Source organism: Hydractinia symbiolongicarpus, chromosome 8 (genome assembly GCF_029227915.1).
Source record: "Hydractinia symbiolongicarpus strain clone_291-10 chromosome 8, HSymV2.1, whole genome shotgun sequence".
Lineage (NCBI taxonomy): Eukaryota > Metazoa > Cnidaria > Hydrozoa > Anthoathecata > Hydractiniidae > Hydractinia > Hydractinia symbiolongicarpus.
In genome coordinates, this window is record NC_079882.1 from 10,123,915 (window position 1) to 10,193,203 (window position 69,289).

The 69,289-nt window shown below is 34.4% G+C and overlaps 6 protein-coding genes across 6 annotated transcripts; 2 read left to right on the forward strand and 4 right to left on the reverse strand.

Annotated features, from left to right (window-relative positions):
- Positions 1-17,777: 17,777 nt before the first annotated feature.
- On the reverse strand, positions 17,778-18,775 carry LOC130653708 (testin-like). The gene is made up of 2 exons (XM_057456224.1): positions 18,734-18,775; positions 17,778-18,560 (listed from the first exon to the last, which is right to left on the reverse strand). The coding sequence occupies exons 1-2, from the start codon at positions 18,773-18,775 to the stop codon at positions 18,213-18,215; spliced, it is 390 nt and encodes a 129-aa protein (XP_057312207.1). The 3' UTR covers positions 17,778-18,212.
- A 5,893-nt stretch (positions 18,776-24,668) lies between these two features.
- Positions 24,669-28,901, reverse strand: LOC130654680 (testin-like). Its single transcript, XM_057457296.1, has 7 exons — positions 28,734-28,901; positions 26,940-26,993; positions 26,701-26,783; positions 26,234-26,606; positions 25,922-26,113; positions 25,626-25,838; positions 24,669-25,164 (listed from the first exon to the last, which is right to left on the reverse strand). Exons 1-7 carry the CDS (start codon positions 28,755-28,757, stop codon positions 24,817-24,819), a joined length of 1,287 nt encoding a protein of 428 aa, XP_057313279.1. The 5' UTR covers positions 28,758-28,901; the 3' UTR covers positions 24,669-24,816.
- A 146-nt stretch (positions 28,902-29,047) lies between these two features.
- LOC130654682 (CCR4-NOT transcription complex subunit 7-like) lies at positions 29,048-35,967 on the reverse strand. The gene is made up of 7 exons (XM_057457298.1): positions 35,768-35,967; positions 34,830-35,023; positions 34,007-34,168; positions 33,263-33,440; positions 32,231-32,308; positions 31,882-31,999; positions 29,048-29,213 (listed from the first exon to the last, which is right to left on the reverse strand). Exons 1-7 carry the CDS (start codon positions 35,888-35,890, stop codon positions 29,203-29,205), a joined length of 864 nt encoding a protein of 287 aa, XP_057313281.1. The 5' UTR covers positions 35,891-35,967; the 3' UTR covers positions 29,048-29,202.
- On the forward strand, positions 30,097-31,971 carry LOC130654678 (uncharacterized). The gene is made up of 2 exons (XM_057457295.1): positions 30,097-30,687; positions 30,792-31,971. The coding sequence occupies exons 1-2, from the start codon at positions 30,134-30,136 to the stop codon at positions 31,852-31,854; spliced, it is 1,617 nt and encodes a 538-aa protein (XP_057313278.1). The 5' UTR covers positions 30,097-30,133; the 3' UTR covers positions 31,855-31,971.
- Positions 35,968-38,767: 2,800 nt separating the features above from the next.
- Positions 38,768-46,815, forward strand: LOC130654673 (UDP-N-acetylglucosamine--peptide N-acetylglucosaminyltransferase 110 kDa subunit-like). Its single transcript, XM_057457287.1, has 13 exons — positions 38,768-38,909; positions 40,756-40,927; positions 41,090-41,333; positions 41,784-41,852; positions 42,288-42,404; positions 42,583-42,752; positions 43,206-43,452; positions 43,535-43,635; positions 43,785-44,220; positions 44,435-44,593; positions 44,996-45,211; positions 45,314-46,146; positions 46,228-46,815. Exons 1-13 carry the CDS (start codon positions 38,876-38,878, stop codon positions 46,376-46,378), a joined length of 2,949 nt encoding a protein of 982 aa, XP_057313270.1. The 5' UTR covers positions 38,768-38,875; the 3' UTR covers positions 46,379-46,815.
- Positions 46,816-47,215: 400 nt separating this feature from the next.
- On the reverse strand, positions 47,216-54,667 carry LOC130654676 (ran GTPase-activating protein 1-like). The gene is made up of 16 exons (XM_057457293.1): positions 54,425-54,667; positions 54,205-54,332; positions 54,033-54,092; positions 53,467-53,646; positions 52,908-53,042; positions 52,725-52,826; positions 52,071-52,127; positions 51,475-51,588; positions 50,554-50,653; positions 50,069-50,313; positions 48,723-48,833; positions 48,071-48,115; positions 47,949-47,997; positions 47,783-47,871; positions 47,413-47,534; positions 47,216-47,323 (listed from the first exon to the last, which is right to left on the reverse strand). Exons 1-16 carry the CDS (start codon positions 54,537-54,539, stop codon positions 47,254-47,256), a joined length of 1,722 nt encoding a protein of 573 aa, XP_057313276.1. The 5' UTR covers positions 54,540-54,667; the 3' UTR covers positions 47,216-47,253.
- Between the last annotated feature and the right edge of the window lie 14,622 nt (positions 54,668-69,289).

Below are 69,289 nucleotides of genomic sequence, written 5' to 3' on the forward strand. Positions count from 1 at the left end.
TGTCAATGCAGGAAATAATTTGTCATGCTACGAATACAACATGATAGAGAGAATAAAAAGACATGGCTATTGTTTAATGCACTACCCAATGCTGGATTTGGTTAACATTTTGTGCGAACCAATTAGAAAAAAAAACAGGTTTGATATTTTTTAAAATTTTATCTAGCTAGCTAGGTAGCTAATAGGTTTTCTCTTTCAATATACGAACCTACTAGTCATCATATAGATTGATTTTATTGATATGCGATCTAAGCCAGATAGTTCATACAAATGGATAGAAAAGAGTATAGACTACTACCAGTCAGGGACAACTTTTAAATATGCTGTTACAGTATAAATAAACTAACCTTTTAATTAGGCATCTATTAGATCCTACTTAAGCAGAAATCGCTTATTCAATCGCGTATACGCGAGTGTTTTTGGTTCGCGTTCGTAAGAGATTTTTTAGTACGTCAGAACGTCAGGCGTTATACGATGTCGGCACGGCACATTGACGATTAGTTTCCCACACGCTTTTTAAACCAATCACAAAGGCTGATATTGTAAACAAAAAGGCAGCTACGATAACGGCGGCCATTTTGGAAGTTGCTCAGCTTGAGCATCTGGAAAAGGCCACTATTTTCGCTAATAATTTTGTAATTTAGGAATAATTATTTTTTATTTGTTTCTACATGTTAAGATAACTATTTATTCACAATATTCAGCTAGCCATAAGTCTTAATCAACTAATTTCAAAACGATTTTGGCTACCTAAACGTTATTATCATGAAGAGTTAGCAGCATGTTTTTTTTTTCACTTTTTATGACTTTTATTCTTCAAAGCATAGTTTCTTTTATTTTAGTCTAGTATGTATAGCTTAACCTACATAGCCCAAGGTGTTAATTTTGCCTACATTGTACAGGATGGACTACTCTGCTTGGAACATCGATGGAGCGTTGCTTAATTTTGAAAACCTTGAAGTTTGTTAGTTTTTTTTCTGATAACGAAGATATAGATAGCGATTATGAAGACAGTAACTTTGTTTTAGGAAGAAAACTTGATATTGTACCCCCCGACGCTTATGAAGATTGAGAAATCAATTGTTAATCAAAGCAAATGTTTCCTTAATCACGATAAATTCAAATGTTAACAAGAAGCCCTGGGGGCTCTAAGAATTTCCGCTCGCTACCAAAATATTTGATGACAACCCGCTAATTCGTTGTGTTATCGTGCGAAACATTCGAAGAGGTTTGGTGCTTGAAGCTCTGAAGATAAAACACACAAGTGACATTACATCTTACAACAAACGCAAACAAAACGAAACGTGTCATAATAAACTCACACTTTAAAAAAAATTGCGAACAAAAATTATAGCCTATCATACATGGTTGAAAGTCTTTCGATTGAAACGTTTATGGTCTTAAACGGCATTTAGTTGACAAAAAACAAAATTTTGATGCCACCATCATGTTCAGCATACTTTTTTTATTAACTGTGCCAAATTTTGTCGAAAATAAAGTAGTTTAAATTTTTGGACCAATTTTGGCCTAAAATGACATTTCAGGTGGCAAAAAATCAAAATTGTGATGTCACCATCATGTTCAGCATATTTTTTTTTGTGATCTGTGCGAAATTTTGTCGAAAATAAAGTAGTTTTAATTTTTGGACCAATTTTGGCCTAAAATGACGTTTAAAGTGGCCAAAAATAGAAATTTTGATGTCACCATCATGTTCAGCATATTTTTTTTGTGATCTGTGCGAAATTTTGTCGAAAATAAAGTAGTTTTAATTTTTGGACCAATTTTGGCCTAAAATGACATTTAAAGTGGCCAAAAATAAAAATTTTGATGTCACCATCATGTTCAGCATACTTTTTTGTTAACTGTGCCAAATTTTGTGAAAAATAAAGTAGTTTTAATTTTTGAACCAATTTTGGCCTAAAATGACATTTAGGTAACAAAAAATCTGAGGAACGTGAAATCCCAGGGTCGATTTTTTCTCAAAAAATGCTCCAAAAGAAAAAACGACGGTTTTAAAGAATTTCCTACGCCTTCGGGCGCGGAAATTCAACGATGTTTGAGAATCTTCAGATGACATAAATTTATTCGATGGTGAAGAAAACAGGGCAATGTGTAAGCAGCACCAGTAGAGATACACTGAGCCACAGCCAAAGTTTTGTATTACTTATAAAAAAATTATGTGTGCCAATGCCTGATTGGGCACCCTAGGCACCTTAAAGAAAAACAACTAAAGTCGACCTCTCTTTTGTTGATCGTATGTGTAAGTAGTTAATGTTTCCTCTAATAATCGACCTTTTTGGTCCAAGATTTTGATGTGGATACAAACAACAGAATTTTCAAGATGTTTAATCTCATTATTAGATTTTTTAAGATACATTTTATTTGTTTAGATTTGTTTTTTTTTCAGATTTTATTTGTAACGCCATAGTATGTGTTTTCAGGGTTTACAAAAAAATTTGATACGTAGTCGCCCTGATACTGATTTATTGAATTTCCGCGCCCGAAGGCGTAGGAAATTCTTTAAAACCGTCGTTTTTTCTTTTGGAGCATTTTTTGAGAAAAAATCGACCCTGGGATTTCACGTTCCTCAGATTTTTTGTTACCTAAATGTCATTTTAGGCCAAAATTGGTTCAAAAATTAAAACTACTTTATTTTCCACAATATTTGGCACAGTTAACAAAAAAGTATACTGAACATGATGGTGACATCAAAATTTCGATTTTTGGCCACCTTAAATGTCATTTTAGGCCAAAATCGGTCCAAAAATTAAAACTGCTTTATTTTCCACAATATTTGGCACAGTTAACAAAAAAATATGCTGAACATGATGGTGACATCAAAATTTCTATTTTTGGCCACTTTAAATGTCATTTTAGACCAAACTTGGTCCAAAAATTAAAACTACTTCATTTTCCACAAAATTTGGCACAGTTAACAAAAAAAGTATGCTGAACATGATGGTGACATCAAAATTTCGATTTTTGGCCACCTTAAATGTCATTTTAGGCCAAAACTGGTCCAAAAATTGAAACTGCTTTATTTTCCACAATATTTGGCACAGTAAACAAAATAAATATGCTGAACATGATGGTGACATCAAAATTTCTATTTTTGGCCACTTTAAATGTCATTTTAGACCAAACTTGGTCCAAAAATTAAAACTACTTTATTTTCCACAAAATTTGGCACAGTTAACAAAAAAAGTATGCTGAACATGATGGTGACATTAAAATTTCGATTTTTGGCCACCTTAAATGTCATTTTAGGCCAAAATTGGTCCAAAAATTAAAACTACTTTATTTTCCACAATATTTGGCACAGTTAACAAAAAAAGTATGCTGAACATGATGGTGACATCAAAATTTCTATTTTTGGCCACTTTAAATGTCATTTTAGGCCAAAATTGGTCCAAAAATTAAAACTACTTTATTTTCCATAAAATTTGGCACAGTTAAGAAAAAAAGTATGTTGAACATGATGGTGACATCAAAATTTCTATTTTTGGCCACTTTAAATGTCATTTTAGGCCAAAATTGGTCCAAAAATTAAAACTACTTTATTTTCGACAAAATTTCGCACAGAACACAAAAAAAATATGCTGATCATTATGGTGACATCAAAATTTTGATTTTTTGCCACCTGAAATGTCATTTTAGGCCAAAATTGGTCCAAAAATTTAAACTACTTTATTTTCGACAAAATTTGGCACAGTTAATAAAAAAAGTATGCTGAACATAATGGTGGCATCAAAATTTTGTTTTTTTGTCAACTAAATGCCGTTTAAGACCATAAACGTTTCAAGCGCAAGACTTTCAACCATGATAATAGGCTGTATTTTTTGTTCGCAATTTCTTTTAAAGTGTGAGTTTAATATGACACGTTTTGTTTTGTTTGCGTTTGTTGTAAGATGTAATGTCACTTGTGTGTTTTATCTTCAGAGCTTCAAGCACCAAACCTCTTCGAATGTTTGGCACGATAACACAACGAATTAGCAGGTTGTCATCAAATATTTTGGTAGCGAGCGGAAATTCTTAGAGCCCCCAGGGCTTCTTGTTAATATTAAAAAATGCTCAAATTTTTTATAACCTGTTCCATAATAAATGACGTCGTTTGTATGTAACAGATTTAAGTTTCAAAAAATTTATATTCTTACATTCTGTTTTTTTTTTCATTTTCCTTTCCTGCGAAATTTAATTAATGACGTAATATAAACGCTACTTAAACGTTACATGCGGAACGTTATTTGAACGTGCTGAAAAAAGTTGTTATAGAATGTGCAAACTGTACGTTATTTGAACGTGCTGAAAAAAGTGATTATTGAGTGGCAAACGGTACGTTATTTGACCGTTAATTGAACGAATAAGATAAAGTTTTTGGACGTTAATAAAATGTTCTCGTGCACACGGGGAGGAGCCCAATAAAACCTCCACCCCAGTTTCAAAGAAGCGGCGTCTAGCAAAACGAATCCAGAACCTCCTGCAAACTGGCGAAATGTTGACAGTACAAAAAAAAATGAAACTCAATCAATGGAATTACCTAAGTTCACAATTTGATGAAAATCGTCATTGAAATCAGATATTTGAACCTTTTTTTGCCAGTTATGAAATGCAACGAATTTGCTTCGAATCAACAAATTAAGGAAATTATTTGTAATGACTGTCGACAAATTCAAATACTTTCTGGCAATACATTTTTAAGTGGGTATACGAGCTACCAAGACAAGAAATGTATTGAAAAAGACAAGAAGATGTCACACTCCGCTGTATCTTTGCTTAGCAAAAACGAATTTAAAGACAACAGTATCTTCATCCTCGATCCTTTAGAAAAGTTAGGTAAAGTGTGGCCTTTATTCAATGTGAGAAATGCAACGTGTCTCCTCAACTATCAGCCACCACAACATGTGAACATTGTTGAATCAATGTTACCTTACTTTGAACAACATGGAGCAAAGGAAAACATACATGATAAATTAATAAAATGTGGGTATAAGTTGTGGTCAATGGCGACTCCCCTTATTGCATTTAGTTTAGACCTTATGCTGGAACAGATACAATTCTTCAGACATTGGCCTTGGGAGCATTTGTAGATGCCCATCTCGCCTGTAGTTGATGAATCAAACTATAATGGATAACTTATTACTACGCCAAAGCTATTAAGGTATTTTAAGTTGAAAAGTATTGCAGCGACAAGGACAGTCCGTGTTAACCGGATTGAGAATGCACCTTTGAAAGATATGAAATCGATGCAGAAAAACAAAAGCGGTTTCTAAGATGTTGTAACAGGTATCTCCTCTAACATAACGGCTATTAGATGAAAGGATAACAAAATTGTGCAGTATGTTAAAAAATTTTGTTACTCAGGAAAACAGAAAGTCCATATCGAGCAGCCGAATATTATCCATGAATACAACAAATCAATGGGGGTGTAAGTCGTATTGATCAAAACATAGCTGAATACATGGTCAACTTAATATCAAAGAAATGGTAATAGCCACTTTTTTCGCTTCATAATTGATGTTTCAGTGAACAATGCAATCCAATTATATCGAGCAAAGAGAAAGAAAGAAGTGAAAAAAGCTAGATGCCCTTGGATTTTAAAGAGGGTTAATGCCTATTCTAGGCTTTACCGAAAAGATAAATCTTTTGAAACACTGTTCCGTGGTAGCAGGAAACTTCAATATCCAGCTAACAATCTCTTGGGATGGCATAAAGCATTGGTTGGTTAATGGATCACAGGGAAAATGCGACATGGAAGGTTGCAAGGCTACCTTAAAATTTTTTGGTGAAAAATGCAACGTAGGCTTACACCCTGATTGGCCCAAATATATCATGTTTGCTAACACCAACAAAATCCTAAGTTTTATTCTAAAATTGTAGCTAGTATAGGGAGTCAATATACACACACTTTTCCAATTTTCACGCTCAAACTCTCATAAAAAATAACATACACAAAAACGCTTGTGACGTCACAGATGTTCATCACCCATCATCGTGACAAAATCCGATGACAATCAGCAAAAGGCACTGACAATCAACGCATGCGCAACGTGACCAACATGCTCAGCAGTCTTCGGACTTTGTTGAAATCTGTATAAAATAAATAAGTTGGTTCAAGAATGCAATGAGCAAACTATATAGCACCGTGTCGGCACCAGTGGCAGCAACTCGCGACGCTTTTGCTGATCGACTACATAGTGTGCGGGATACCGTCGCCTTCTACTACGAAAAATTACGTCACACATAGATATGGCGTTAATGACGTGTACAGCTTCAGCTGTGATATTTACAAGGGTGGAGGTGTGGTGTCTAATTACAACAAAACTAAGAGCTCCAGGTCGCTGTCAAGTATAGCGGAAATTGAAGCCTTCATTGAACAATGCGAGATGAAGCGCCTCGATTTGGAGGATGGTGAATTTTAGACTAGGGCTTATTTACCACCCGTTAGGACCACCGAGACCCCAGGAGCATATGAAGGGAAAATTGTCTTTGGTCACGTACAGATCAAGGTGATAAGCACGCGTGAACCTCTTCTGGGATTCGACCCTCTCTCGGATTGGTTACAAAATAAGAGGTGCATCTACCCTATGGATGGTAATCTTGAGGGAGTTGCCAAACAATTCAAGATCAACATCAGAGCCTTTGAGCCCAAGACAAAGTGTGAAACAGCACCATGGCGACTCGTCTATGGGCAAAAGCAGTACAAAAAGGGTTTAGAAATTGGTATGGTAAAATATAAAAGATATCATTCTTCAGAGTCAAGCTGGTATCATACTCGCTGGTACCCTCCACTGGCTTCTTCCATAAAATCCAGAGGGAATACTGCACCTTAGCAGACTCCATGTCTTTAACCTGCTTCTCAACCAGGGTTTTCACGTGTGTTCGTACCATCCCCAAGTACCCATCGACATCCGTACCGTCTATGCCAGGTATGCGGAAACTTCGAAAAGTTCTATGGTGAGCATGTTTATGTTCTTGGGGTGTGAAATCTTGCTCCGATTGCTCCTTACGTCCAGCATGATCCTCCTTTACCTCTTCTTCAACTTCACCAATCAGGGTCTTCTTAGCTCCATCATAAAGAGCAAGGATACGATTTTTTGCCGATGCATATATATCTTGTAATACCCTCTGGTACATAGTTCACAAGCCAGTCAGACCACTCTCGCAGCTTACTCTTGACTACTGGACGGGTCCTCGCCATCTCTTGATGTTCAAAAATATTCATGGCTTCGGGTGTGGGGAGTCGAGGTTCAATCTTACTCTTAATTGGACGGGTTTTTGCCATCTGTTCACGGTCGAATATACCCAAGGCATCTGGTGTGAATGCTTGTGGCCTTGATTCTGACGCAGGAACAGGTTGTGGTGGTGCCTCCAATAAAGCAATAAGATCGACTTTGCGTAGCTTGTAATATTCCCTGAGTCCGCGGGCCTTTGCCTCATCGCGTAATTGTTTCACGGTATATAGATTCATATTTATTATATATATTTTAGACTTCAACCAGCAATATTTCTAGCGCGGACCTTCGAATAGGGGAATTCCCGGAATTGTCGGATTCGGGGAATTCGGAATTTAGGGGAAGTCCCTATATTGTGCAATGAAGCGTGACATCATTTCTAGAGCAGTTGCTCATGTGCTGTGTCATATGCGTGCGCGATTGCGCTAGATACCCCATTTCTCCATCTCTGATGTTTCGTCGACTTAGTAGCCTTTCCAATGGATTGGTTAACCAATCCCTTTCCAGCGTTAATCTGCGGGTTAACATCAATCCTTGCTGATGAGGATTTTGTTCGTGAAATTCACGACATTCCCGATGTGAAGGCTCATGTCGGAAGGTATCATATACACTCCATGAGCTATACTGAAATCGACCTTGGACCGTGCATACTTGAGCACATTTTGGAATGGCCTTATTTCCTTACCCGTGCCACTAGGCCGGAGGATCAGATCCTCAAAAGTCGTCAAGTAGAGACGCTGCGCATCGATCGAACTACCTTGATTGCCAATGATGTTAGATCTCGCGTTCGCTTGACTCTGAAGTATGAGGTAAGCGTAAAATCTTACGCTTTGGGAAAGTTTCTATATACCTATACGAGTGAGACCTTGAGAGGTTTCGAGAATCCATCGACTCCATGAATCTTCATCGAAATAACTAGACCCGCTACCAGGATAGTCTTTACGAATAGCTTGCCAGCTACTGAAGAGAGACTCGTTCCTCCACTCACTCTCGCTGTCGCTTACCTCAAATTCACGTGCTAATTGCTGGAATATTTGGTTGTTGAAAGGGTTGTTGAGACGTCGAAACCTATCAGACTTTACGAATCTGGAAGTACACGTGTAAGTGGTAAACGGAGCGAACAAGCGGTAGGGATGTGGTCAGATGTTGCATAGAAATACCACAAGCAGATGTTGCGCAGTAGGTAGCAAAATTGAGCTAAGTGGACCAGAGGCTGAAGCGGTGGCTTTGCCATGTATACAACGCCTCGCCAGAGTGGAATTCGTAGTCAATGAAGATGTTGGGGAATTTCACCTTGAACGAGGACCCCTTCGCATCAAGAACGATGTCTTGCATTGAGAGATCTTCACCCTTAAATCTCTGGAGATATCTCCCATGTGTAGCGACATACTTTGTCTTTGGATTATACGGGTAAATGCTTATCTTTTCTTAAAGAAACATGAAGCAACTCTATGTTATAGATATAGAGAAACCTACGATATTCGAAGACTATCTAGGGCAGGACACGAGGATAGCTCTGAAGTCGATCAGTATCCGCCTTACATGGTTGATCTCTACCAAGACTGCGAGAAGGTAGGGCTTGATCAAAGAGTTACTCAAATTGAAATAATGAATGGGCTGTACAAGATCGAGTATCGTCAACAGTCAGGCAGAGGACAAGATTAAGCTGTTTGTCCTGAAAAATGGACTCTGCAGACTCCGTGTCAATGACGGGTACACGGTGGTGATTCATCGACAACTGCAAGAGCTCTTGGGCCTACCCTACGATCCCAGTAAAGAATACTATATGAAGGGTGAATACAATTCATTCTACAAGACCGACGTCTACCAGCAGCTGAGACTTGTTTGCCTCCAGCTGGACGAAGATGATTGTCTGCTTAACGGAAAAAAATCCAAGGTTCTTGCCATGCTTCCCACCAAAAAAATAAACACATGGGGAGACATGCTTAAGTGGAGTTTCGATAACCCTGTTTACCTTCCTTTGAAAGGTTCAACATACAGGTAAGAGTTCATGTTGACGGATGAGCATCACCACGATAAGAACGTTTTGTTCGTTGGAATTAATATGCACTTACTGATAGAATAAATGACAGATATTACAAAGCTTTACCCGAGCTTACCTTCTGCACCTCTGGAGGGTACGGAGAAGGACAGTTCACAAGTCTACAGACTCAAGAAAATCGAAGAAGTGGAACAATACCTACGAGCTAAGATTAAAGAGCGTGAGAAGCTCGCTAAAAAGTTTAAAATGCATGATACGTGGGTTAGATACATGGATCACGGGTTACCAGCGGTAAGTGTGATAACTTCAGGCGTTGGAATTGGTAGCATGCTATCTGGGATCGGTGTACCATTAGCCGTGGCTATGGGTGGAATTACAATTGCCGTAGAGCTGGGACAAGCGGGTCTGTAGAACGCTGGGAAGAGACTGGGCTCTAAGAGTAAGAAGCATGAAAGCATCAGACTACAAGCGGAGACCAAGCTCAACTCTATCGTTGAATTGATCTCGAGAGCTGTGGAGAATGGGTGCGTTGACGACCACGAGTTGAGCCTAATCATGCAGGAGAAACAGAAGTACATGGTGCTGAAGGAGCAAGCCCGACAACGAACACGCAAAATCAATGAACGGGAACGACAGCAGCTTGTCGCGGGCGTAAAGAGGGTAAACAGGAGTTGATAAAAACTTGCAGTCTGTGCAATATGTCAGCGGTACTTAGAGGAGCCGCCAGCTTATTTCTAGTGTGTTGAACAACATACTAGATCACTTACTCGATTTCGAGTACTTCTCCGGTGTCTTGGTCGATGATAAGACCACAGTCGTAGACGACACGTTGCTGCTTTTCGGAGAGCTCTCTCGAGTATTGTTTGAGGTTCTTCTGCCAAGCGATCGTGACGCAAGGTTCGAAATAAGGACCGTCTGTTTGTGTTCCAATACCCCTGTATTTAACTTTACGGATCGCTTCGAGGAGTTCAGCTTTTTTCATAGTTGAGTAGTTACGTATCTTTAGTGATTTGGCTTCCTTTTTCAGTGCCTTAACGTCGTGCATGTATGTTTCTATGGCTGAATACTAACCGTACAAACCTTTGCATCCGCTACGCCTCAGAGACGCTCTGGGCGCTGATCAGGTAAACCCGAAGGTTCACCTGATTAACTGTCGTTTCTTACTCGAGGTCCACAGAGTCATCGGATGGTAGAGAGTCAAAATTGTTTCTTCTTCTGAAAAATCTCCTTCATCCACATCAATCATTAGCGACTGTTTTGGTATGTCGTGAGCTCCTGTGATGATCGCTTGTCGAATCTCTAGGCTCCTTTCTGGGATGGTGTTAGAGGAAAGGTATACATCTGTGTAAGTTATGACTGCAACCATGGAAAGCCTCTTCCCATCATAAATAGCCGGATCTGCTTGCTGTCGGTGCCTGTTGAAGAATGGTGTGGTTATCTTTCTGACTGGCTTACCGTCTTTTTACTTTGTGCTCTGCTGGCAAAAGGTGGGAATCGATCTCTCCTTAATCAGGGGGTTATCCGAGATGTGCTTGATTATGGGGTGCTTGTAGTTCTTGGCAAGCTCACAGATCCGGTCGTCGATCTTTTGCATGCACTTGATATAATCGGTCTGCTTTGGGTTTTCAGGATCGATGATAAAGCACACTTTCCACTTGGCGGTCTCGTTATATTTTTGGATACCATAGCTATTCTGCTTGGGGGCCTGGATGCAGTGGGATGTGATCTTGTCATCCGACTCCTTGTATCCCACATAGATGCGCTTGAACTTGATCGTGTTGCTATGGACTGAAAAGTCGACCATCGATGAGATCACGACCTTGTTCACATCGACTTCGGAAAGTTTCAAGATTTTCGAGTCTACATTGAATAAGATGTTCGTGGTTGGTACTTCGATTCCAGAAAAGTTTAGTGTTTTGTTCATTTTGTCAGACATATCTCTGGTATTTGTGGAAACAAAACTTCAACTAGAGTTTTTCTTGGGGCAGCATTCAATTGCGCAATCTCTATTCTTTGTTGATGTCAGCATTATTCTCGTTAGTCGCTATTGCGCATGCGTAGGATTTTATCGAAATCGGATTTGTTTTCGGATGACGTCGGATTTCGGATTTCGGATTTTGGGAATTTAGGGAATTATCCTTGTCGTCGTCGTTCTGCGCTAGAACGCACATTTTCCTATCTCTGTAGTATGCATAGCAATATTTTTCACTCACCAAAATGCTTTCTTGTTCCACTGTGATTCATAGATCAGATTTCCAACATCATTTCAACGCAGTTTGAAATATGTTACTTGTAGGTATAATCCAAAGTAGCTTGTTTGGTCATTGCAAAAACTTCGTCAATCTTTGCTTTTGTTAACTCTTTTCCAGTTGTCATCAATTTCAATAACGCTGTGCGATATCCAGTTGCTTCAGGAACAGAATCAGAAAGTGTCGTATCTAACATACCGGTCACATGTTCTTTAGCTAACTTCCACTTGAACAAATCGATTAAATTCAAAGAATTTCCAGCACTTATGACCTTTGACTCTTTATCTGTTTTAAAATATTTGAATGGGTCACCGGGATCAAAACCTATGTCAAGAGTTCTCTCAGCTTTTTTATAGGCAACAATTTTTTATGTGATATCACTTGCAGATTCGACTACTTTCATACCATTATCAACAAGGTTTTGTAACCTGTCCAGATATTTTCCTAGTTTAATTTTAAGGTAATTTTTCACCGCCTCATTAGCCTGTTCGCCTAACGTTTTAAATTTATAAGTGTTCTTTCCAAATCGAAATTTAAAAACTTTGAACCATAATTTTTGTCGTTTGAAGAATTGTTTTGATTAATTTTCCTTTTTTTAACAACTCGAACAATGTTTTCATTACTTTGACCAATTTCTTGATGATGCCAAACAGCCGTTTTACTTTCATGGTAGCTTTCAAAACGCCAACTGGATTGAAGGTTCCACTTAAAGTTGACATGACTATATTACCAGCTGCAGCAGCAGCTTCAGCGATTGCTAAACCTTGTTGTACCTTCACTCCTCTTCTGAAAATTTTCTCTTCCTTTTTCACTTCTACTTTTAGTTCATCATGTTTTTTATTTAAGTGTTCTATTAGAACCTTGTTGTCCTTTATCGTGCTTTCCATATCTTGGTTTTTTCTTCTCGCTATGTTGGCTAACGTTTGAGATTTAGTGATAGCAGCATTCAACAACGATTTCTTTGTGTTTTGATTGGCTTTCAACAACTTGATCAACTTTTCAAGGTTATGTATTGCTTCACAAAACCTAACGCAGACTTCGCTTTTGATATTTCTAACGGTATATACCGAGTCTCATCATATGAAACTTCTTCCTCAAATGCGGAAAACCATTTTAACATTTGTCCATTGTACAGTGACTTATCACTCTTGGATCTTTCTTCGTAGTATTTGCCCATCTTTTGTAACAAGCATGTAGCTAACGCTGTAGTGAATATTGGATCTTTGTGTTCTGCGGGATTGTTGTTTTAAAGTTATTTCACGGAAATCAACATCACTAAACACATCTGTCGTCAATCGAACTTGCTTCTTCATAATAACATAATTTATAACAACGTTTTGGCGCGGAGGTGTAAGTACATTTGGTATTGTATACGCATTTAAAATAATCGTATGAAATTTTTCGATCTTGTGTATTTTTACAAGCTCCTTTAAAGAGAACGATTTCTTTACTAAAACACTTCCATTGTCATTTTCTGTGTGTCCATAATTTTTAAACGTGTAATCAGCAAATTCACACACGCTATGATCCGATTCACTTTCCGTTGCTCCCGCTTTGAAAGGGAGAGGGATTGTTTCAAAAGGAAACCTGAAGATTTTGAAATTTGGCATTACCTTCTCCCAGCTATAAACTTCATATACGGTGAACAAATTGTTGATAGCGGAATTAATAAACTTTATGGGATACAATCTATCACTGCTCGCTGCCATCTTTGAAATAACAATCTTTACATTCTGAAATAACTTATCTCGGAATACTATTTCGTTCGGCATTTTACCATTATCATGATATACGAAGGTAAACTGAGTAATATGTCGAGGCAATAATCGAAGCAAGGAGTCATCGAATGTTAGTTGCGTAATTTTATTTTTGAAGCACGTTTGCTCAGGATCTGTACATACTTTGATGAAAGTCGAAATACTTTCAAACCAACCTCGCGTTGAAATGGATTTGGTTCATCAAAACCACGGAGTCTTGGTACCAAATGGTTTCAATGCCAGTGTTTGATGTTTCGTGTGAAAGCATTTTAAGATGTGGGAACAGCCGCAACAGAGGCCGTTTTTCAGTTCCAAAAAAATCTGTACCATGCTTCGATTTAATTTTAAGTCGTCTCACGTTATGGCTTAAATAATGTGTGTAAATTTCTATGCCATCTACCATTATACACTCGTTCCGATATGTACAAAGCGAGGTTTTCATTTTTTTACCATCCCCAACAGTTAAAGCAACGAGTGTAAATATGTACTCCTTACACCATTCTTCCACACCTAATAATTGCTCTGCTGTTAAAGATTCACATGTAATTGTTTGTCCATTTGCATACACTCTTTCCCATTTTGGCGAAAACTTGGAGTCGGTGTCTTCATCAATAAATTTGCATCGACATTTGGATTTTTTACTACATGATGATGGCCTAGGAAATTGATTGATTGATATATGTCCAATAAAAAATTATTCATATGAACGCTAAAGAAGCATATACAACATAGAACGAAACAGAGAAAGTATATCTTTGCTGCCATGTCATCACAACGCTGCCATTTTATTACAACGATAACTAACTGATAATATGTTAAAACTTTAAAGTCTATTATTGACATTGCGATTTGTTTGTTCATCGGCTCACTGAAGATGTGATTACCAAGATGAATTCTCTCCTCGCCTTCAGAACAAAAATACCTATTTGAAAGCACTCAAAATAGACGTCCTATCATAATTTTTTTTTAAAAAAAGAAATGACTTGATTTTAATAATGTTAAAGATGATCTTTGTAGAAAAATATGAGGAGAATTGCACCTGAATAGAAATTTGAAAATGTCGGTGTTTTTTTTTTACTTTGTTAAATGTTCAGGTTCAACATTTTGAAACTCAGTTTTTTTGGAATAAAATCAAAACAAATAGGATTTACTTTTTAAGACCCTCGAAATTTTCCCGTAATTTTGAGGAGTCCGTTGGAAATGAATATTCCAAAAACATTACTTCTTTAATTTAGCTAACAACTAAAGCACGTAGTTGCTAAAATTGTTTAAAACCACTCAGAAATCTTCTTAGATACCTGAATTCTCGAGAACCAAGTCGAAGAGCACTTTTAAAAGATTTATTCCAGCGGAAACTTTCGATGTATTTGAAAATTATTTTTCTACTGATTAATAGAAGATTTACGGTAGCATAGAATGAATTAGTAGCTTAGACTTTTCTGAGAACATATATTACACCAATTAAAATCTATAATATCGGAAGAAAGAGCATTTAAAGAAAAGAAATTCCATAACATGGAAGTTAGAAATTTGCGAGATATTAAATATATTTTCAGAAGGAATAAAAACGTATCACTGTAAATGACATGATACACAAAAATCTAACAAATTAATTATATACTTAAATAATATAAGAACTAGTTTTAATGACGTTTTTTCATTTGAAACTAAACTTTCAAAACACAATAGGAATGTTGTTTTAATAATGCACGCGTTATATCATTCTGGAATTGACAAGCGTTGATCGACTAAATTAACATTAGACTCTAGGAAAAGAGAAATCGAATGGATAAAAGAAAACAATAACTTTTGGAATCATAACAAATTGTACAATATTTTGTACAATTAAGAAATAATTGTACGATCGGGAACCAATCAGATTCGAGTAATGAATAGATGTTGTGTATTAAATACAAAACAACACGAAATAAAGCTTTTAAATTGTTGCTTTCCTAATCAACTCTTTATAAATCATTATACTCAATAATAATTCATCATCAATTTCGGCATTGTGTCGAAAACTTCGTTGGGCCTTATATATACGTCTAGTGGCAGAATTTCAAATTTGTCAAATGAAATGTTTCTAGAGCGTACAGTCTTAAGATAGTTACCCTTGAAATATTTTTGCCCTGAAGGAATAACGTGCCCCCAAGTGTCGGAAATTGCATCATTTGAAACTCCTTTCTCCCGAAATTTTCAGAAAATAAAGGGGTTCAGCACTATATCTGTATTTCGAAGATGAATTGCACGTATCTGTTGGGCAACTGAAGAGTTTTGTCTTGTCGTTGTACGATATATGGACTTTCTTTGTTTCTTGAAAGTATCCTTTAGTTCTTTCATGTTTATTCCTATTGAATTTCGTTGAAAATGTTTTCTCACAGGTGTCCTTACGACAAGGAAAAACCATCTTTCACCGTCAATGTTTTTTGTCCGTTGTTTTCTTCAAAAGTATCAAAACAAGTCTTCTTCTGAAACCACGCTACGTGTGATAATTAAACGCTTTCTTTTATTTAACCTAACATTTAATATTTTATTAAGTTTTTAATTATCAATTTTTATTTGACGCTCTTTTTAATGACGGCTAAGTAAGGTGTGAGATGATAAGACTGCATAGTCTTCTACTTACTCCTGCCATTTTATTCTACGTACGTGATACAGTTATGTATATATATATCCCAATGTAGAAATTTATGCTTGTACTTATGTGTATGTTGAACTTGTATCTGTAATTTTAAAATAGTTGTATGTAAATTTCTTTTGGCGAAAAAAAATAAAAAAAATTTCAAGTTCGAATTCGAATGTTTAGAAAAAAGTTCGAAAATTTAAAACATTCGAAATTCAAACGAGAGAGTTTTTTATAAGAGTTTCTCTAGGAGGAAGAACAGATTATTTTGACGAATATTTCTTCGTATAAATGCTCCCATTATATTTTTTAATTCACATTTTTTGTATGCTTTCAGCTTCATTAATCAATTTGAGTGGATAAATTTTTTGAAATAATAAGGAGCTAGCAAGGAATTATAATTCCAAATTTTAAGAGCCTTTTTTACCTTTATTTTAGAATATTTCATCCCAGGAAGCTCCAAATAACTTTTTTTTTTCATTGCTGTGACGTATCTTAATGGAGGCTACGCTGCTAATTACTAACATTTTATTCAAAAACCACTAGTCATATGTTAGAATCGAAGGCAGACACCAATTTACGTTGGAAATTTTAGACCATTGTATGTTTTATGGAATAATTCATTACTAAAGTGCTCCAATGGAATAACATTTCATTTGTGACTCTACAAACCTTTCTCAATTAGGATAATTTAAAATAGTATGAATTTTCCTGAAGGGCACTTTAATACGCTAAATATTTTTAATTTTTTAGGAATATCTATTCCAAATGTGCTTTTTTTCGTCTTTAACCTGCAGAAAAGCGAAATGGAATACAAACTTCCCTTCGTGTTAAATTTGAACGTACAAGTATTTCAAATTCAAAAGATATGGTCCTTGGAATTTTTCATCAATTTTTTTAAGGGATTTTTTTATTCCTTAATTGCTCCAAACTTTAAGTATCAGTATCTTGTGAACGGTATATACGTTTAGCTCCGGGTAGAAGAAAATGGAATTTTTAATCCTTTCTGCCTCTGAAACTCTACATACTGAGTGAGCTGCCTAATTAAATTACCGTCAAATTTGGTCTCGAAAAAAAAGCCCTCAAACTGAACATTTGGCAAAGTAAAAAAAAAAAGACTTTTTAATATAAGTTTGGTGCATGGAACTTATTTAACTGTTAGAACAAGGAATATCTGAAAAATTACAACTATTTTGTTGTTTGGGATTCTGTTGCAGCTCTGTTTTTTATTCGAGGCCTTTCTGGTCAAAGTCATTTCTCACATGAGTTCAAAAGGGGATCGGACGATTTTGGAGATGTCAGCGGTGGTGAAGACGATTTAGAATTTCTTGCACCCATCTTAACAGTCCAGTAACTTAGAATAAACAGTATTACCTTTATAGTTATTTATATATGTTGTTACCAAGGATACACACCAGAATTTTGCAATATAAAATCATTACTAGTACCGATTGCATCTTTCTCCAAAAAAAATCGACACTTTTAGCTCATGAGCATTATAAATTAGACCGTTTACATGATGCTTGAAGTGAACTCAACCCAATTTAAATAGACCGGGTGATTTATATAAAAAATTACCAAAAATGCATAAAAACCAGTCGAATTTAGGCTGCTTTTTTAACATTTAAAGGACAATAAATTTTTAATACGACAAGTAAATTTAAAATATACTAGTCGTTAGCCCGTGGAAAATCCACGGGTTCGCCCGTCCTTTTTATACCGCATTGCGTGCTTCTCGCTATTGCGCAGCTAAGCTATACCATTTTGCGTGACAGACGGACGGACGGACGGACTGACTGACGGACGGACGGACGGACGGACGGACGGACGGACGGACGGACGGATGGACGGACGGACGGACGGACGGACGGACGGACGGACGGACGGACGGACGGACTAACGGACGGACGGACTGACGGACGGACGGACGGACGGACGGACGTATACGGGCTTTATAATATAGATTACTCTTTCTTTTCTTCTCTCTGCAAATTTTATACATTCAAGCAAGTCTTTTTTAAAAGAATGACTTTCACTAACACTGAATGGCCGCACAAAATACCCTGAAAACCACATGAATTATGAACTTTGGGACCTAAAATTGCCACAATACGTTTTTATAGATTCCACTGTCTAGGACCCTCCCAGCTGCTGCCAAAGAAGGTGTGTACACCTTCAAAGAATAAAAAAAGAAGAATGAATCCGGTAATGATCAATATGGATAAAACTATTAGTAGATTGGATTATATAAGAGTTTTACAAAAATACCAACATTCTAATGTTAATTTCATCGTAGTAGCCCCTAAAACAAGGTTAGGCAATTATATGTTCTCGTATTCTATATTGTGACTATTGGTTACTTATTGAACAAGCTTCAGAACAAAACATCTTCTTATTCTCTACAACAAAAGTTATATCTTCTAATATTTTCCGACATTGCTGACAAGAAAAACACGACGAATCGATGTGCCAACTCATGTTGTCCAACACAAATCTTTCACTGTCCACGTCTATCGGTAAATCACAAGCGAAACACCGTTCGGCAACGCTGTCATGGTAACAAGGTAAGCAATATGGCTGCTGAAAAACTGATACATAGTTGCAGTTTCCTAATTGTTTGTTGCATTCGAAGCAGGTAAAATGACGTTGATGCCAATTTGCGTTGTCAGCATTTGTGTATTCCTTTGAAAATATGAGCTATAAAAATTTTTTTGGAAAATCAGCTATGCAACACAATCTCGTCCCTAAGACATTTTGTCTCTTATCGGCACTGCGCTTATTGTCGCCGTCCGATACCCAAATAAACCTGGGATTGAGGTTGCTATGCATCTATCACTGCTCGCTGCCATCTTTGAAATAACAATCTTTACATTCTGAAATAACTTATCTCGGAATACTATTTCGTTCGGCATTTTACCATTATCATGATATACGAAGGTAAACTGAGTAATATGTCGAGGCAATAATCGAAGCAAGGAGTCATCGAATGTTAGTTGCGTAATTTTATTTTTGAAGCACGTTTGCTCAGGATCTGTACATACTTTGATGAAAGTCGAAATACTTTCAAACCAACCTCGCGTTGAAATGGATTTGGTTCATCAAAACCACGGAGTCTTGGTACCAAATGGTTTCAATGCCAGTGTTTGATGTTTCGTGTGAAAGCATTTTAAGATGTGGGAACAGCCGCAACAGAGGCCGTTTTTCAGTTCCAAAAAAATCTGTACCATGCTTCGATTTAATTTTAAGTCGTCTCACGTTATGGCTTAAATAATGTGTGTAAATTTCTATGCCATCTACCATTATACACTCGTTCCGATATGTACAAAGCGAGGTTTTCATTTTTTTACCATCCCCAACAGTTAAAGCAACGAGTGTAAATATGTACTCCTTACACCATTCTTCCACACCTAATAATTGCTCTGCTGTTAAAGATTCACATGTAATTGTTTGTCCATTTGCATACACTCTTTCCCATTTTGGCGAAAACTTGGAGTCGGTGTCTTCATCAATAAATTTGCATCGACATTTGGATTTTTTACTACATGATGATGGCCTAGGAAATTGATTGATTGATATATGTCCAATAAAAAATTATTCATATGAACGCTAAAGAAGCATATACAACATAGAACGAAACAGAGAAAGTATATCTTTGCTGCCATGTCATCACAACGCTGCCATTTTATTACAACGATAACTAACTGATAATATGTTAAAACTTTAAAGTCTATTATTGACATTGCGATTTGTTTGTTCATCGGCTCACTGAAGATGTGATTACCAAGATGAATTCTCTCCTCGCCTTCAGAACAAAAATACCTATTTGAAAGCACTCAAAATAGACGTCCTATCATAATTTTTTTTTAAAAAAAGAAATGACTTGATTTTAATAATGTTAAAGATGATCTTTGTAGAAAAATATGAGGAGAATTGCACCTGAATAGAAATTTGAAAATGTCGGTGTTTTTTTTTTACTTTGTTAAATGTTCAGGTTCAACATTTTGAAACTCAGTTTTTTTGGAATAAAATCAAAACAAATAGGATTTACTTTTTAAGACCCTCGAAATTTTCCCGTAATTTTGAGGAGTCCGTTGGAAATGAATATTCCAAAAACATTACTTCTTTAATTTAGCTAACAACTAAAGCACGTAGTTGCTAAAATTGTTTAAAACCACTCAGAAATCTTCTTAGATACCTGAATTCTCGAGAACCAAGTCGAAGAGCACTTTTAAAAGATTTATTCCAGCGGAAACTTTCGATGTATTTGAAAATTATTTTTCTACTGATTAATAGAAGATTTACGGTAGCATAGAATGAATTAGTAGCTTAGACTTTTCTGAGAACATATATTACACCAATTAAAATCTATAATATCGGAAGAAAGAGCATTTAAAGAAAAGAAATTCCATAACATGGAAGTTAGAAATTTGCGAGATATTAAATATATTTTCAGAAGGAATAAAAACGTATCACTGTAAATGACATGATACACAAAAATCTAACAAATTAATTATATACTTAAATAATATAAGAACTAGTTTTAATGACGTTTTTTCATTTGAAACTAAACTTTCAAAACACAATAGGAATGTTGTTTTAATAATGCACGCGTTATATCATTCTGGAATTGACAAGCGTTGATCGACTAAATTAACATTAGACTCTAGGAAAAGAGAAATCGAATGGATAAAAGAAAACAATAACTTTTGGAATCATAACAAATTGTACAATATTTTGTACAATTAAGAAATAATTGTACGATCGGGAACCAATCAGATTCGAGTAATGAATAGATGTTGTGTATTAAATACAAAACAACACGAAATAAAGCTTTTAAATTGTTGCTTTCCTAATCAACTCTTTATAAATCATTATACTCAATAATAATTCATCATCAATTTCGGCATTGTGTCGAAAACTTCGTTGGGCCTTATATATACGTCTAGTGGCAGAATTTCAAATTTGTCAAATGAAATGTTTCTAGAGCGTACAGTCTTAAGATAGTTACCCTTGAAATATTTTTGCCCTGAAGGAATAACGTGCCCCCAAGTGTCGGAAATTGCATCATTTGAAACTCCTTTCTCCCGAAATTTTCAGAAAATAAAGGGGTTCAGCACTATATCTGTATTTCGAAGATGAATTGCACGTATCTGTTGGGCAACTGAAGAGTTTTGTCTTGTCGTTGTACGATATATGGACTTTCTTTGTTTCTTGAAAGTATCCTTTAGTTCTTTCATGTTTATTCCTATTGAATTTCGTTGAAAATGTTTTCTCACAGGTGTCCTTACGACAAGGAAAAACCATCTTTCACCGTCAATGTTTTTTGTCCGTTGTTTTCTTCAAAAGTATCAAAACAAGTCTTCTTCTGAAACCACGCTACGTGTGATAATTAAACGCTTTCTTTTATTTAACCTAACATTTAATATTTTATTAAGTTTTTAATTATCAATTTTTATTTGACGCTCTTTTTAATGACGGCTAAGTAAGGTGTGAGATGATAAGACTGCATAGTCTTCTACTTACTCCTGCCATTTTATTCTACGTACGTGATACAGTTATGTATATATATATCCCAATGTAGAAATTTATGCTTGTACTTATGTGTATGTTGAACTTGTATCTGTAATTTTAAAATAGTTGTATGTAAATTTCTTTTGGCGAAAAAAAATAAAAAAAATTTCAAGTTCGAATTCGAATGTTTAGAAAAAAGTTCGAAAATTTAAAACATTCGAAATTCAAACGAGAGAGTTTTTTATAAGAGTTTCTCTAGGAGGAAGAACAGATTATTTTGACGAATATTTCTTCGTATAAATGCTCCCATTATATTTTTTAATTCACATTTTTTGTATGCTTTCAGCTTCATTAATCAATTTGAGTGGATAAATTTTTTGAAATAATAAGGAGCTAGCAAGGAATTATAATTCCAAATTTTAAGAGCCTTTTTTACCTTTATTTTAGAATATTTCATCCCAGGAAGCTCCAAATAACTTTTTTTTTTCATTGCTGTGACGTATCTTAATGGAGGCTACGCTGCTAATTACTAACATTTTATTCAAAAACCACTAGTCATATGTTAGAATCGAAGGCAGACACCAATTTACGTTGGAAATTTTAGACCATTGTATGTTTTATGGAATAATTCATTACTAAAGTGCTCCAATGGAATAACATTTCATTTGTGACTCTACAAACCTTTCTCAATTAGGATAATTTAAAATAGTATGAATTTTCCTGAAGGGCACTTTAATACGCTAAATATTTTTAATTTTTTAGGAATATCTATTCCAAATGTGCTTTTTTTCGTCTTTAACCTGCAGAAAAGCGAAATGGAATACAAACTTCCCTTCGTGTTAAATTTGAACGTACAAGTATTTCAAATTCAAAAGATATGGTCCTTGGAATTTTTCATCAATTTTTTTAAGGGATTTTTTTATTCCTTAATTGCTCCAAACTTTAAGTATCAGTATCTTGTGAACGGTATATACGTTTAGCTCCGGGTAGAAGAAAATGGAATTTTTAATCCTTTCTGCCTCTGAAACTCTACATACTGAGTGAGCTGCCTAATTAAATTACCGTCAAATTTGGTCTCGAAAAAAAAGCCCTCAAACTGAACATTTGGCAAAGTAAAAAAAAACAACACACTTACAAAAAAGTCATAAAAAACGTACACCATCTTTTCCAGGGCTTTTATCGAAAATAAAAAGTGAAAACGTCCCTGGAGACTAGGTTGTTGCTTTTCGTAAAGACAAGGAACTCTTCGAAAAGTAAGAGATGTAAAAGTACCAGTTTTATTATGAGCAGAGTCCTCAAAGAAAAAAAAGTTTCAAGTGTATCTTGATGGATATTTGAACATTAGAAAGTAAATTATTATTCAGCCAGCTCCTTTATTATCTCTCGGAGGAAGACAAGACACTTTTTTAGTTTATATTTATTTAATTAGGCGTTTTATATTATTTGTATATATATTCCGCTGCAAGCTAATCGTACTATACAGAAGACTTGATAATGGGTGTACTGAACACCCGAAACGTTGTTAAAAAGGTTGTTTTTACTTCCTATGTACCGACTACCTTACACTTGAAAAACAGAAACCATTACAACTGCCCTTTAGTTAATTTTGTTTATCTATCGTTTTCTGCTGTCATTTTAATTTTTTTGTACACTCCAATCAAGTTTCGAAGTTTCTAACTCTTAATTTTTTTATTTGTTTGAAAATCTGTTTAACTGTTTCTACTTCCGAATGCAACGTATTTCTTTCACAATATCTCCCCTGCAACCCCTGCATTACACTTAAAGGGATTATGTTCCGATTATGTCGGTAAGATTTTATCCTAATATCAGACTGCTTTTATAAACAACACAACGTTTTGGATAAGGTTTAATAAGTTTCTGTATTTCACAAGTTTAGCTGTTGCTTAATGGTTGCCTGTTTACTTAAAAGACCAAATTCACGTGGTTTTTCTGCACGGCTTAGCTGGAGCCTCAATCGACTTTTTAATATAAGTTTGGTGCATGGAACTTATTTAACTGTTAGAACAAGGAATATCTGAAAAATTACAACTATTTTGTTGTTTGGGATTCTGTTGCAGCTCTGTTTTTTATTCGAGGCCTTTCTGGTCAAAGTCATTTCTCACATGAGTTCAAAAGGGGATCGGACGATTTTGGAGATGTCAGCGGTGGTGAAGACGATTTAGAATTTCTTGCACCCATCTTAAAAGTCCAGTAACTTAGAATAAACAGTATTACCTTTATAGTTATTTATATATGTTGTTACCAAGGATACACACCAGAATTTTGCAATATAAAATCATTACTAGTACCGATTGCATCTTTCTCCAAAAAAAATCGACACTTTTAGCTCATGAGCATTATAAATTAGACCGTTTACATGATGCTTGAAGTGAACTCAACCCAATTTAAATAGACCGGGTGATTTATATAAAAAATTACCAAAAATGCATAAAAACCAGTCGAATTTAGGCTGCTTTTTTAACATTTAAAGGACAATAAATTTTTAATACGACAAGTAAATTTAAAATATACTAGTCGTTAGCCCGTGGAAAATCCACGGGTTCGCCCGTCCTTTTTATACCGCATTGCGTGCTTCTCGCTATTGCGCAGCTAAGCTATACCATTTTGCGTGACAGACGGACGGACGGACGGACGGACGGACGGACTGACTGACTGACGGACGGACGGACGGACGGACGGACGGACGGACGGACGGACGGACGGACGGACGGACGGACGGACGGACGGACGGACGGACGGACGGACGGACGGACGGACGGACGGACGGACGGACGGACGGACGGACGGACGGACGGACGGACGGACGGACGGACGGACGGACGGACGGACGGACGGACGGACGGACGGACGGACGGACGGACGGACGGACGGACGGACGGACGGACGGACGGACGGACGGACGGACGGACGGACGGACGGACGGACGGACGGACGGACGGACGGACGGACGGACGGACGGACTAACGGACGGACGGACGGACTGACGGACGGACGGACGGACGGACGGACGGACGTATACGGGCTTTATAATATAGATTACTCTTTCTTTTCTTCTCTCTGCAAATTTTATACATTCAAGCAAGTCTTTTTTAAAAGAATGACTTTCACTAACACTGAATGGCCGCACAAAATACCCTGAAAACCACATGAATTATGAACTTTGGGACCTAAAATTGCCACAATACGTTTTTATAGATTCCACTGTCTAGGACCCTCCCAGCTGCTGCCAAAGAAGGTGTGTACACCTTCAAAGAATAAAAAAAGAAGAATGAATCCGGTAATGATCAATATGGATAAAACTATTAGTAGATTGGATTATATAAGAGTTTTACAAAAATACCAACATTCTAATGTTAATTTCATCGTAGTAGCCCCTAAAACAAGGTTAGGCAATTATATGTTCTCGTATTCTATATTGTGACTATTGGTTACTTATTGAACAAGCATCAGAACAAAACACCTTCTTATTCTCTACAACAAAAGTTATATCTTCTAATATTTTCCGACATTGCTGACAAGAAAAACACGACGAATCGATGTGCCAACTCATGTTGTCCAACACAAATCTTTCACTGTCCACGTCTATCGGTAAATCACAAGCGAAACACCGTTCGGCAACGCTGTCATGGTAACAAGGTAAGCAATATGGCTGCTGAAAAACTGATACATAGTTGCAGTTTCCTAATTGTTTGTTGCATTCGAAGCAGGTAAAATGACGTTGATGCCAATTTGCGTTGTCAGCATTTGTGTATTCCTTTGAAAATATGAGCTATAAAAATTTTTTTGGAAAATCAGCTATGCAACACAATCTCGTCCCTAAGACATTTTGTCTCTTATCGGCACTGCGCTTATTGTCGCCGTCCGATACCCAAATAAACCTGGGATTGAGGTTGCTATGCAACGGTAAAACAAACCAACAACTACAACAATTTCAGTAAAAGTAATATTTGATACAAACAATAATTTATCTGAAGGTGTTTTATTTTCGCAAATTTTTGCGAATCATTTTAACATGAATCGCAAAAATTATTCTTTGCGAAATGCATTTTTTATGGAGCTGGCAAAAATTAAATCAAGTTTACGCGATACTGTTGGTGAACTAATAAATTTCCATATGCATAAAGGTCGCTTGTTTTTTGGCCTTTGTGGCATCACTCTCACCATAAAGTTTTAAAATATTGTGGAGCGCTTATTTAATTAGAATCGACATTTTGACAAAACAAGACCTACCTCGTCGCAAGCTTTGCATCGTGCTTTAAATATTTCTCCATAATGTCGACCACAATAGATTTTGTTTTCATGACAAAAGTATATCTCGTCTATCAATTTCTGGCTACAAGAGATGCACTTAAAACACGCAGGATGCCAAGCTTTGTCTGGAAGTCGCTCAGCAAATATAAACAGGTCTTGTGGCGGTATAGGAAAGGCACAAAAATCGCACGTCTAACAGAAATAGTGAAAAATAAATTTCAAAAAATTCTACTAGATTAAAGCTTATTCTTTCAAAGTAAAAAAAGGGACCTTACATATTCTGTCATTGAAATGTTTCTTTTTTCAACTGCTTTTCCAATTGCATATTCGGTGACTTGTTTTGAAAAGAGCAGAAGTTCCTCTCTTTCATCGTCACTCAGTTCATAACAGTACGACGAGTCAAAATCCTGTGCAGGAATCTGTCCGGCCAGCTGTCTCTGCTTACTTGCCATGTTTTCTGGCGACACCTTTATAGGAAAAAACATATTTTTCACGAATTGGAGAAACATTGTTCTCAGGGTCTCTTTTCTAAACATTACAATTGAAATTAGGATGGATGGACCTGATTAATGGAGAAGTTCCTGTACCTTACAAGCATTTTGAACTCGGGCATAGCAATTATTGTTATTTTCATCTACATCAATCTGAGCTTGGCAGGATTTTCGGCGACGACTTTTTTTCTGATAGCGTCCAATTTTGACTTCTGTTTCTTTTTGAAACGATTCGTAGGGTTGAAGAATTTCTGGTTCAATTTTAGAATAGATTGGTTTTTGCTTATTTCTTCGAAATTCTTTTGTAAGTGGATGTGCTTCCAACGTCTCATCGTCCTCGCTGCTGTATTCGACGGACGACAAATCGTCTGTAGAATTAAGTAGGTTATACACAATCTCTTCGTGAGTGTTTTTGTTCACCTCTATGTCATGGTCTTCAAACTTGCAACCACAATTTTTGCATACCTTTCTAAAAGACAAAAAATTTAACTCCACGACTCCCAGATTTACCCATTTAGAGATTGCCAGTGGATAAACACACGATAACAAAAATCTATCCCTACCTCCAGAAATGAAAATCCAAACCTTCGCATGAGTTACACTTTAAGCACGAACTTCCAACTCCTTCATCTTGTATAAGAGTTTTCTGTATATAAAAAAGACGGCTTAAACATCATAGTGTTGGGGGTATAGTAATGATTGGACATTAAACATTCACTATTTAGCCTACACGTGGAACATTTCCGATCACGCACTGTATTCACCTTTATTTGTGTTAAGATATACTATACGTGGGTGGTACCTTTGATTTTTCTTCACTGTACGAGCCATACACCAACTTGGCCAGCAGCGGAACCTGGAAATGAATTTACTGTTAAAACATACTGCCTATTATTAAAACTTTTTATTTAAATGCTTTTTCTGCTTCCCCTCCCCCCTCCCCCCTCCCCCTCCCCTCTCCCCCCTCCCTGTTGTATTAACTTCGGGAGAATACCATTTTAGGGGTTGAAATTTAGTGACTTGTCATCATTTAACAGATAGGCAGAAAAAAATGGGAAAGAAAATTTGTTGTTGTTGTTGTTCAAATATCCTTTTCAGCACTTCTGCAGTCATATTTTAGTTTTTTCTTGCTTATAACAAGTCATTTTTACTTCAACATTTGCAGCCATTTTTTTATCCCAAAGATTATGTTCCACCGTTTTAGCCTTGTTACAGGATTGGAAATATTATGATATGACGTCATCCAAATTTATTTTTGATCCTGTTTTTTCTTATGTGCTAACAAATATTTATGCCACATTTTGCGGCAATGCGATGTCTTCTTTGTCACTTTTGGAAGTGGTCTTTTTTATTTTGACTGATTCGCGAAAGTTTATTGACCTGAATAAGAACGCAACAATTAATATTAACGAAATAGTGCTTGGTCAGCATTTCAAATGTAAAAAAGATCCAATGTTAATTAAAGTTCTAAAAATAAAATTTAGCATGGGAAATAATATTTCTTTTATTGTCTCATGTTTTTCCAAAATAGAAACACAAAGTTTGTCTGTCAATATTTGCATAAGATAAACAAATTTCAGTACAATACAGCTCATTTTTATTTAAGAAATTTATTTGATTTTCAATTTCTTATACATTAAAATTATCACATATCTGACTTTGAATTGAAGTATTTAAATTTATCGTATTTGCGTTTTTAGGAAAGCTTTTTATCTCTCAAGCAACTACAGCCCCGGACATAACTTAGTGCAAAAGGCGCACACGAACTCCGAAGTTGTCGAAGTTCACTTGTGAATGTTAACAGCAGACTTGGATGTTAGGTTAAAACGTACTAATTTTTACTGACAGCAGCGTACCCTAATTCCCAGATTATTTGGACTTTTACGTGTCGTGAAGGGAAATTACTCCATAATGCGGACATTGTGGAAAGGGCAGCTAGCGCATGACGACGGTGAATCTACCTACACTCTTTAGCCAAGTGATGCAGTTTAGCGATTTTGAGAAATAGCGAAAAACGACCTTTTGCAAAAAGTGTCTTGGATTGCAGTGTTTTCTATAACTGAATTATAAAACTAGTCTTTAAAAAAACGAACGTTAATTATTATTACAATTCCAAGCCTCGTTTTGTTATATCAACATATTCTGTTCAAGTTTTAAAAACTCTAAGGAGTCTGGGGCAGTGGTTATCTTTTTAGCAAAAACAACAAACAAACCAACATTTTGTTTAAAAGAGAAATAAGCAGTCGGAAAGTTGCATAATTCATTAATAATGGTAAGATTACTTATTTGAAAAGGTGGGTGATCATATTCAGCTGGTGGTGGGTGGGGGTTGGTTTTGGTGGTGCCTAATCAATGCAAATGTAATGCGCGCAAAATATTATAGAAAATGATTACAATTGATGTCTTTAAAACAAAAATACAAAATCTTTGCAAATACAAGGTTGGTTCGGAATTTTTATTCAAAATCCTAAAATGTTACAAATACTGCTGTTTTAACAGACTTAGCTCATTAAATGGCAGCTTACCAAAAACGGTATTCAAATTCACAACAGGGTACGAAAAACCAGAATTCACCATAAAATTAATATTCACTTACTTGAGTGGGCTCGTCATTTAACATGGTTTTGCAATCGATAAAAAAAGTCAGCTGCTTGTAGCGGCTTTGTCGCCTTAAACCGCAAGCAGTCTCAGCATTTGGATTTAACAATAACTGTAATCACACGCTCCCCCTTTGGTCTTTACTTAGACTTACATATAAGGATTTGTTTCTCAAGCACAGCTAAACCGTAGGAGGGACTGCTCATACTCTTGATAAAATAAACATGTATTTTTTGTAACTTACTTGTTTATATAACAAATTGTTTTCTTTGATTATTCGAATAAAATGGCACGAGATAAAAAACAGAGATGGAAAAGAAATAGTGTTTTTCTTAAAAATAAACCTAAAAACCATTCACAAGGTGTCTTCGCTACTATTTACATCATCCACAGGAGAGCTGTCACCACGTTCATTTACGAAATTATGTTTATTTTCCATGTCGGTGTTTTTTGCGAGATTGTTGTGCTCAAATACCATCTAAAGAGAAAAAATATTATTTGAGAAAGCAGACAAGTCCCGAGAACAAAAATTGCACGTTTTTTTTTACAAAAAAACATTTTGGGTTTGTACTGGGTCTTTCTGAACTTTAATGGATATTTCTTGTAAACATACAGAGCCTGACCTCTGTTTAATACATGTTAAAATTCTTTTTAGCAAAACCCCTGTCAATTTATCAAACTTACTTTTTCAGGTTTCTTATTATTTCGCGAGTTATCAGTCAAAATTACCTACAATCTTAGTCTCGTGTTTCTTAAAAAAAGTGTTTCTTATATATATAAAAAAAAGTAAAAAATGAGCACCAGCTATAAGCAAAAAATCACCCTTAATTTGCAAAATTAAAAAATTTATCAACACAGGCTAAACGCAAAATTTAATTCAAATTAGAATCTCCATAAGAAGTATTCTCCATAATAATTAGGCTGAACAAATAATAATAATAATAATAATAAAAAGTTAAAACAAATATTTTTAAATGCGGCAGCAAACGGTGATAAAGAAATCATGAGCATAACACGCAAACAGTTTTTGGAAAAAAAAAACAGAAAAAATGGTCTGGCAATCTCTGCAAAATACAGAACGAATGGTGACAAAGAAAGAAAAAAATTCATTAATATCTGCGATATTTCCAAAAGGCACTGTAAATTGAGCAATTATTGTGCTTTGTATCGTAATTACTTTTTTTAATTCTCTTTAAATCCACAACTGATCGCAAATTCCCAGATTTTAAAAATCATCATTTAAAATTACACAAACAATAAAGAGAAAGACTCTCGAAGGTTTAATTAGTCCCAATCAAAATAAAATTGCCATAGCAACTACTATAAAGCATCTATTTTAAAAACATTGCATTATACGCGAGACAGAATTAACTGTGAAATATCCAACGCGGAATAAATATGGATTCGTCTGACGAAGAAGACTTCATCGTTGGGCCTGGATGGGCGCAAATAAAATTGTCGATAAACCAACTTCAAGAAAATTTAAATATGCTGTGCGAGACACTCAACTTGGTTGTTGACATTGAAAATATAAAACAGACGAGCACGCGACGTGTTGAGATTCGAGATTCATCGAGACGGATTTTAGACAAACAAGCACATTTCATGGAAAAATTCAAAGAAAAATTAGAAAGCTACAAATGTACGAGCATCGACGGAGGAGAGTCGGAATTGGAATACATAGAAACATACATAACGCTAACTCGACAAGTTGACACTTCTATATCTACTTTGCTTGACGGTGTAGTAAAACAGTTATCCTTGAAAACTGACGCAGAAAAAAAACTATCCAATGAATTCGCCACTCTAGAGATAAGTTTCCACCAATTAGAATCACAGATAATGAAAGAGAAAATTAGGTATGACAAACTAACGTCTGAAGTGAATGTTGAAAAAGCGAGATGTCGAAAGCTCGAGCAACAGCTAGTTGAAAAATCAAATCTAGTCAAACAGTAAGTAAACCTGTCAGCGGCGTTGACAGTCACTTTTAGTCTTTTAAAAGTTTCCTAATCCTTAACAAAAATAGACTTAAAATTGCATACTTTGCGTATTCCAGACTTCGTCGTGAATCCACAGTTGCATTATGGGTACGCGAAAAACAAAAAATCGAGGAAGCCATAGCAACGCGAGAGAGCGAGCTAGCATGGAAATTGAACAACGTCTCAGACGAGTTCGATGAAACCAGAAATAAATTACAAAATAAAATCCGCGAGCTGCAATATCAGAACAGTATTTTGAAGACGAGAAATAACACACGAAACGGGATAACGCGACAGGAAGCAGACGAATTAAAGCGAATTCTATTCGTGAAGGAACGAGCGTTAATTATAGCAGAGAGCGAGGTGAAAAAACAACAGGTCTACTATGGTGGTCTGCTAACAGGCTTGGTGACAGATTTTCAAATCATGATGTCCAAAGATAACATTTCCGTAGATCAGTTCAAACACCACCATAGAGAATTCTACAACAGGATGAAGAAAATTTCACAAGGCGTTGAAGAAGGCAATCTAGTCGGTATTCGATCTACGTTACCCTCACACTATCTTGGTACTGCCAGTAATGTTAAAAGCCATCCAATTAAAATTTCTGAAGTTAAACCCGTTATATTTGCAGACGATATGGACGAGTCAGTTGATTTGGATAAAATTAAAGGAAACGCAACTTTGTTAAAATGGCGCAAGGGATCCAGCGTCACCAGTCCAAGCTTAAAAAAACTGCTGGAGGGACTGCAGAAAGATAATCCTGTGCTTATAATGAAAAATGGAACATTGAGAGTGAAAGAAGCCATGACATACTATCCGAATTATTCGGAAGAAAAAATACGACATCTTTTTGAAATGTTTAAATCATTAGACGACAACGGCGACTTGTCGTTAGACACGGCGGAGATTTTACACAATCTTCCCAGAATGCTTGGTCGCTTAGCAACGACAGAAGAGGTTGCTGACACGGTGAGAGAGATCGACATCGACGAATCTGGAACGATCGATTTTTTTGAGTTTTTATTATTAAATCAACTTTTAGAACAGGGGGAGGGTAAGTCGCGGTTGATTAAACAACAAAGCGAAAATAAGAAGAAAGAAAGTTATGACGAATCGAAAGTTTGTGCAGTCATGTAAACTAAACACGAAGTTCTTTTTTCTCACCTCGAACGTCTTGCCCAGATTTATACGCCAGCGCTGAATTTCCAGTAGAGTATGACGCGCCAAGTCCAAATAAATGGCCGCAATATTTATCATCATCTATGTTGTCTTCAAAGAACATCTAAAAAAAAATTTAAACAATAACCTTAAAGGAAGAACCTTTCGCAAGTAAGCCTCGACTTCGCGAAATTCAATTTTTGCGAAAATTTGAATGTTCTAAATTTGCCAAATAAATTCTCGCCCTGAATCCATTTTTTTTTAATTCGCGAAATTAAACACCCTTTAAAAATTTCTTCTCTGGTATAAGAAGTCATGTTTGAAATTTGAAAGTTGTTTAGTAAGAAAATCCCACCTCTCTCATTTTGAAGAAAGCAGCGCCGGTGAGTAAACTATCACTCCCTGCTTGATGTTGAGGACCAACTCTTTCTAACTGAAATGAAATTATCATGGTTATACTTTTGTATATTAGAAGCTTTAAAAAAATATTTTTATACTTTTACTTTAAATATCAAGAATCGTTACGTCGGTAAACTTTGTTGTAAGAGAAAAAGTATACACCAAACAAATTTTTTTTTGTATTGGCTAAATAAGGTTGAGCTATTTTTGGCACAAGCATTTGAGACTAAGCCGCTTTTTATAGTAGTATAAATCGATCCTTTCTGGTTAGCATTCAGCATGAGAACAGGATTAATATCTTAGACAATTGTCTAGTTGGGCGGTTTCAGTGCTCGCGAGGGCTTCCGTAGCTGAAATGAAGCTTCAAATGCACTTGGACCCCCCCCTTCGTTGGAACATCATGAGAACAAAACCATATTTTTAACATTAAATTTCTTTCATTGGCGCTATTTTGTGATCGCTTTTTTACGATGAAACAAAACTTGAACAAAACCTATCTAGGTTTTGTTCAAGATGGTAGCTAGTGCTGGGTGGCAACTCTTTTATAAAATAAATTCTGACTTTTTTTTAGGTGTTATCGAGTTTGACAAAAAAATGCTCTCAGGAAAAGAAAAGAAATGCAACAGTTTCCATAACCTCGCGACTAAAAAAAACAGACCCTAACAAAAAACAGATTTGAAAAAATTATTTTCCAGAAGTTCCTTTTCCCATTTTTTACAACTTCTCAGTAGATTTTTTTCTCAGTACATTTTGTTTTCAACAGTTTAAGAAGTTTCAAAGAGCAGCGGCCCCCCTTCCAGTGGCGTATAGAAGCCTAAAATAAAATGTAATTTGTTGTTATCGATATTATAACAAAACGTGGCAAAATCAATTTTAGTTTAAATGGCTGTGGCATTTTGATATACCTTTTTTCAGAAAAAAACTCTGCAATTAAGATACATTCAGGGCATGCGCAAAAAGGCTGTTAAAAACAAGCTAAACAACACACCTCTAAAATCTCCGATACTTCTTGCAAACCACCTTTCAAGCTTTTACAACTTTTCATTAAATATTTAACATCATAAACTTTTGGAAAATAAAGTCTCAATAATTCGAAAAACTCGGATTCTTCAGCTGGTAGTGCTTGGTTTGTTAACAACTTTAACAAGTAACCAAAATCGTATCCACTAAAAGAAAAACCATTGACATATACAAATATTTTCAGACATTGACATTACGTTCCTGATATTCCTGGTTATATTTCTAACATTTCCCTAATTTCCAACCCTATTTGGTCAAGATTTTGTACTTACTGGAGATGAAAATACAATTAAAAGCATATTAATAGAACGATTAGTTGTTAGTTGGAGGACAGACCAATCGCTACATATCCCAATGCCCAGTTTTTTACCTGTGATACAGGTAAAAAACTGGGCTTCGCTGTTTTGAACAAAAATACATTGGTTACCCATAGAAAAATCAACTGGTTTGTAGGGCACCAAATTATTAACCCTGTGTGGGACACAAAATAAAGCTGCACCCAGCCATTTTAAAAAGACAGAATGCCGGTATAATACAAGAGACCGTAAAAACATAATACAAAATAGAAAAATGCTAATCCCTGACTTTTTCGGACAGTCTGATAATGTTTTTTAAAGATTCCTAGCAATTACTGAAATATCTAGGCGAGTGAGCAGCCTGTTGCAAGAGATAATGCTATTTTTCTTTTTATATATTTATAAAAATATTTTACCTATGAAATGATAACCAGTAAACATTATCTGACAACATAATTCCTGAAGTGTACAACAATTCAGCAAATCGGTTCACACATACACCGTCTTCTTCATGTCCTTTAAATTGTATACCAGACCCAACTAGCAATTCAATTGAATCCTGAGCATACATGTCTTCACTAAATTAACATTTAAAAGACAGTAGTATTATTAGAGTTTTACTTGAAATATAAAGATAGATATATGGCTAGAAGAAGTTGTTAAACAGCAGAATTTAAAATTAGAACCAGACCAGAAGCATAGTTTTAAGAAATAAAATAGACAACAAATGGTTAAGGTGATAACCAGCAATTATTATATTATATATTAATTATTATATTATATATTAATTATTAGATTATAGAATTACAACATAAATCTCAGGTTGCAACTCAAAATCTTTGCTACATAAAAAAAGTCACCACCTAAGTTATTATCGTTAACTTGATTCCTTCTGTTTTATGTTGAGATTCTTATGAAAACTTTTCCACATAGAGATTTTTTAAGCATCAGCAAGAGATAATGTTCCTTTTAACAACTAATTTTTTACCTATTCAGCTCTAGGCTATTTCTATTGACAAATTAAATAAATCATACTGAAAGCTGCAATTACCTTGACCAGGGGCCTTAAAATAAAGCCACAAAAGAACCACAAGGAAATGTCCAGTCTTTCCAATTCAGTCAGCACTTAACAATTTTCGAAATAAATACTGACATTAAACACATTTGAATCAACAAGGCTGATGTCAAAGGCAGGCAATAAAATTGCAACCGGAAAAATTCTAATAAACAACCACATACCCTAAATTAAAACTAAAGTTAAATTGCCAAGTCGATCCAGAAGGTGGTTGTTCCCCTTTTTCGTTATAAAATGTGAAACCAATTTGGATGATCTTTAGAAGGTCTACATTACATCGAAGTAATTGGTACTGATAATCAGAGGAACTTTTAAAGTCTCCAATAGGACGAGCAACTACTCCAGGAAATTCTGTGTCCTGTAAAAAAAGTTCCAATACAGCTTAAAAAATATTAAAAGTCATAAATCAGAGAGGCCTAGCCATGAACGAGTAAGTGAGTGATAAGCTGAAAGCAATTTAATTAGTTCCTTTATTAGTTAAAATTTTTAAGTTTAAAGTGTCTGGTCAACAAAAAACATTTTTAATGAAAAGCACCATCTGCTGAACACTTTTCTCTCACTTAGACACCTTGTTGTTTAACAACACTAACAGTGTGCTTTTACTATTCTTGTCTGTGTTTGTGTTGAGTTCACTACCAACAAACATGATCCAAAGGGTCAACGTAGGGTTCACAATGCCAGCAGTACGTTACGATTATTACAAAACTGTTACTTTTCAGGAAAAAGTATTTTAGGAAAAAACTTTTGAAGTTCAAATATCGTAAAACCAAAGAAAAAACCTGCATATTCGTTCAAGGAGGCCTTGAAATATAGCATGTTCAGCTATTGCATCGATTTGAACAGTTAGTTAACAATTACTACAAGAAAAGATGGAAGTAATTTTTAAAGGAAGTTTTTTTTATATCATAAATGATATTCAAGAATAAATTAAAATAATTCGTGAGAATTAACTTTCACAAACATAATTTAAGGGAATAAACTTTAAGAGGATTGTAAATTGTTGATGATGACAATAATGGTGATTATGATGATAATAATGGTGATTATGATGATAACAATAATGACAATGATGCTGATGACGATAAAAAGGTAAAACCCTTACCATAGCCACATAAGGATACTTTTCCAGTGTTTCTCTCATTTCAGCAAACTGCTCATCCATGTTATACCGCCAAACATCAATAATTGTTGGTTCTGCAACTTGTGTTGGCATTGTGAGTGACATTTAGTTACTAGCTCATATTATATTTTATTAGGAGATAACAAGCACAACACCTAAAATACACAAATTAGCAAATATCCCAGTAAGTTTCCTAGCAAGTTTTTTAAGGAACAAGTTTATGATAATCACAAGGTTTACATACTTCATAACTACAATGCTTTAAAAGCAACAGACTTTTTCATTTTCTCTATTGTTTATAATTTTTCTTAACTCATTTAATTACATTTCTTTACAATAAAATCATAATAGCCTTTACAGACTAAATTATGTCAGTTAAAACTTTGAAACATGGGAATGACTTGTTTTTCACTGTTTGTATTTTATGAAATGGTAATATAGCCATGCGAATCCAGGATAGTTTGATTAAATACCAGTAAATGTTTTTTGCAGCATAAAATCATAAAAAAATAAAGAAAGAATTGAATATTATTTCGGCTATTAAGACAAAGAAGTTAAGAGAGTTGCTAGTTCAGATGCTATTTCTCATGTTTGGGCTTCATGAGCTTAAACATCCCCACTTGTCATAAGCATGAAAAATAACAAGTCTTTGGTAAGTAAGGTGTACATACTTTCTGTTTATCTGTTTGTTTTGAAAATATAAAACATTTCTTTGCGCTACAAGATCGCAAACTGACATGTAAAATTAAAAGACTGGGAGGATATGAAATGCCAACCCTGCACAAACAAGTATTTTATCAAGTTCCCAAGGTGTTTTCACAAACCATTAAGAATCCAGTTATTTTTTTTCACGAATCACTTTGTATATAATTCTTATATGGAATGCTGACATACCAGAGCAAAAAGGTTGTTGTGACTATTCAGCAACAATACTACAATGATAACGAGAAATATATATTGTAATGGCATTATAAATCACTATAACAGGTACAACATCTTATTGTTTGAAGTCTTTAGTAGTAGCTAAGGAGCTGGTAACAATGTTAACATCAAATTGGTTGTTAATTCATGACCCTCTGATATGCGTAAGAAGGTCATGAACATGTGTCATTATTATCGAGATTTGCTATAGGAAAGTAATCATATATCAAATCAAATATTGCAGTCAAAAATGATGTTTAGGAGCCATTCACGAAAATATCAGCATATGGCTGATTATGGTGCAGGGTTATTGATACAAAGAATTTATAAAACTGTCAAAAATCTTTTCAGAATTATTTTTCCACCAATTAGTAACAAAAATGTGACATTGGTATATATATTTCAGATGAACACTAACAATAGTGTTGAAACAACATTAAAATCAGTTGTTTCGGGGTCTTTGTTTTTACAGAGAGGTCCAGTCAACATTCACAAAATACAAATAGGTAGAAAAAAATTACTTTTAATTGTCGCAAACAACTTTTATTTTTGCTGTTTCGCTACCGTAGCGAAACAGCAAAAATAAAAGTAACAATATACATGTTTTCTACCCAACCTTGTGCCAACTTTGCAGTGATAGGTGGGGACATCAATGATTTTTCACCGTGTAGGTAACTAGGGAGCACCTAGGACCAATTTGGGTAATTTTTCAAAAGCTGGTTACCCAATTCGTTTCGGAATGGACAGGTTGATGACGTCATCAAAAAACCCCAATATCTCTGCAACCGTTTGTCAAAAGTACATGATCCTATACATTTTCTTGATCATCGTTTCAAGGTCTATACGATGAAGGTAACAGGGATATAAATTTCTGAAAAATTTTTTGCGTTTTAATGGACCATTGCCGACGTCAGCAAAATTTTGAAACCCTTACAGCTGTGCTTAGTCGTTTGTAGTAAAGATATGATCCTATACATTATTTTGATCAGCGTTTACCTCGTTACAGGCAATGAATTAACTAAATTTCTCCAATTTTTTTCGGATTTACAATGCTGACGTCGGCAAAACGTCTTAAACAACCAACTTTTTCAATGTTGTATTGCCTAAGTGGATTTTTCCATGGGTCTTTATAAACTAGTAGTATTTTAATAAAAAACTATACTGCTGGATCATAGTGTAATTTTAAGGGATATACCCTGTCAAGGAGGGACCACAAATGCAGTTTAGTGTGTTATTAAAGATCCCATTTGTGCTACAGAAATATTTTTGAAATGGTCTGCACAATGGTAGCTGTAAGCATTTCTAGGTTAAAAGGAGTGGTGGTGTTAAACAATAAGTTAACTAAGATAAGTTAGGGAATATATTTTATAGTTATTGACATCTGATAACTCTATCTAACATCATTTTTGACAGCAAAACGCACAATCGCTCATACATGTTTGTAGTTATGCGCCAAGTCCCTTTCGGTTTTCGCAGCTAATCTGCCATTATAATTCATATATTACACGATACGGACACGAAACGAAGTAATAATATTTTCAGTGTTTGTATTTGCATTGTTATTTCCCGCTAATTTTACAAGCTGTTTACCGTAAAAAGAGATGAAATAATTATTCTTTACTCAGTAAATAATTGCATTTTATTATATTTGTTCACAAAATTAAATTTTTGAAGCACATTTGAGCGCGCATAAAAAGTTATAGCACAGATTCCATTTGATTATTTATAAATTCTCCTTACAGGCAATGACCGATTATAGTCTTTCGATGTATTAGCGATTAACGACACGATTCCTACGTCATCATGTTTTGTTTCAGGGTTAACCATTGAATAGGTTTTTGGGTGCACACGGAATTTTTACATTAGTGCTCGTTTTTAGGTATTTCATCTTCCTAAATTCAGATTTTTTGTGAGAATTAACATAACTTTACTAATTACTACCGTAAATAAAAAATTTTTTTAAAAGCTTCCTGTACTTAGCTAGAGTTAACCAGTCTCTATCAATGATTGTTATACATATTCTCCCTACTGGTTTACATGCTTTTCCTATTCAGAAAAGATGTTAATGAATTGAACCGAAATTGAGTATTATTGTACTAAGTTTTCCTTTCAGAAAAAAGCTGGTTTCACCGTGGCTATCCGTATGTGTCACAATATTTGATAAGAAAAATGGTGATGGGCTCACCTAATTCTGAAAATACTGGTATGTTTTGATTTTTAAAATTAAATTTGTTATAAGAACAATATCTAGCTAAGGTTTGTGTTGTTGCTTCCACTTTCGATTTTATTTTCGTAAAAATTTACAACTCCGCTAAGCTATCGCAATTTCTTACGATTTTCTTATTTTAACTAGCCAGCCAAATTTTAAGATTGAAGTGGTTATCAAAGATTTTTGGTGTTAGGATATTCAATCCAACCGTACTAGCAATGCAGCAGGACAGCTGTCTACTCTAGCTAGATAGTTATATTCTGATACTATGAGCCAAGGTCAAGTATCAACACTGCTCCCAAACTATAGATTTTTTTGCATGTTTACATTTTCCGTGGTAAGCCCTTCTGGCTCTAACAACTGCATGCCGGCATAAAGAAGGAAAGCTTGCTGAAGACAGGTCCTTTTTAGCCCATTTCTTTTTACGGAAACATTTTGAAGCTTTGAGATTATGGAGTGTATGTCGTCGATAACTTTTAATTGACATATATACTCATATAAAGTAGTGATGATACCTTTGTGCAAAGAAACAGACTTACAAGGACCTCACTTCACCTAGTGCCTGCATCTTTTTGCCTGCCACACATTTGTTAAAGCTGAAAGGGCTTACCACAGAAAATGCAAATATTTAAAAAGGTCAATCTCACTGGAATGTCTGATCATAGGTCCCACTGGTTGTTTAGATTCAAGTGTAAAGAATGTATCAATAAAATTTTGAACTTCTACATCTGGTAGTTTCGCAAAATCCTTTTTAACACAGTTATAAAGATCATCTTAGATTTACAAAACAACTAATTCTAAAATCATAAATGTGTGAAATGTGACTGTGATACTGCTAAACTACCATTTTTTATCTTACTGTCACTAAGCCTAGTTATTTTTTACAGATGTTGTTACTTGCCAACAGAATTTCTGATTTTAAATAAAACCTTGCCATTTCAGTTATTTTTGGAATAAGCCAGCCATTCGGTTAAACATATTCAAAACTAACTTTTGTATATTTAGCTTATTTCACACCAAGGATAATAAAAAAACATTAAAATAGTCCATTGTCTGGCAGATACATACTGTCATTCAATATTACCAATTGGTAATAATAAGATTGGACGACAAACTAATTTTGCAAATAATCAAGTAAACAAACCATTATATACGCACTACTTCACTGCAAATTTGTTCATAACTAATATCGTTTTCATGTTATTCAGTATTTTGGTACATATATTTCCTGAAACAATAATGGATATGGAAATAGTTCTATTACTTAGATGTAGTGTAATAAAATACACAGCCAGTTTGCAAGATTGTGACTGTCATAACATTCTAGCCACTTGTCCAAAAAACAAGATCATTTTAAAGGATTAAATCTGTGAGTGGGATAAAAATTTCGTATAAATTAAGGCCTTAAAATTATAATCTTATCATACTGAGAGGCTTTAAATGGAATTTGGTGTTTAAAATATTGTCTCATAACCAAATGCTATGATATGTTTTGCTTTTGGACTTTTGAAATCTGCTAACTCTAAGGTTTGGATCAAAACTTTATTGGTCTACATCTGCCCCATAAATAACAAAATGACTAGTATTGACAAAACTCAAATTATATATCTTTTTTTTAAAAAATACTGTCAGTTAATGGCATGTAGAAAATTTCAATTAAATATTTGAAAAATTACAAACCTTGAATCTTGTTATACACCACACTTAAACCATACATCACCTACAACTCCTGAGGCCATAGTTTTTTGTAGTTGGATTACCTATTAACTAACCAGACCCTTCATAGTCTACCTTCTACTAAATATGTCTTTGAATTTGCTAAACTTTTTTTGACATTTAGTTCAAACAGTAACAACACTATCGCTAGCAGAAGCAGCACATAGGGAATACCAAGCTGGTAACTATGATAGTGCAGAAAAACTGTGTATGCAATGGTGGCGTCGAGAAACAGACAGTACTGGTTGCTTGCTTCTATTATCATCAATTCACTTTCAGTGTAGAAGACTTGATCAGTGAGTTTTCCTGAATTTTTTTATTATGATATAAATGTAACTTAGTTTTATGCGTTTGTGCAAAATATTTTGCTGGAAATTAACATGTTACCACAACCTTGTGTAAAGTCCTGGTCTTCCTGATCAAGACAAACAAAAATTTAGAACATTACTTTTTTCCAGGTCGGCGCAGTTCAGTTCTTTGGCAATTAAACAAAACCCTATGCTTGCAGAGGCTTACTCAAATCTTGGTAATGTCTTAAAAGAAAAGGGTCAGTTAAAAGAAGCCTTGGCAAATTATCGTCATGCTGTTAAATTAAAACCAGATTTTATTGACGGGTACATAAATCTAGCTGCAGCGTTAGTGGCTGCAGGAGATTTGGAAGGAGCTGTTCAAGCTTATGCAACTGCGTTAAATTATAATCCAGTGAGTTCAACAACAATTTAGTAATTCTGTCAATAGTTCTTTTGATTTGCTACTATTTTAAATGAATAGTTTATGAATGAAATCTGTTTTTGATTGAAATAAATTTTCGTATATTTGGATATATATTAACTTTAACAAGATGCCATGTCGTAGTTGTGAGGAACTCACAAATATCTTTTCCTTAACAGCCTATAGACTAGCACCAAGGATAGTTAAAGATTCCAGTTATGCTCTTATGCCATGATTCACTTTGCCAGTTAGCTAAGAGAAACAGATTTGTGAGAATCCTACAACTTTGACGTTATTCTGTCAAAATATATGCACCCATTATTGCTTGCCATTGTTAGATATAATGTATTAGACAATTTATTAAGACATTTTAAGATAAAATTTTAAATGTTTTTATATATAAATTCATGCATATTTTAAGCAGTTTATAATATCTTTTAGGATTTATATTGTGTTCGAAGTGATCTTGGAAATTTATTAAAAGCATTAGGAAGATTAGAAGAAGCCAAGGTAATTATATGGGCGATTTTAAAATTTGACTGGTAGAGTACTTCTTAATAAAGAGTAGGGTTTTTCACGCTTCTAATTCTTCTTTTTTGTCCCTTTCTCCGTGTGTCAGATAGAGTGATGTCAATGCTGTCACCATGGATATTATTGCATTCGAACAAGTTCATGCACTACTGGTTAATGAAGATGACATGGATCCTCTGCCAATTTTTTTGTTTAGTACATGCTGCTTGTTTGAATTAATTCTAAACCAAAGCTAATTTGTGAACTGTCATTCTTAGCAAATGTGAAATTTTTTTTATTTAATGGGGAACTAAAAACATTTTCCTCTTTTTTTACTATGACAAATTTCACATTAAAGCTTTGGTTAAGAACGGCATGGTACTTCTGTAATTTATTTTGGCATGTTCCAATTTCCGTTCTTCTTGTTCAAAAAAGGCATGTTACTTGAAAGCTATTGAAACTCAACCAAACTTTGCTGTTGCTTGGAGTAATCTTGGATGTGTCTTCAATGCTCAAGGAGAAATATGGTTGGCTATCCATCATTTTGAGAAGGTACAAACATTTTCTTACGAATTGTAAGCATGCTTACAAAATAAGCAACTTGTCTACGGAATTCGAGATAATCTTTTAGCAAAGTCAAGTTTTAGTATAATTTCAGGTGTGCTGTGTTAGTTAACTTTTATAGTAGTTTTGTTAGTTTTAGTTTAATGAGTATCTGTATTATTTTTAGGCTGTTCAAATTGACCCCAATTTTCTTGATGCATACATAAATCTTGGAAATGTGTTAAAGGAAGCCCGAATATTTGATAGAGCTGTTACTGCATATTTGAGAGCTTTGACAATTAATCCAAACCATGCAATTGTTCATGGAAATTTGGCTTGTGTGTATTATGAACAAGGGTAAGTTTTTTCAACAAAATATCTAATTTATATAATTTGATATTTAAATTTATGTGGTACTTAAGTCACACAGAGTGGTCACAACCTCAAATAATCTTTAAAAAACGAACAGCCTCCTAAATGACCTAGAAAAATTATTTTATGTTGGCATCCATTTATTTATTTTTAGTTGATGAAAAATTGAGCATATGTTTATCTTGCAACCGGACTGATGAATTTTACGTTCAAAAATTAAGGCAGTTCAAAATAAACAGCCTTAGATGTATTCAAAAATGAAGGCTTGATTATAAATAATTCTAAATTTCCTAAAATTTTAGAAATTGCTTAAATTTATAGTTTTAAATTTGTGACCATCATATGTTTCTCAGTACTCAGGTTGCTATTTGGATCAGTCTCTATAAAAATTAGTTCTGACTGAACTCTTGGAATGAATTTGTACTTTTGCATTTTTAGCCTGATAGATCTTGCTGTCGATACTTACAAAAGAGCAATAGAACTGCAGCCAAACTTTCCAGATGCCTACTGCAACTTAGCAAATGCATTAAAAGAGCAAGGTAAAGTTGATGATGCAGAGGAATGTTATAACACAGCTCTTCAGTTGTGCTCAACTCATGCAGATTCCCTGAATAATCTTGCAAATATTAAACGAGAACAGGGAAAGATAGAAGAATCTATTCGGTTATATTGTAAAGCTTTAGAGGTAATCATTGTTGGTATTTTGATTGATGAGTTTCATAAGAGTGTTCAAAAGTTTGTTTAATTTGTATATTTTCTTTTAAAAGGTGTTTCCAGAGTTTGCTGCAGCACATTCTAACTTAGCAAGTATATTACAACAACAAGGTAAACTTCATGAAGCACTCATCCACTACAAAGAAGCTATTAGGTAAATATTCCAGCTGTTTCTTTAAATCTAGACTAGTTTTACCTTTTAAAAATAGTGCGACTCTCATTAAATTTTATTCAACACTTCTATCCTAAAATCTTGTTAACCTTTTTTACGCTATATCCTTTGCATTATTTTCTATGTTGTAGAATTCACCCTACATTTGCAGATGCATATTCAAACATGGGTAATGCACTTAAAGAAATGCAAGATATACAGGGAGCAATTCAGTGCTACACAAGAGCCATACAAATTAATCCTGCCTTTGCTGATGCGCACAGTAATCTGGCATCAGTGTATAAAGATTCAGGAAATATTGCAGAAGCCATACAGTCATACAGAACTGCTTTAAAGTTAAAACCAGAATTTCCAGATGCTTATTGCAACCTTGCACATTGTTTACAAATTATTTGTGATTGGACTGATTATGAAATAAGAATGAAAAAATTACTGGCAATAGTTGACGATCAATTAGGGAAAAATAGACTTCCCTCTGTACATCCTCATCACACTATGTTGTATCCTTTGTCACCACAACAGCGGAAAGCCATTGCTAACAGACACGGAAACCTTTGCCTTGATAAGGTAAATTTTTTAGAAATAAAAACTTGGAAAACTGTGGTAGTTTAAAAAGTTCTGTTTAATTTTTATGTTAACAAAGGAGATATTTTTTCAACTTTTAATTCTTTGTTTGCTAAAAGCTCTACAACAAAATTTTAATATCATTAGTCACTCCAGATTCCCTTGAACGATTTAGACATCAGATTTGATTCACTGCATATTTTAAATTTATTTTTAGGTAGCCTTGTTACACAAGGAACCATATACATATCCAAAAGATTTAAAAGCCAGTGGTGGAAGACTCCGCATTGCATATGTTAGCAGCGACTTTTGTAATCACCCAACATCTCATCTGATGCAAAGTGTACCCGGCTTTCATGATCGCTCAAATGTTGAGGTTTGCACACTTTGTGTTTTTCTATTCTTTATTTTTTATCAATAAGTTTTGCTGTTTCGATTTGCCAGTTATACAGCCAGTTATTATTTCGCAATGATAATTGCAATCATTAATTTTGTAAGGATAAAAGCATCTTGAAATAAACCTACCTTATTCATAATAATTTTGCACAATAAAAATATATTTTCTTTTAAGCAGCCATTATATTCATTTCACATTGGAAAAAAATGCCAACTTAAAACCTTAACTAAAACCTAAACTTAAAATGACATGCTTCACCTCGGCAAACCTGTGATTGACGTTGGCAAATTATATTTTGTGTGATCACATCACTCCATACGCAAACAAAGGTTAAATTAAGAACGAAAATGAGGAGAAATACGTAGAAAAATTTTATTTTAGGTATTTTGTTATGGGCTAACTAATGATGACAACACGAGCTTTCGAAAAAAGATTGAGTCAGAGAGTGAACATTTTGTCGACTTGACACAATATCCTTGCCATGGACAAGCTGCAGATAGAATCAACAGCGATGGTATACACATCTTAGTCAATATGAATGGCTACACAAAAGGTGCAAGAAATGAAATATTCGCACTACGACCAGCTCCAGTTCAGGTAATTTTTATTGTATTTATTGTTATTTTTATATAGACATGTCACAAAAATTGTTAATGCTTCAGAGCTCCTTGTCCAATTTCATTTTCTTTTTTACTCTAGGTAATGTGGCTCGGTTATCCTGGAACGTCTGGAGCTACATACATGGATTATATAATCACCGATCGCGTTACTTCTCCATTACCATATGCTGAGCATTACTCAGAGAAGTTTGGGTATATGCCACATACATTTTTTGTTGGTGACCATAAACAGATGTTTCCTCACCTCATTAAAGATGTTACTCATGAAAGAAGAAACGAAAATACTCTAGTCGCTGTATCGGAAGATTCTGATGTTTCCGTCACCACCAGTTCAGCTATTCATGATTATATTAATGAAAGAATTGAAAAAAGAAAGGAAGAAGTTGCTGGTACAAAAGATAGCGGCGAAAGAGTTCCTGAACAGATGCCTCAAATGGCCCGCGCTACTTATGGACTTCCCGATGATGCTTTTGTGTATTGTAATTATAACCAATTGTACAAAATTGATCCAGCAACGTTCGAATCATGGTGTAATATACTAAAAAATGTACCAAACAGTGTATTGTGGTTGTTACGATTTCCACAAGTTGGTGAAGCTAATGTAAAATCCAGAGCAGTAATGCATGGCGTTGCTAAAAACAGAATTATATTCTCAAATGTTGCTCCGAAAGAGGAGCATGTTCGCAGAGGACAATTAGCTGATGTTTGCTTAGATACGCCTTTATGTAACGGACATACAACTGGTATGGATATATTGTGGGCAGGATGTCCCATGGTAACGTTACCTTTAGAAACACTTGCATCTAGAGTTGCATCGTCTCAAATGCAAGCGCTTGGTGTGCCAGAGTTAGTTGCAAAAAATCGTAAACATTATGAAGATATCGCTATCAAATTAGGTGTGGAGCCAGAATAGTAAGTACAGATACATTTCTCCTTAGATTTGTTATCCATGAATTGTTATAAACATATCTAACTATTTACTTTAAAATTTAGTTATCAAAAAATAAAGTTGAAAGTTTGGGATGGTCGTCTGCTATCTCCGTTATTTAACACTCATAAGTATACCCTGGATCTGGAAAAAATGTTCTACAAAATGTGGAAAAGATGCGAGCAAGGACTAGCGCCAGATCATATTCTTGAATAATTTTTTGTAGCAGACATGATTAGCAATAAATATATTTAATAATTTTAATACTTAGCAACGGTTAATGTACATAGTTATAACAAACTGCTGAGGTTCAATAAACCTTCATAATTTTAGTTTAGATATATTAAAATTCTTGTTGAGAACAAAAAAAAAACTGTATAATTTTTCTGAACGGTAAAATAGTTGGCTATTTGCTACTTTTAGCCTTTCTACTTTTGCACAGGAAACTTTTCTTTTTAACATGCCACAGGAGTTGTCTAGATATCTTTACTTCAATTTCATCCAACTTTTCGCTAGTTAATGTTTTTATTAATTAATTTCTCTTTTTGGTGGAATACAGGAAATTATTTTGTAAATATTAGGTTTGTGTTACATCGGGAATGTAAAAGCGATATACCGGACAAATTTGTCCGTAAATATATTTTGTCATTATATATCACTGTTTTCTGTAATGAGGGAAAACTACAAGAATACGGATCCTAAAATCTTGCCACCCTGTGCATAAAAAATATTCACTTACTAATTTTAACCAATATTTTGAAACAATTATTATCGAGAATTGCGTTTGAAACTCAAGAAAAATTTCAGGCGAATCTACATAAAACTTTCAGCATTCCGCGCATGCTGATTTTAATACTGGTCAGGTTATCCCAGTCTTGATGCCCAAATATTTCTGTAAGAATGAATACATTACACTAGAATGCCAAAATACCTATTGAGTTCGTATCTTTCCAGAAATTTTTGAAAATTAATTTGTCAACTTAAACATATTCTTAACTATTTTTCTGTCCGACGCTACACGGGTGGACAAGGGTGGATAAAGAAAGAGAAAGATTTAACAACTGTGCTGTATTTCCAACTATATGACAAACTTATTTTTGGTGAAGTTTTTGTAGAACCGTGTGTCGTTCTGTTGAACATCGATCGAGCAATGTATTAGGCCTAGAAACAAAATGATCAACTTGTAACTAAAACACAACTGTATATTTACTATAAAGTGAAACCTTCAAGATATAAGGACACATGCTTACTTCATAAAAAATGCTATAAACGTTGAGACGATATTTCTTGGGAAGTACTCTTGAGAAATGATGCTTGCAAGTCCTGTTAATGGACCTTTCAGATTATCGACTTTCTCAACTTTCACTTCAGCCTAAAAACGTATGAATAATAATTTGTAGCAATGTGTGTGGTCGTGAGAGATGGGTGAATAAAAACCTTTTACAGTATTTATGGGCGGGGAATAGATGAAAAATTGGTGGGATATGCTAACCTTCTTGCTGATTAAATCCTTCACGATGAAAAAAAAATCCTATATGTAACATTAGAAACTATTGCAGACTTCGCAGACACAAATTTAAGAAGGCGACAAAAAGTACACGATAAAGATTAGTCACCTACTTTGATAAGCCCCATCATTATTAATAACTGATTAACCAGTTCGTCTGATGAACATCTCGAATCGGCAAGGGCTGTACCAAGTATTACATCTTAAAAACAATGAACATTATTAGCTAGTAAAGATAAGTAATTATTGCTCAATAGACAATACAGTAGGCATTCTAACCTGCTAGTTCTTCCAAATCTCCTTGATTGTCATGAAGAGCACAACAACTCTAGTAAAAAATACAATACTACAGTAAAATGGGAACGCAAAATCTATGTGAAACGTTTATCAACACGCATTACCTCTACATATACACGTGCAACTGTTGCAGTCAATGGTAGCAGCTCCTGAAAAAAACCCGTCTTGTTCTGTCAAATTGCGTGGATGCAAGATTTGCAAAATATACCGTCCTGCGTTTACAGATGTGTATAGATGAAATAGAACACTTAGCAAACACTAATACTTTCAAAATCATACTAAAATTAATAGAATTGTTATAATGGTTTGATTAGTGACGTTCTATCTGTTTGGTAATAATGTCTCTAAAATAGTAGTCCATGAAGTCATAAAAGCGTGAAGAAAGAAACTTCTGCGAGAGAAACTTTCGCGAATTCGCGATTTTCGCGAAAATGTGCGAGTTTCTTCATTTGCGAAACTTTATCTCGCGAAAGTTTCCAAATTTCTTCATTCGCGAAAGTTTATCCAAAAAAATTCGCGATTTTTTTCTCTCGCGAAAGTCTCTCCAATCAAAGTAGTAGGAATTCAGAGAAACTTATGATCATAGAAACCACTTCTTATTGTTCTATTTGAATGTCTTTGAAGCTTAGCTTAGCTACCTGTCATACATGTACCTACGTTGTACTTATTTGGAAAACATTTCTCGACATATTCTACAAACACAGAAGACACACAGGCAAACAAATAGAAAATAACTAAACATGAAACAAAAATCACCTCTTTAACTACTGTTTGCAGTCGTTCTTTTCTTCCATTCGAAGGTATGTTACGCCAATTCACCAACGTTGGAGTACGAAAAAATGCTCTGATGTCGTCTGTTGTTGCCACCTGCGGATGAAAAGTAATGTTGTAGGTAAGCTATTACGTGTCAGAAAAAGCAATAGGCTGCAAATACTTAAAGACATACTTCGCATATACTAATATTTACAGAAATAACTTCAGAAAATATGATGTGGTTCTTTTCTGGTACCATTTTTGTTGAGTAGAAGTGAGATTTTTCTTGCAGATATTTGTCGTAGAGCAAGAAAAGATAAAAAAATACTATCATCTTCATAAATATATTTAGTCACTTTAAAATACACTCGTAGATTCCAAATGAATCTGTATATATGCATATGATACTATCAAAAACTGCTTTATCTCAAATATAAAATCGTATCGTATATATATATTCGAATGCCGCTTAATTCAAACTTTCCGTTATTCAAAACAAATTGCAAATAAAATAAATAACTAAAATTAACGTTTTCATTTTTATTGCATCAATGGTGGCAAAATTTCTTTTAATTGATCGATGAAATTGACATTTCCAATAAAATGAAGTTTACAAGAAATTTGGAGCCCTTGCCCATCGCCAAGCAAACAACGTTAAAAGATTTTTATAAATGGTAGTAAAGTTGTAAAAAAGTTATTTTTAATTTTTTAATTCTTGTTTTTTCTGAACTTCCGATAATCCGAACATTCGTTAATTTGAAACAAATAATTTAGTCACCAGCGTGTTCGAATTAACGGACGTCTACTGTATTAAAAATACGTTTATTTCTCTTGTCCTGCTCAAGGGTACCAAAATCGCACTTTCGAGCATCTTTACAGTTTCAAAATATTCTTTTCGCGTAATTTGTGCAATAAGCAGCGAGAAAAGATTACTGATACCAAAATGATTTATTATTCTTGTCGAAATTTTATAACAAACTAATGACCTGGTTTTTACCCGCTACGTCAGAGTTCCATAAATACAAGTTTATTAATATAATAAAAACAGTCAAAAATAAAAACTACATTATATAAACAATTAAAACATATTTTCTAAATCAGTTCTTTCGCAGATTGTTATCTATGCACAACTGAATGCGGCTTGGTGGCTTGATTCCTTCATCAAGTCGCCTAAAAAAGATTTTTTCAAAATCATTGAAATTAGGATCAAAGAGCGTGTTTTTGGTTAAGCGTTTTTGAATTTGTATCAGAAAAATATCAGACGCGAGGTAAACCTCTTTTTTAAAAACACCTCCAAACATTTCAGCTGCACATACATAACATTAGGAATTAAAAAAAAAACGTTTTACCTTTGTGGATTCACCATTTGTTTTAACAGTATCATTCGATAAATCTTTTGAAAGACCCATGCTTTTGATTTGCGACAAAAGGTCATCCGCTTCTTCCTCATCTTGCTCCACTACCTCCTCCTCCTCACTTTCATCCTCATCTGAATCAGGATCTTCATTGTCGTCGAAAGGAGCAAGTGTGTCTATTCGATTAATACTAGACATCACATCTTGGACTTCATCTGTAGAATCTCCAAGTTGATTGCCTTAGAAGATAATTTTACTTTTCAAAAGAGGAAGTATCAGTTGGTATATTTTAAACACCGGTGTAATATATGTATTTCACATCTTAAAGAAATATTAAAACATAAACACCTTAGGCTTCCTAGACAGCCACAACAACAAAACTTCTTAGTTGTAGAGAGAAAGAGAGAGAGAAAGAGTCACGTAGAAATAGTACTCCCTTCCTGGTGATCACGTTATATATTGAAATAACTATTACTCACCATCAAGGTTTAGAATTTCCAACTTGTCTTTGTTTTTCATACTCTTAGCAATAGCAATTGCACCATCCCTTCGGATTTCGTTAAACGACATTATAACGTACTAAAATACATTTTATCATTATTATTATTATTATTATTATTATTATTATTGGAAGCATGTATTTTCACTTTTTGGTTACACTCTTTAGCATAGAAGCTGAAGTCTATCAGAAATTAAGCATTATTAAAGAATAATTCTAGACTATCTTTAGTAGACAGATAGATTGGGTCTGAAGAGCAAAATTTTGAGATAGGAATAACATTCCGAAAAGTAAATTTGCTGGTGCTATTTGCATATGATCAACATTAGTTTAAAATGCTTAATATGCATAAATACTAAATATTCAAAAATAATCTTGAAAGTGTTAAAAAAAATTTAATTCTAGCAAAACATGCTGCTATCATGCAGCAACATTGACCAACACTAAAAGCACATGTGCGCTTATTTTGAGGCTGAAATAAGAGTTTTTATAAGAATACTGAACTGATAAAGAAATGCACTATGCTTAATGCTTATAAAAAAAGTTTATTATTGTTTGATGGAAAGATTTGCTAAAAAAGGTGAATACTTAAGTCTTAAGTCAAAAGTACAGGTTGGGGCTGCGAGCTTTGCGCCCCTATATTTCAAAAGTGCAACATCAAAACCAGTCAGAATACATTCTACTATGGAATGCATCTGGTACATAAGCAAAAGAATTAAGACATTCTTTTTTGGCCATGGAATAAAAAACAAAACATGTTCGATTTCATTGCTTTAGGGGTCAAGATCGTTTGAAAATTTTGGAATCATTTAGTGAATTAAAACAAAGAGAAAGACAAAATCTTTTTCAAAACCAAAGTTGCAAATCAGCTAGGTAGTAAAATCATTTTAACAATACAAACCTTAAGATGTGGCAAATCAACAGCTAACGCAGGCGCCAAAGCAACCGCACCTTTATCTTTCAGAAGACAATCACCAACATTTAAAATTTCCAATCTTTTTAGATGTGGTACACACTAAAAAGTATTATAACCAGTGAGAACGAAGTTGTAAAAATTAGATACCTAAAAAAGCTAACCTAAGGAAATCCGCTTTCTTAGAAAATAAAATAAAAAATATTAAAAAATAAATAAATAAGCTTGATCAATTTCAAAAAAAAAAAAAAAAAATGAATTTGCTAGAACTTATTATTTTAATTTGCAAAAAATTAATTCATTTTTTTTTTTTGTATTTATAAATTTTTTAAAAATATCTTCCCAATCTATTCTTGACTCCAAAACTATCAAGAAAAGATTTTTATAAATACAATACTTCTTCGTGTTTGATTTCTTTACTGAATTAGATTTTTTGGTGAAAATTATTTACAAAAACGTTAGTACTTGTGAAATCTGACATTCTTTAATTCACAAATATGGCAAAAATTTTGCAAGTTTATTTCCTGCAAAAATACATTTCCCCATACTCAAAATTAAAACATGTCAGAATTTTGTGATCCTACCTGCGCAAGTGCTTTTGCACCAGATTCTGTACACGTATTATCATTTATGTTGACAACCTAAATGAAGAATAAAAATATAGTACATCTCGTACATATTTTGTAAACAACAGGAAGGACAAAATAAAATAAAATAAATAAAATAAATCAGTGACAATACGAATCATCACCAATATGAATCATCACTAACGCGATATATGGTCAAAATAAACAAAATTTACAGAATATATTTTGTTGACCAAATCAATTAATTACACAAGCCAACAAATCAAACATTGAGCCGAACTAAATTGTTATCTTGATTATTCAAAGCTAACATATCAATTAATTTCTAATCTGTCTATAGCCTTTACATGAGCATTTCATAAGATTTACTTGAAAAGAGATTACAAACCACAATAAAATTTCATTATGTTTACATGAGGTTTTTCATATCAGGGTTGTTTAAACCGCACATTCACCATGGCGTTATACACATGCACAACACTTTCGGGTAAATCAAGTTTACATGAACATTTTAAGGCGAAATGAAATCAACACATGAAATAAATTTTATATTGTCAGACAAGACAAGACTAGAGACTGAAATAAAATGTGTGTCTTTGTGTAAAGGCTGCCTGAACTTTTAAAGGTAAAAAAATAAAAGTTTCAAAATACCTTTAGGTTTTTGTTTTCTTGAAAAGCTGCGGCTAAGTAGGAAACACCTTCAGGACGGATGCCATTTTGGGGCATTGTTATCTCTTCCAGGCTTCCAAGAAGCTAAATAAAAACTCTTGAAGAATGAAGGATTACTGTGATAATTTTAAATAGCTTAAAACGTTTACAAAATAAAAAAATTACTTTAAATGCTTCGGATAACGCCTTTGCACCTTCATTTTCCAACCGGTTTCTTCCAGATATAAAAACTTTTAGCGCAAAAGGCTTTCCAGCTGCAACACTTGACTTGTGACATGAAATAAATGCTTCAGATAAAATCTAAATTTTAACAGACAAAAAAATTATTGCACTAGTCCTCTGTATCATTAGCCCATTGTAAACACCTGTTACGTTATTTCGTCATCAAATTTTTCCCATCACACATATTATCAGCAATGTAAAAAACAAATTGAAGGGCAAAGGCAAAACATGGGTAATAATATAAAAAGTAGTTGTGGGCAAATAGAGAAATCTACAAGAACTTATCCAACATACAAAAATTTGTCCATCCCACTACTTGCTGCCATTTTATCGAAATTTCCCTGTCATTCTTCCATGACAAAATTTGCATCTTTAATAAATTGCGTGTTTTGCAAAACAACTTAGTTTTGATCCAGGGAAAAACAAAATACAGGTATTATTAATAAGGAGATTGCAACAATTTTTAAACGAAGCAAGAGAAATTAGATGTAAACTTGCTTACCTTCCCACCTCCAATGCCGAGACCATTGTTGTTTAACTTCAGAGTTTGTAGACTGTAACAAGCTTCACTTATAAGCAAATTTTTAATGCCTTTAACACCATCTGGTCCAAATGCATTATCACTTAAATCTAGTTCAGATAGACGGGCACCGGCTGTTATGATACCATTACCAAGATATTCCTAAAAATGGTTAAGGATTTTAAAAAAAAATCTGAACTACAGTTGATAAGTAATAGTGACATTTTCTTCATGCTTCATGTTTAAAAACCTGTGCAATATTGTAGCTGGCCTTATTTTCTTTGCATACTCCAATATGTCAAATTCCAAAAACTAGCTTAATTAAATGTGGAGAGTAAATCTGAACAAATATTGAGTTGCCTAGTCGATTCCTGTTAGTTTGGGAAATTTAAAGTGAAATTCAAATTGAGAAGTAGCATTATAACCACTACAGAGAACACCTGGATTACACCCTGTCAGTTGCTGTCTTTTTATTAGACAGTGGGACATTAACCATTAGGTGAAAAAAAAACAGACATGCATTTACTAAAATTGACCACTTGTCTTACCAATGATGGTGGTATTTCTGACCGCAATCTTCCTGTATACATATCACTCCATAAAGCTTTCTGCAAAAAAGGTAGGGTAAATAGTTCACAAATGTGGAGATGTAATGTAACTATTAAACTATTCCTGAATTATACAAGTTCAGAAATAGTTGAGAGTAGTCAAATAGAATACCTCAAATTCACTTTTTTCCTCCAATGCTTTTGCAATGACCTTTGCAGCTTCCAAACCAAGAGTGTTTCCTTCCAGGCGTAAAGCTTTTAAGTCCTGGAAATTTTTAATCCCATCTACAATTTCTTGGGCTAAAAAAACCATGTTATATGTGTTAAAATTTCAAAAACTTCACAGGAATTTGAATATTTAGTATCGATTTAAGAAAAAATATATAACTTACCATCTTTGGCTGTGTCAAGTTTCAACTTTCGTCCAGCGAAACTTAATTCATTGGAACTTTTCACATTGGTTTTTGAAAGCATGGATGCTACTTCAGATACATCAGATGCAGTCATTTTTGTCAAGTTGTTCAGCAAGATTATTGAATGTTATTTTTATTATGAATCTACTTTCTATATAACAATATTTTTATATATTTTGCAATTAATTTTTTACTAGCAAAAAGTTATTTCTAAAAAAAAGAAAAAATATAGAGGAAATATTTACAATAATACTCAAACCTATTTATACAGTTTAAAATTTTAACATTTTGATTTGTGGTGATTCCACTCAAGTTATTTAATTTAGTTATTCTTCCCAATATGTAACGTCTTTAGTTCTGCGATTTATTCCAAAATTCTGTAGTGTGTTTATTTTAATGTGAAACCCACTGGGGTTAGATCTAACGAATATAATGGTTTAAATACTTGCTTACTTGCCCCATATGTAGCTAACGGTTGCTTTAAACATCTCTAAATAGCATTTTTTGCTCTTAAAGCAGACAAACTTGTACTAAATTAACAATAAGAATCTTTGGGGGCAAGCAAACATGATAATGAATTTTTTTGTTGAAAACATTTTCCAGCCTGTCTAGTTATTTTAGAGATAGGTATATAGGTTTTTTTTCGTATATACTTAATAAATGATTACAAAAATAACAATAGATTAAATTTTGTGTTCCACTGTTATAGGGTTGCCAGCAAAAAAAGAAGCCTGGGACGAGCAAGCGAGTTTCATTTTGGCAAAAAAATGATAAACAATTAACCTTGATAGAAAATGTTGTAAAAACTATCAAAATGAGATCATACAGCACAAACATAAATAAACGGGCAGTTTTAGTCTGTAACTTTACAACCAAAGAAATAAATGGAATCACAATCCTGATATTTACTTGCACACACATCTAAGTGATCACGTAATGCCCGATTGGCGTGCAGAAATGGAGGTAAAAATGTAAACAAAGCAAGCAGACACGGAGGAAAACGTTTAAAACAAATAAAATCCACAAAAAATGTGAGGGAAATTTAGGTTTCAACATTTATTCACAATATGTTTTAACCATGCTGCACTGGCACAATTTTATTTCAACATTCACACAAATAAAACATGCATTCAAAGCTTGGATTCTTTCGTGCACCGCTCTGAGCACAGCATCTATGCACATTCTTTGTTGTCCCTTTTATGTTTGTTTAGCACAGTAATATTCAGAAACAGATTAAGCAAAGTAGACATCTAATCTATGCTTTGAGAAAGCAATCTTTTAACTATAAGTTAAACCATAACATGTGCCTTAGCAAACGGTGCTTTGCATGAGCACAAATGATGACATAAACCCTCATGAATCGAACATTTAGTCTATTTTCATTTTCCATTGACTGCTGTGTTATAGGATGCACAACATCCTATAACACAGCAGTTACTTGATCTTTTTCTTTTTTTCACTCTGCTAGTCATGTTTTTTTCTGCACTAATGCTTTCGTTACCTCCATTTCTGGGCACGCATGTTTTTGGGATAGCGTTACATAATGTTACATGATGCGCATGCAGGAAAAACACGGCACTATAATTGAGTGTATTGGTACCTCAACTTACTGCTGTTGTCATAGCTAGCTAGGCTGTAGCTTGGATACAATGCAGAATACTTTTTGATGTGGTACGTATATATATATTATACATCAGACAGTTGAATTGGCAAACTGGCCTAAGTTTCTCAGCAAGACTTGTTAGCTAACTTTTGAAAGTGTACTTTTGAAGCATTTCTGAGATTTTTAGAAACTTCAAGCAACAAATCCAGCAACAAAATATGAGAAAACCATAATTGAAAAAAATATATAAACTAGCAGTTTTCAAAATGAGCCACAAGTTCATTGCCCCTAAAAAAGAAAGACAAGACAGACAACAGAACAGACATTGCCAGAACATTGTCCAAGAGCATTATTTTTCGCGGTTCGACTTCGAGCACACGGCAGCCGGTTAGTAGTATATAACATGGTTTAAAGTCACATCTAGCTTCTCCTTTATTTATACTACACCAATATATGACATCTCGGCTATATGCCTCCGATACCCCTAAAACAAATTTACGCCCCTTTTCAATCCAATCAAGTAGGACTTGGAGTAGTTAGGTTTATAGGCTCTATAACGTCCCTAGCGTAAATTACATCCCCAGTGTCCATACGACCCTTAGATTAGTTTGCGTCCTTGGGTTAACTTCCTTCCTAAACTCTAACCATCTCCTGTAAGTGAGATATTAGAAATCCAGAAGGTCGTAAATTAACTTAAAAACAGTCATTCTTGTCAAAAATAGCTATGATTTAAACTCGTTTTGGCAGAAGAAAGTATTACCCTCGTTACATTGTGTTAGTAACTTTGTGACAAACATACCTAGGAAAAGTTCCTAATAGCCCTGAAAGTTCCTCTATAGCTTTATAGGCAACATTGAACTTGCACCATACATAATAATCAAGATATCTATATTATAAAGACCCCAGAAAAACGTAGAGGAAGAGTTAATGAGAAACTCTAGGGGGACCTCTAAGAACCCTATATTGACTCCAGGGGCGTATTACTTTACTTCCCGGGGAAGGCGAAGATTCTATTAGGGTTCAAGGTGTTTACTACTCTATGAACGCAAACTTTAAATATTCTATGAATGTTAATACTACTTATAGGCCCCAGAGACATAAAATCTCTTTTGGGACCCAACAGAATCTAAAACTACGCTAGGATGGACGTTATAGAGTTTAGTGAAGCTTCTTGCTCTAATGGATTTTAAGGACGTAAACATACAATCAATCTAACCTTACTGCATTTATTATTACATTCTTTTATCAATAGGGAGACCTTGATCATTAGGTCCACTGATAAAATGTCACATTCATTTATAGAAACCTTAGTTTAAACTTTCCAGATCTGGATCCTAAATGGACTAAATGGAAATCTCTTTTTGGTAAATAAGCTACCTCGCTTCTAGTGCGGCTCGATGGATATTACTTCGGATATTTTTAACACAAATGTTAATGTTTTTCTGGATGTATTTAAACGAACCGTATTCAGTTTTGAGAACAACTTCGTTATAATTTCTCTTCTTTTCTTTTCTCATTAATTGAAAAAATCGTATTCATATATTTACAGACATAACTAGGAGAGAAAGTACTTGCACATCAAAAAATGCTCTTTGTAATAACTGACATAACCCTCTTGCACTGACATCACCTCTGACGGTTTCTAATTTGTATTTGATATAACTGTTTCGACAGCTATTTGAGCACATTTCTGCCGTCAAATCACGTAACGCGTGATTCAAGACTGATAACCACTAACTTTACATTGTAAAAGAATGTTCAATGTAAAATCACATCAATCAATTCTCGTTAATCATACGGATGCTTCAGCAATATCATTAAAAGTCAGTTGAATGTTGTTCATTCTCCATCTGCGATTTAATCTTTTTTATTATCTTTTTTATATTTTTTTTTTACTGATTCACAAATGCGCGCCAAAACCACTTTCTTTCATCACCATTGAAATCTCTGTTTTCGCATATGTGGTATTGACTTATTTCCTTATTCCATCTTCGACAGGTTTCATAAGTTGCTTTAGATAACGAATAGTACATAATCTGCTGTGAATGCACTAAGTCAGATTGCAAATGTATTTTTGGCAATTTCTGAAAGCATAGTTTTCTCAGATACCTAGACAAGGAATAGCCCATTTACGCATTCTTCTTTGTACTAAGCAGAAGAGCCAGCAAAAATTTTTCTACCACAGGGAAATTGAAATAGTTAAGGTGGAACAAAAAGAACTGAATTTTTATATAAGAAAGCTTTGTGTAATTCGTTTGCCGAATACAGTTATATGATATGCGACAGTTTCTCAGGTCAGCCTGCAAGACTGGAGATTTTTTGAAAAGTATCAACCTACCTGCAAAGCAAATAGCGGTCTCATGGAATTGTTCGAATGACACGATTTATCTGTACATAATCTCCTCGTCAGTGCAGCTATTTTTGTAAAGATACATGCCATTTTGGTCAGAGGCCCTACTTCACACAGTTCTCTTTCAACCGTTAGCATATAAACTGGATGGTCCTGATGATCCTTGTGTGTGCAAAGCTGCATTCTGCACCCCATCAATTACTTCATGAACCAATAAAATCTGTACCTTGAAGCATTAAGTTATTACACGTGGCAGATTGTGTTAAATGCTTATCCTTCAGTAGATTTTTATGAAAGTCTAGGAATATAAACAACAAATGGACCTAATTGTCTTAAGGGGAGATAAGGTCATAAATTACTAGGGGCATATATGGAGCTAAGGAATTTAAAGAACGATATGGAGCGAGAGAGCTCGTTATACTGATGTAGATTAACTGAAGGGGTAGCTAGAAGCTAGATGTCATTTTGAGCCGTGTTATAATTGTGAACCATGGTGGCAAAGACTTCATTTAGCACCGGGCTAAGTGGTCCCGACACACGACGTACAACATAACTAACAACCTTCATACTTTATCGACATAAAAAGCCGACAGACGTTCAGTCATACTTCTCCAACCAAATGGACCCGACAAATGAAACCGCATTATCCGACATCCTCTCTATATCACAAATACATATTTTTTCTGTCGATGGTCATACCAACGTAATATCGCATAATACTGCATAATACCTTCATAATACTCTCTGTCGCTACATAACAAATACATATTTTTTCTGTCAATAATCCATAACCAACGTAATATCGCATAATACTGCATAATACTGCATAATACCTTCATAATTCTTAAAAAACACATAAATTTTCTGTCGATGGCCATACCAACGTAATATCGCATAATACTGCATAATACTGCATAATACCTTCATAATTCATAAAAAATAAATAAATTTTCTGTCGATGGCCATACCAACGTAATATCGCATAATACTGCATAATACCTTCATAATACTCTCTGTCGTTACATAAAAAATACATATTTTTTCTGTCGATGGCCATACCAACGTAATATCGCATAATACTGCATAATGCCTTCATAATACTCTCTATCGCTACATAACAAATGCTTTTTTTTTTGTAGATAGGCTATAACCAACGTAATATGCCACATTATTCCGCAGTAGAAACAAGTATTCTCCCTGGAAATGACGTATCAAAATTTCTAAAGTAGATCAATTAATGCAAAGTGATCACATATTGAAAAAAACAACAGTTGAGGTTGAGTATACATCCATTTACCAATAGAAATGATATTATGGCAAAATACTCTTCTGCGAAATGATACATCAAAAGTCCTACATTAAAAGTCCTCAAGCACGCCAGAGAAGACTTTATACTTTAAACTAAACAAACACTGATGTTGGATACACGTCAATACACAAAGTGACACTATATTTTGGACAAGTATCTTACCGTGATATAAAAAAATGAAAGTTCTAAAGCAGACTAATCAATGTGTGGACTTTACACTGTAATTGAACAAATATTGAGGTTGGATACACATCCATCCACCAATAGAAGTCATATTTGGGCTAAATACCCTCCAAGAAAATGACACATCAAAAGTCCCAAAGCAGACCAATCGAAGGAAAAACTATTCACTATAAACCAAACCAACACTGATGTTGGATAACATTCCATTCACAAATAGACACTATACTTTGGACGAATACCCTTCCGCGAAAAGATGAAGCACGCCAATCAAGAGAAGACTTTACGCCTTAAATTAAACATTCAGTGAGGTTGGGTGCACATCTATGCACCAATAGAAACAATATTCTGGACAAATACCCCCTCGCAAATGACACAGTAAAAGTCTTAAGCTGTTAGATTTGAGGAAAGATGTATAGTATGCACTAACAAGGCGGTTTTGTTCTATACCTATGCACATGCAATAGAGACGACAGTGATAGCTTGGATAAGACTATTTAAAAAATGACCTAATAGATCTATTCAAATAAAGCCTCCCTAAACCAGTAAGTAAATGGGATATTCCACAATACATGGCTAAAAACAACCTGGATGAAAGTAAAGGTCGAAATCCTAGCAGAAAAATTAAAAGAAGTCTGTAAATGTGAGACACATCCATACGTCATTTGAGGTAACACTTTTAGAAGTTGAGGTATGTGCAAAATAAAATCTGAGATATTTTAAAAGACCAATCAAAGAGAAAATTTTATACTTTACCCTGCACAAACACTTATGCTGGAAATACATCCATACACAAATAGAAACAATTTTATGGAGAAATACCCTCCCTGGAAATGACGCATCAACAGTCCTAAAGCAGACCAATCAATGCGAAGGCTTTACAATATAAACCAATCTTAGGGAACACGTTGCACTATAGAGGTATTGAGGTAGGATACAAATCCATCCACTAATAGAACAGATATTTTGACAAAATACCAAAACTGCATTCTGGACAAATATCCTCTCGCGAAGAAACATATTAAAAGTCTTAAGGCAGACCAATCTGACGACAGACGTTATAGTATACACTGAACAAGCAGTAGTGCTTTATACCCATTGATTCATCTATAGAAACAATCTCTTGGACAATTACTCTCCTCTGAATAGCATGTTAGATGTCCTAAAGCAGACCAATCAAAGAAAATGGTTGCAACCTCAACGGTTATTTTTATAGTATAAGACCACTGAGGTTGAATACATATCTATACACTAATAGAAAGATATGTTCCCGCAAAATAACATGTATTATGTTATTGTGGAGATTATAACACAGGTCAGTCTAAAAGCAGATGTTATAATAGATGCTAAACAGCAGTTAGTATTATGTACCCATCGATACAACACCAAAAACATTATTATAGACAAATGCCATCTCGTGAAATGACATATTAAAAGTCTCAAAGCATGTCGATCTTAGGAAAGTCGTCAAACAATACATTGAACAGACAGCAGTGTGCTATACCCACTCATACTTCATTAGAAGCGATTCTATGTTCATTCGAACTGACATTATTAGATGTCCTAAAACATGACAATCTGAGGGAAGACGATATACTATACATTAAACAAGTGGTATTGTTCTATACTCATCCATACACCAAGAGATACGATGTTCTGGACAAATACCTTCTTGCGTAATGACACATCAAAGGTCCGAAGATCCTTTAAAAGAGCAAATAAATTCAAAGGAAAACCATCTTCTGGGCAGTAATAAAGCAGAAATGCTGGACCCATTCATAAGTCAATGAAAAGGAAATTTTGCGAGAAATTTTAAGCTCCATTGAAATATTAGATGCCCTAGCAGAACAAGACATATAAAATATATGTACGATACAGTAGACAAGCAGAGGTGGAATATACCCTTGCATACATCACTAGAAAGATACTTTGAGGAAATATCGCGCGCGAAGAAGATAACGTTCTAGCAGACCATTTGAAGTAAATCTTTACTTTTGCAAAAAGGCAAATCGGATACCCATTCATAGCTACATCACTAAAGAGATATTCTGCGAAAGTAACCAAACGCGGAATAAAGTATTAAATGCTCAAGCACAATAAATTAGTGCCCTAACCTCATAACTTCCCTTGTGTTAGGTTACAAATTATAAAACTTGGTATGGATGATATCTGTCACATGACAATTAAAAATCATGATTCAAATGCTGACTTTGTCAGAATTTCTTTGCGGACGTCCTTCGTTGGTAAAAATCTGATTCTGCGGGGTTTTCCCAAAATTTTCTGATAAAAGCCGCGCACAACCATTTTGAATATACAGAATACGGCTATTATTAAAGAGAAGATGGACAACAGAAGTGATAACCATTAAAAGAAATAAGCTAACACTAAATACACAAGAGAAATCAGTGTCATTGAGGCTTTTTAACTAGCTATACATAGATTTCCATAGATTGTAATGGCAATATAATGTGTGTCACGAGTAAGTTATGTGTGTTTGAGAATGTATTTACAGTCTCTGTGGATAAAGAAGTAAAAAAATTGTTGGAAAAAAACTTCATAAAAGACTGCATGTAATGTTTGCATGATCCTTCTCTAAAGTGACCCTGTTCATTTAGGTGCAGTGATGGGTTGTATGAAGAAAAAAGTGCCAGCTTGAATAAGAATCGTGTTTTCAGTGTAAATTTAGCTGATTACTTATACAAGACTAGTTGATAAAGCCCATGGGAAAATTCACTAAGGCAGAAGAACAATGGAAAAATAGGTTGCTTTAGATTTTTTGCTGACGTCAGCAGTGCATGTACAAAAAGAAAATTGGTTAGAGTTAGTCATTCGTTGTCTGTAAGGTGTGGAGGTTGAAACGTTGACCAAAATAATGTATGGTATCGTATGTTTTTGACAAACGCTTAGGGAGATATAAGGGCTTAAAAATTTTGCTGACGTCAGCAAAGTCCATACCAAAAGTTCCAAAAATATTTCTTCACAAATTCGTACACCCGATGCATTCATCGTATAGATCTTGAAATGCTGATCAAGAAAATGTATAGGAACATGGACTTTTGACAAACGGTTGCAGAGATATTGGGGTTTGAAGGTTTTGTGATGACGTCCTCAACCTTTCCATTCCGATACGGATTCAGGGACCCAGGTTTGAGAAACTTACCTAAATTGGTCCCGGGTCCCTAGTTACTTACGCGGTGAAAAATCACTGACGTCACCACCTCGTTTCCAAGTTATTTGGCCTCAAAGCCTTAAGTGCACTGTAATGGCTTCATTTATTTAATATAGAATATTGACGTTAAAGTAGTCTTATTGACGTCGCGCCGTAACGTCAGAAAATTTAACATATTAGACATGCATTTTTCAGTTACTGCAAAGAAAATTTCGGTAAGATCAAAGGAAAATGAACATATCCACTTTGCCTGTTATATATATATATATATTGTTTTGCTGTTTAGCTAGCTATTTTCTTGTCACTTGTAACGTATAATTATATATAATTTATTATTAGTATATAGATACAAGGCCTTAAAAAAGTGCGTGGATTAAGTTTTTTTTTTTTAAGTTTTAAAATATTTAGATAAACCTTACACTAAATGTACATGATTCTGCATACATAACTTTTATTATTATTGGTTTTTGTTATTGCGTTTTTGATTTACAAAGCACCAACCTTAATAATTAAATATATGGTCTTGATTACTTTTGGATATTCCAACATAAGCTAATACTTTTGTGACGGTTTTTTCATGTGGTAGTTTAAATTAAAAAGATAAATGTTTATCATTCATTTATTTTTTATGTTAAAAAATAATTATTTGAGGAAACTTATTTTTTTTAGGAAAATCTTTGTAAAACATTCACATAACCATTTAAGTAATTTTGTTTAGATAAATGCTGTAATGCCAAAAGGAAAATACTGGGTTAGGCAGCCAATGGTAAGTTTTTATTAAATTTGATTTGAGATTTGAAATTTGATTTGAGGTTTGATTTGAAAAAAATATGAAAGTAATGTTGTGTAGTGGGTTGCACGTACTATTACTTTCAGTTAAAAAGTCCAAAAATTAACGTGACAGAAAATAATTAATTGGATATAACAATTTAATTGCTATGTTGTGCTTTTTTTATGGTTTATAGAGAACAGACAAAAGATATTGCCGAAAGAAACGATGGTGAAAGCATTAGAGAACAAAGAATCCTTACAACAAGTGAAGGTTAGTCCGAACATACTAACTGTTTTCATGTTAGAGAAATGCTCGAATGTTCGTTGTTATCAATCTCAAGAAACCCTTTCGTATTAACGAATAAGATTTGTTCCATTTTTATTTATCTTATCTTTAGTGAAGAAACTCAAAGTCGCGATAACCTAGATTCACAGCAAGCATGACGAATTCATGGTGGTTCTGTTAAATTTAAAATATGAAATTATTGATAGATAGACAATTTGTCAACCAGACCTTAGCTTTTGCAATCTTAAAGTTAAAGTCCAATAGACAAGTAAAAATAAGGGCCTAAAAATATTTTTCCGTTTGACTTCCTTTTGAATATTTTTCATTTTGTGTCGTAGTGTAAAACGTTTGTAATATTTTTTTGCATATTGGGAAAAGCTTCCAAAAGGGAACAAATCCATAGGTCAGCTTGTTTTGATTAATCACACAAAAAGCTTAGGGATGAATTTCCCGTATTTAAAAGCAATCCATACACATTGTTTCAGTAAATTCGGTCTTTGAAAAAAACACGTTTGGGGAGATAATTTACCCGCATTAAGAAGCAATCCATACAAGCAATCCATGATATTTAGTTCTTTTAGTAAATTCGGTCTTTAGAAAAAACATTTAGGGAGATAATTTACCAGTATTAAGAAGCAATCCATACATATAAAATTCAGTTGTTTTAGTAAATTCGATTTTTGAAAACAGAATTGGGGACACAATTTACCCGTATTACGAAGCAATCCATACACATTAAATTCGGTTTTTTTAGGAAATTCCATCTTTGAAAAAAACATTTAGGAGACAATTTACCCGTATTAGAAAGCAAACCATACATATAAGATTAGCCTGATATAACAATTTTGACCTTTTTCAAAGAAAACTTAAGAAAGAAATTAATCCATGCAGATGTGATTAGCTCAATTTTGTAAATTAAGCATTTACAAAACTAAGGAGAAAATTTCCAAATCAAGATCCATACACGCGACATTAGCCCGATTTTAGACAAAAAGCAATCTATACACATGAAAGCAGCTTATATTTGTAAACTAGGCGATTGCAAAACAGAGAGAGAATTTCCAGATCAAGAAGCCATCCATGTACACCAGGTTAGGCCGCTTCAAATACGTTTTAGATCGATTTCTCTAATTGAACAAGTAATCTACGACACACCAGATTAGCTTTAATTTGTAAGTTGGGCATTTTCAAAAAACAGTACTCTAAGGGTTAAAAAGAGATTTTCCACTCGTTTGCCTTGTTTCGTTGACTGAAAGCTAATATTTAGAAGAAAAAGTTCCGAATCGAATACTACACCGTGATATCATTCGTAATGCGCACTCTGCTTGTCTTGTTTCGTTGAATTTAGAGACTGAAAACAAATTTTTCGAAGAAAAAGATCCGAATCGAATACTAGACCATATTATCATTCGTAATGCGCACTTTTTTTAGACCAAAAATTTTTCGTTGATGTTTTTAACTTAAAATATAAGTTAGTTTATTTAGATTTTGACCTGAGCTGTGGCATACGGAAATTTAATACATACAGTTTATATTTTTACTCAATGGTGTTTTAATTAGAATTTAGGAAAAAATAATTTTTTGAGGAAACTAAATTTTTTCACTTCCTATTTAACCGAGGAAGGCGAGTAAAACAATGACAGAAGTTCGTAGAGAAGCGTATATTTGAAGTTCTACGTAAAATTGCCAAATACTTGCCGTTGATTTAATCAGTTTTCGTTCCCCAGACACGCAATTCTGTGTCGTTTTCTGAAACTATATTCTTTCGATTTGTTCCATTGGTGAATGAAAAATTGCAGATAGAACAAGAAATGTGCTTGGCTCAACAATCTAACTGAGCTTTTTATCTAAAGGATGAAGCTATTCACAAATCGACGTAACCACGCTTGCGAAAAAAGGATGGAATTTAAGTAAAATGCAGTGGTAAACTTATGAGTGTACCCGTGAAAACATCATGAAAAAGCGCGTGTGTTGGTAGAATCTTGATTTTCTGTTCTTGACGTATTCGCTTAAAATGCACGCATGATCATAGAACATATCTAATGGGGCCTCTTCTAGATGTATATAAAAAGAAGCAGGTGCATCTTTTCGGCCTTTAATACTAGGTATGACGTGAAATACACAGCAGTGGCCATGTATTGGGTAAAAAGAACACAAACTTCATGTCTTGCTTGCTCACTTGTAGAAATGACTTTTGACAAACTTCAATAGGGACATCGTCGTATTTGCTTGAGTTGCTGGAGTCGGCAGAAAATATCCTAACTTGCCGAATTTGTTTGCCATAATTTGAAGAATAAAAAACAAAGGCCAAACTCAGCTGGATTGTAAGAACCTTCAAATAACTGTTCTGGTTGCATTTTAAAGGAATGAATTGTTTTCACAAAATATGCAGGGTACAAAGGTAAATTAATCACATCGTTGCGTGGAAGACAATTTAGAGAGTGTTCTGAAGACTTAATAATTACATCTGCAACCTTTTGATAGAATTGTTGCTGGTAACAAAATACCAGTACAGACGAGCGAGTCCCCCTACCTACTTGACATGCAAATTCCAAATCTATAATAATATTTACTGCACGGAATGATATAAGAGTATCAACACAAGAATCGTTGGACAACTGTTTAAAAACGGACGCTATTGTTTTTTTTTTTCATTTATGTTGGTATTATCAGATATCAAGCGGCAGTAAAGACCGACGGACATCGATGACAAATGTGTGTGTGATTGCGCCTAATGGAAACATAATGCATCGTCACCTATTCGATTTTTTTCTGAGATCTATTTTTAGTACGTACAATAAGCTACGAAGAGGACGATATAATTTCCTATTATTGTCAGTTCTTGATGTTATAAAGCAACTGCCAAGCCTTCTAAAACGAGAAGAAATAACTTCGTCTGCTTGCAGGATTTCTATTGGTTCTACAAATGCATTCTTGAACCCCATTCTTCCTACCGTCACATGAAAGCACGTTATGTTTCCCATCACATTCTACGCATGTTTTCCGGAAATCAATATCCATGTGGGACGCTCAGCCCAACTACTATGCTATGAATAATGGAACTGACATGAATTTTTCATTTAGAACACGGCGACAATATCGAGCTTCCATTATTTTTATAACACCCCTGAAAGTAATTTTTTCGTTATTCACGGCCTCTGTAAACTCCCAACCTATTTCATAAACAGCGCAAATTTTAGAGGATCAATAATACCAACAGCATATTTAACTTAGCATGTAAAAATATATAAAAAAACAAGGACAGACTTATCAACGTCAACGTTACGCAACTTTCAAAATGGCCGTAATAACACTGCTCTCTGCTTTACACATCCCTTTGTCGTGGCTGCAAAATCTCGGATTGGTTTTTCAAAAAAATCAGGCGTTGCAATTGAATGCTACACGCGGGAGAATAAAACAAAGTCGGTAAATATATATCGCATTTGGTATTTTGTGCAGATATAAGAATTTCGTGATTAATTAACAGGACGCGCTTTTCGCGGACAAACAGGCAAAATACCGCTATTATTAAAAAGACTAACGATATCATACGTCTATTGGTTTTTCGGTCAGTTGCTCATAAAGTTGATCTTGTTAACTCACCATATGATTTTTTAACAATAGCCAATAATACTTACATTATTTAGAACTATTTTCAGCTTTTGTACTCTGATCCTAACTTCAATGGAATATCAAATCTACGGAGACTCTTTAAATGAGATAAATTTTATACTTATGCCTTTTTGGAACATCTTTGTTCCATGTAAATAGAAGTTTTGACTTTTAATTTGGAATTCTTCCATATCTGTTAAAAAAGTATTTTTTCTTTTTCCTAATGATACGTTATATTACTGACATGCCTTCTACAGAATTTCAGCCTAAGAGACTTTGCCGATAAAAAGTTATGACCTGTGAAATTTTAACTACAAACAATGGAATAATTTCATCGTAAACGGCTCTAAACTTTAATGTGATATAGCTTCTCTACGGCAGCAGCTTCTTCAGTCGGACAAAAATCTTTGGAACATTTAAATTTTTATGCATCTAAGAGATTTATTTGGTTTAAGAACTAATCAAGCTATACTATTGAAATACTGCCCCGAAAAAAAGAGATAGAATTTACACTTTTGCATGGTCTGAAATAAAAACACACGTAATGTCTTTGGATTGATTGGCCTACTTTAGGGCTTTTGATGCGTCATTTTCAGGGAGGACACTTGTTTCTACTGCTGTACGGATAAGTACATAACAGTAAAGCCCGGTAAATTTATAGTATAATGCCTTGCCTCAGATTGGCATTTTTTAGGACTTGTGATATGTAATTTCGCGGGGGGTATTAGTCCAAAATATCTTTTCTATTGGCTATCGGTGGGCATAGAACACTACCGCCTGTTCAATATATTGTACAAAAACGCCTCTTTGTTTAGCCTGCAATAGGGGCGTTATTATGTCTTGTTGCAAAAGGATATTTGAGCGAAATATCGTTTCTGTTTGTGTATGGATGTGTATCCAACCTCAAACTTTGTCTACTTTATAAAAACAGCTTTCCGTAAATGGCAGTTATGCGAAATATTGTGGAATATTACGTTGGTTATGGCCATCGACAGAAAAAATATGTAGTTTTTATGAAGCGACAGACATTATTATGAAGGTATTATGCAGTATTATGCGATATTACGTTGGTATGGCCATCGACAGAAAATTTATGTATTTTTTATGAATTATGAAGGTATTATGCAGTATTATGCAATATTGCGTTGGTATGGCCATCGACAGAAAATTTATGTATTTTTTATGAATTATGAAGGTATTATGCAGTATTATGCAGTATTATGCGATATTACGTTGGTATGGCCATCGACAGAAAATTTATGTACTTTTTTTGAATTATGAAGGTATTATGCAGTATTATGCGATATTACGTTGGTATGGCCATCGACAGAAAAAATATGTATTTTTTATGAATTATGAAGGTATTATGCAGTATTATGCAGTATTAGGCGATATTACGTTGGTATGGCCATCGACAGAAAATTTATGTACTTTTTTTGAATTATGAAGGTATTATGCAGTATTATGCGATATTACGTTGGCATGGCCATCGACAGAAAATTTATGTATTTTTTATGAATTATGAAGGTATTATGCAGTATTATGCAGTATTAGGCGATATTAC

What these genes read in the sequence shown, in the direction of transcription:
- LOC130653708 (XM_057456224.1), bottom strand. Translation starts at nt 18,775, where the DNA reads ATGCCGAACGAAATAGTATTCCGAGATAAGTTATTTCAGAAT. An exon ending in GAGATAAGTTATTTCAGAAT is followed by an intron (nt 18,561 to 18,733) that starts GTAAAGATTGTT and finishes AAATTTTTATAG; the next exon opens with CTCATATTTTCAAAGGAATA.
- LOC130654680 (XM_057457296.1), bottom strand. Translation starts at nt 28,757, where the DNA reads ATGTTAAATGACGAGCCCACTCAA. An exon ending in TAAATGACGAGCCCACTCAA is followed by an intron (nt 26,994 to 28,733) that starts GTAAGTGAATAT and finishes ATTCATTTCCAG; the next exon opens with GTTCCGCTGCTGGCCAAGTT. An exon ending in ACAGTGAAGAAAAATCAAAG is followed by an intron (nt 26,784 to 26,939) that starts GTACCACCCACG and finishes TTTTATATACAG; the next exon opens with AAAACTCTTATACAAGATGA.
- LOC130654678 (XM_057457295.1), top strand. Translation starts at nt 30,134, where the DNA reads ATGGATTCGTCTGACGAAGAAGACTTCATCGTTGGGCCTGGATGGGCG. An exon ending in AAATCAAATCTAGTCAAACA is followed by an intron (nt 30,688 to 30,791) that starts GTAAGTAAACCT and finishes TGCGTATTCCAG; the next exon opens with ACTTCGTCGTGAATCCACAG.
- LOC130654682 (XM_057457298.1), bottom strand. Translation starts at nt 35,890, where the DNA reads ATGTCACTCACAATGCCAACACAAGTTGCAGAACCAACAATTATTGAT. An exon ending in AAGTATCGGAGATTTTAGAG is followed by an intron (nt 32,309 to 33,262) that starts GTGTGTTGTTTA and finishes ATTTCATTTCAG; the next exon opens with TTAGAAAGAGTTGGTCCTCA. An exon ending in CTTTCTTCAAAATGAGAGAG is followed by an intron (nt 32,000 to 32,230) that starts GTGGGATTTTCT and finishes ATTTTTTTTTAG; the next exon opens with ATGTTCTTTGAAGACAACAT.
- LOC130654673 (XM_057457287.1), top strand. Translation starts at nt 38,876, where the DNA reads ATGGTGATGGGCTCACCTAATTCTGAAAATACTG. An exon ending in CTATCCATCATTTTGAGAAG is followed by an intron (nt 42,405 to 42,582) that starts GTACAAACATTT and finishes TATTATTTTTAG; the next exon opens with GCTGTTCAAATTGACCCCAA. An exon ending in TACGACCAGCTCCAGTTCAG is followed by an intron (nt 45,212 to 45,313) that starts GTAATTTTTATT and finishes TTTTTACTCTAG; the next exon opens with GTAATGTGGCTCGGTTATCC.
- LOC130654676 (XM_057457293.1), bottom strand. Translation starts at nt 54,539, where the DNA reads ATGACTGCATCTGATGTATCTGAAGTAGCATCCATGCTTTCAAAAACC. An exon ending in AAGAAAACAAAAACCTAAAG is followed by an intron (nt 52,128 to 52,724) that starts GTATTTTGAAAC and finishes TTCTTCATTTAG; the next exon opens with GTTGTCAACATAAATGATAA. An exon ending in CAAATGGTGAATCCACAAAG is followed by an intron (nt 48,834 to 50,068) that starts GTAAAACGTTTT and finishes TTTCATCCGCAG; the next exon opens with GTGGCAACAACAGACGACAT.